General features: G+C 34.4%; 2 protein-coding genes and 1 long non-coding RNA gene across 3 annotated transcripts; 1 reads left to right on the plus strand and 2 right to left on the minus strand.

The window, feature by feature from the left end:
• Nucleotides 1-6,240: 6,240 nt before the first annotated feature.
• Nucleotides 6,241-6,984, minus strand: LOC125859579 (auxin-responsive protein SAUR50-like). The gene has a single exon (XM_049539350.1). The coding sequence runs from the start codon at nt 6,904-6,906 to the stop codon at nt 6,604-6,606; it is 303 nt and encodes a 100-aa protein (XP_049395307.1). The 5' UTR covers nt 6,907-6,984; the 3' UTR covers nt 6,241-6,603.
• A 39,749-nt stretch (nt 6,985-46,733) lies between these two features.
• Nucleotides 46,734-56,896, minus strand: LOC125858302 (uncharacterized). The gene is made up of 3 exons (XM_049538050.1): nt 56,758-56,896; nt 52,270-53,132; nt 46,734-47,065 (listed from the first exon to the last, which is right to left on the minus strand). The coding sequence occupies exons 2-3, from the start codon at nt 53,127-53,129 to the stop codon at nt 46,891-46,893; spliced, it is 1,035 nt and encodes a 344-aa protein (XP_049394007.1). The 5' UTR covers nt 53,130-53,132; nt 56,758-56,896; the 3' UTR covers nt 46,734-46,890.
• On the plus strand, nt 47,479-51,019 carry LOC125858303 (uncharacterized). The gene is made up of 3 exons (XR_007445729.1): nt 47,479-48,706; nt 48,993-49,096; nt 49,636-51,019. It is a non-coding gene; the product is annotated as an uncharacterized LOC125858303 (long non-coding RNA).
• Nucleotides 56,897-62,217: the final 5,321 nt, after the last annotated feature.

Raw genomic sequence — 62,217 nt, forward strand, 5'->3', positions numbered from 1 at the left:
GGACTTTTCAAGTTTACTTGTACACATTATAAGTTGGAGGATATAAATGTCAGCTAATTAAGCTTAAGTTAAAAGGCATGTTTATGTATTATCAATAACATGATTGATGCATTTTTTCTCATAATCAATCAACATGCAGAAGGAAGATCATATTTAGCTTTTCTATTATTTTTTTTTTAAGAGAAGTATTGAAAACATTCCTAAATTCGGTGTGAATTATTAGTTTCATCTCTAAATAATTGACAGCCTCAAAAAGACCCATTTACTTGACTAACTAAACTTAAATACACTCTCGAATTCTCGTCAAGTTTAGGGGTGCTTTTAACACTTTTCTCATTTTTGTTATTAAGAGTTTCATGCTTGTACGAGAGTTTGAGACCACTTGCTATGACATGTGTCTGACAGACAGAGGTATGAGGAGTGTATTTAAGGTTGTCAATAATTCGGAGATAACAGTAATAATTTGTGCCAAATTAAGAGTGTTTCAAATATTTCTCTTTTTTAAAAAAAAATTATTTTTGGTATCATTACTCTGGAGAATTATTTTTTAAGAGCTAACAATAAAGTTTAGCTTGCAGACAAAAATGACAAATAGTAAAAGATAAAAATAAATAAGTTGTGTATAATTCAATGGTAGACACAATATTAATAATTGAACTTCCCCCATGTTTGAATAATATACTTTTCTCCCCTATCATATGCAATATTTATTTGATTTAATCGATGTCAAATATACATCACTTAGTTAAATCAATGTTTCGAACCAAATCATACAATTTAATTGAGGTCAAACATTTCTAGTAAACTAGTTTGAGGACTCGAAGTACAATAAAATAATAACTTACTACCTCTGTTCACTTTTAATTGTCATAGTTTCTCTTTTTAGAGTAAAATTATAAAAAATCTTGACTAATATTTTACGATGTATTTTTCATAATATTGATATGTCAAAAATTGTAATTTACAGTACTTTTCGTATAGTTTTTGAATATCTAAATTCTTTGTTTAAAATATCGAATTAATGTAATCTAATTTAACTTTGAAAATTAGTCAAATTAACTTTCGAAAAATGTAATATGACAAATAAAAATGATGGGGAAGCAATTAATTATAAAAAGAAATTCGAAATTTGAGAACCTCGAGAGTTCAAAGTTTTGAAGTTAGAAATCCCATTTATTATATGTATATATAATGTATTCCTCAACTTTTGATTATAATTTAAAATTAATTGAAGCTCCATCTGGTTATAAAAACGTGTTCGGTACGGAGGAAAATATGTTTTATGAAAAAATAAGTGAGTCTTACTTATTTTTGTGTTTCATACGTAAGTAAATCTTTTTATATATAAGGTGTGTTTAGTATGGAAAGAAACATTTTCTATTCCAATTCTCATGTTTATTTGGTCAAAAATTTGGAAAACAATTTATTTTAAAAAACAAGCTCTTTAAAAATGAGGAAAATGTCTTCCTTAATATAAGTAGGGGAACGAGTTCCACAAGTGACATTTCACATTGATTGTGTCCTTGTCACCCTCCAACACACTTCATCTTCACCCCAACCATCAAATCCCCTATCCCCATCACTCCTAACTCCTACTATCACCTCTCACAGTATTTGACTAGATTATATACAATATGTTTAGAATAATACTTTATACCAAACACAAGAAAATAAGCAAGAAACACACTTAATTTTCTTTGAGAACATTTTCAAGAAAACAATTTCTATGGAAAAACATTTCCCTCACACCATACACATTATATATTGTAGGAGGTGGGGACGGAGTAGGGGTGTGCATTCGGTTTTTCGGTTTGGATTTTTTGGTTTTGTAAATGTGTAACCCAATTCGATCCAAAATAAATTTGGTTTGGTTTGATTTTTCTCTATTCGGTTAGGCTTTTTTCGGTTTTCAGTTATGTCAATAATTAATAACATAACCAAAGTAATAGTATTGAGTCTCTTAAATATACTTTCTAATATAAATCATAAGTAAAACTTAAAACACAATACTTATAAGTATACCTATTATAGATGTTCAAACATAAAATATAAACGTGATCATCATGAAAGACAAGGCCAAACCAAAAAACCAAACAAAGTACTAATTTATTAATTCAAAACCAAAAAATCAGTCCAAATAAAAAATCAATTTGATTTGGTTTGGTTATTCGGTTTAATCCGAATAGTGCACACCCCTAGGACGGAGGCTACGACAGTGAGAGTACAAATGAGGCGTGTACTAGGATGATGAGGATAATATCAATTTGGAACGTCACTTATGAAATTTGTTTTTCTTACTTTTACTGAGAAAGTCATTTTCCTTATTCTTAAAGGAGTTATCTTCCTTTTAGAAAAAATACTTTCCAATTATTTTTTTTTTGACTAATCAAAAATTGAAAAACATTCATAAAAAAATAAATTTACTCAAATTTATGATGGTACATACATGGCCAAATTTGACTCTTTTCCCTCATTAAATTTGGCGAGTTGGATATATTGTGTGGTAGGAAAACTAGAGGGGACAAATATTGAGGCTACCAATGAGGTACACAAAAAGAAATATAGATGCATTAGACAACAAGACAAGGGCTTAAAACTAGTGATTATAATCCTCATTTTGTCTTTTCTCTAATCCTAAATCAACTTAACATTAAACCTAAATGAAAAAGACTAATAACAATTTTGAACAGTTTCATCCATACATAATTGTGTGGACCAGTTCCTTTTGTCCAATAATTAATTAATTTTCACATATGTTTTTGAAGTATGTTGTTTCTCTCCATCTTAAATCTTGAAAAAGAAGGGTCACCGATGAGGGTTTTGATAGAGCGGTAAATACTCATTTATTTTTTATCAAAAATTTTGAGTTCGAACCCTACTGAATACGAAATCGCTTTTGTTAGAGAGTAGTATATTTTGAGTTCAAAATGAATCAGGGCGTCATGTAAAAACTTACCATTGCAAATCAAGACGGTGATAAATCAGATAACAAATAAAAACATATTATTAATAGGATTTGTTCAAGCAATCTACATATTGAAAACTAATATAAAAAAACATAAACTTTATTGGGAGAATAATCTTTCCATAAACTAAACTCTTAAATGTCATTGTGGATACTATTGTATTGTGGTATAAGAAGAAGAGTCTTCAGTTTATACAGTTCCAAACCTTTTTCCGACAAAGCAATAACCCAAATATAGAAAAAAATTATACTTTTCTTTCGGCAAAAGTTAAAACATTTATGGAAATATTTTAACTTTCCTTCCAAAAAAAGAATAAAAATCAGAACAAAACCCTAAGAATTTACTCCCTAACGTGTGACTTCCTAGCATGAATCTAAATTTAGTGAAACATATCGAATACCGAGCATCGAACAAGAGCCAAAGAAAATAATCTTTAAAAGGGTCCATTATTGTCTTTAAAAATCTAAAATATATGAGGTTGCTAGTGCATGCTAGTGATACTCAATGGTTGGTAAATGCAACATTGTTGTCTTGTCCCCATTACTACTATTTATTGTACGTTAGTACTGAATCTTGTCCCATGTTATATTCATATGTTTACAATATCTTCCTAATTTTACATAAAAATGATGAAATATAATAATTTTAAAATTATTTAATATTTATTTATCGCATTTTATTTCGAGATTGATATCCTAATCCTACCAATCAAACAATAACATATCTGAAGGTTTCAAATTGATTGCCTTAAAGCTTGTTATTCGTCTTCTACATAAAGTTGTTTGAATTAATGTTTGGGGTTCAAGGCTGACTTGTAGGTCTTCGGTTAGTCGTCTGAATTGGTTCGATCATTGAGAACAATATTTTTATCAATCTCATTCTACTACTCTCTTAGTACGAATTTTTGTTAGTCTATTTCTTGATTTCGATCTAAGAGTACAAATTGATACCACTATAGTGATTTTCTTCGAATTATCTATTGCACAAATAGTACATAATAAAATTCTCTACATTGGTAACGGTTATAGATCTGATTGATAGGTAATTAGGTATCAATTTAATCCTTGAAAAGTAACGAAAAAAAATGAAATTTAATACTTGAAAAAAAAAGGCAAATTATTCACTATGTTATAATGAAATATGTTGATTGAGCTTGTGAACAAAATATACAAATTTATATTCAAATACTAACTATTTACATATACAAAGGATAAATAATTAAGAATTGTTTTAGATCATAAATTTTTAACTTTTTTTAAAAAATATTGTGTCAAATCAAACAACGAGAGAATAGAAAATGTCAATGTTTAACTATTTTGTTTCAAAATCTATATCATTGAATAAGAATTGATTAGGAGGTAATTAAGGCTATGGTCATAAGGGTCCTACTAGCATGTGCTCAAAATAATGTGTGTATAACATATGGTCAAATTATCAGTTAATCCAATCAAAACAATTAGTACTTGATTATATCATTGACACTATTATTACTTGATTAATCAATTAATAATAATAATAATAATAATAATAATAATAATAATAATAATAATTCCTCCGTTTGTTTCATTTTGTTTGTACTATTTTTCTTTTTTTGTCCTTTTGAAAAATAATATCTCTTTTCTTTTTTGGCAATTCTTTTAATCATTACTTTTTATATGACAAGTTTAAAATTACAAGATTAAAAGACATTTTGATTCAGTCTACATGTCTTTAATTTAAGATGACAAGGGTCAAAAAAAAAAAAACGTTCCTAAACTACGCGCCAAGTGAAAACAAGACAATCAAATTAAAATAACAAGAGTAATTTTTTCAGCACATCTCCGCTCTTTTTCTCTTTCAAACGGGTGAATTGACATTTGATCGAGATGTGATTTTATCTCTTTCTTAGTTGTTCAAATAATTCGGGCTTGAAAATATTATAGATTTAATAACCGATTTGACAAATTTTCTAAAAAGTAAAAAATATTTTTTTTCTTTTAAGTGTTTATTTAGAGAACTAGAGTGTTTGCTAAAGCTTTTTTTTTTTTTAAAAAAAAAGTGATTTTGAGCCTAGTAAAAGTTTAAAAAAATACTAACATTTTTCTAAAGAATGTTTGGAATTTTGGTCAAAACACATATTTCTATTCTACTATTGACAAAAATATTTTTCAAAATAATTAGTTAAATACAAATAACTACTCTTGAAAAATACTTTTTCAAAAAGCACTTCCGATAAAAAAAAACATTTTTCAAAATAAGTTGTTTGCCCGTCAATTAAGCAAAGGGCTAAGCTTGGCAGTGGGTGCAAGGCAATAAGGGCGTATTTGTAACCAAAATTTAAGGAAAAACTCTCCACATTCAATGGCATTAACTTGTCAATCAAAGCTAAGATATAAACAATACATTTTTTTTTCACTCGGTGTCAGAAGTTTGCATCTGCATTAAAGTTTCAATTAAATTTGTATCGCGCATTATAGGACACATTCGGAGATGTTACTCCTAAACTATTTCACAATTGATGCTTATGCAAAATTTTTATTATTATTTTTTCATTTCTCCCTTTTAAAAATAATTAGATGATTTTATTTCCAACAATAGGAAATTAATTTTATAAATAAGTAATTATATTACGTGTTTGATAAAAATATCAAAACTAATAATAAGAACCTTAAGTATTTGGTAAAAAAAAAGATAAGTTGTTCTTTTGATAAATGACTAAATGCCCTAATATTTCATATATAAAGATTTGTTTTAAAAAAAAAAGAGACAGGACAATGAATATGAATGGAGTGGAAATTAGAGATTTTGTATTGGAATATATATATATATATATGAAAGAATAAAATAGTAAAAAAAAACTATCAAACTAAAAGTGTTTATGACTATTTACTTGACCTATAATTAAACACCTTGAGTGCTCACCAAGATACTTAAATAGTTAGTATCTACCTTTGATAAATAAAAGTAGTTGATATCAAAGACAATTTTAGAATTTAAGTTTGTTAAATTCAATCTTCAATGTTATTGCTATTTAATATATTGTACTCTTAAATTTATCGACTCAAAATTTGATTTGCTGAAATTTGAGTACCTTTTTCTTAAAAAAGTCATGCATATGTATCTTTTTCATATTGAAAATATTAAATTCAAGTGAAGTCATTAAGTATACGTCTACATTGAAATTTATGTCTTCAACTCAATTTAAAGTTTCACACTATTTTTACGTCGCTAGCATTTTGATAGTGGAAAAATTATTTATATTGACGATCCATATTAATTTTACTTCAACTCAATTATATTAATTTGAAAAATGTTGTGGATATTCTCTTTTTTTTCTCATGAATAGTAACATCAAGATTTAAAAATGGGTGCAAATATAACACCACTTGTCAAAATATTTAGTAACACATGAGATTGTACAAATTAAATACAATCCCACAAAAGTTAATTAGCAGGGATTTCTTTATGATAAGCTAATAAAAAATAAATTCAACTATATTCACTTAATGGCCTAATCTAGCTGCTCCATAGTAATCTCCAATAGTATCTCGCTGATTCAAAGGGCAGTCTGATGCAGGAAGCTCTAGTAGTGCGTAAGATTATTCCAAAGAATGGGTCGAACCACATTTAGATCTTTTGTACGCAGTTTTACCTCTTATTAGAACATTGACATTAGAGAACAAAAATCTTCTTCATCACAAGGGATAGTAAGTCCCATATCATGGTTGAATCCAAATTCTTCTTCAGCCCTTTGAAGCAAACTTTGAAATTCAGGATGTGTCAACCAAGAAATTGGAATTATGTGTCTACTTCTATTTTCACCAACATATACTACAAAGTGGCCTTTTGGTACATCATGAGGAAGTCCATTCTCATTTTTTCCAAAACTTGAACACCTTTTCAAGATTTGTTTGAGGGCTACACTTTGAGTTATGTGTTTGCTTGATTTCTTTAGGGCCATTTTTTTTTTGGTTTTTTGATATGAGGAGATTTGGGGATTTTAGAAAGGATGGTCACTTGAGGTGTGGTTTGAATATTTGAATTTTTTGAGTTGTGTGGAATTGGAATTAGGGAAAGGAAAGTATTTATGGGGAGAGTGGAAAAAACAATAGCACATGGTGTGTTGTGAGAAGGGAAGAAATAAATACGTATTGAATGTTGATTTTTGGGATTAGTCTTGTATGCAAGGGCTTGAGTCTCTTTTGTTCTTTCATCCATTGGTAATATGCCCTACTTATGTCATCCCACCTAAAAACACTAGACTTGGACCACACTCACCTCCTTAGCTAGCAACCAAATATGTTGCCATGATTTTTTCTCACTTTTGTTTTTTGTTTACCCCTATTTGAGCTTCCATCTTTTTACTCTCTTGGTTACTCGAACTCCTGACTAATGATTGGAGGTGGATGATGCTTACCACATGAGAAACCCCTTCTTATCTTATTTGATTTCATATATGGTGTTTGAAATCCGCATTGAGGCAATAGATTAAATTTGCTTTCACTTTTTCTTTACCCCTCCCAACTTTTTTCTCCCTTGGTTACTCGAATTGATAACATTATGATTAGAGGTGGAGGGTGCTTTTATACCATCCAAGCAATCTCTCGATCATATCTTCTTTTGGTTTCACATCTTCTTTTGGTTTCACATCTTGTGTTCAGTATTAAATGTGGATTTGCCTCAAAAGGTTCAGGTTTGGGGTAAAAACGCTTTTTAACAAAGACAATTGTATACCCAACAGGGTTGAACTTAAGTCCTCTGATTAAGGATAACTGAAGACTTACTACTCCACCCAAAACCTTTGTTGGTTTTTTTTATCTTTAATAAAGACAATTCAATGTACATAAGCTCCTTTGCTATGTGTGAGGTCCAGAAAAAGAACGAAACACATTAAGTTTACTGTACATAATTTTACATAACATTTTTAGGATTGTTATTTCCACGATGTAATAAATTCACGACCTTAACAAGATTGCAAACTTTATCGTTGCGTCAAAGACTTTATTTGGTAAAATAATTCATAACATAGATAGCAATGGGGATATGAAGAAAGTAAAACACCAGTCAAGCACCTAGCTAACACCCAAAATGCAGCCCTGGTGTTTCTTTTATCTTTAGCAAAAAGACAACTCGGTGTACTTTAGCTCTCGTGCCTCTCTTGTTATGCGTGAGGTACATAAGAGGGGCCAATTACAATAAATCTATTATAGACATTTCTTTACTTAGCATTTTAAAAAAAGTTATTTTCGCAATTTAAACCACTAAATCTTACTATGATAACTTTAAATGTTACGCCAAAACTTTTTTTTAATAATTTTTTAAAATATAGATAGGAATGTAGGTATGGAGAAGCATTTTACAGGCAACTAGGCAAATATATATGGGACAAGACAGTCCATCTCTGACCTGCATAAATAATTATTTCTTCTCTATCAATTTATTTGACAATTTTAAAAATGATATTTTTCATATTTAGTAATAGTTTAATTTTAAAACTTTTATTTAGGTTTTAATGAAATGGTTTATAATCACAAAATTTTAGGGAAAAAATATTTGTACCCCAAAAAGGATAATTATTTACAAGTGGTTACCCCCTTACTTTTATTATCCCATGTTTTTAACTACTAATGCACATTTACTGCTTAATACCATCAAAGTATATATATATATATTCTAATGGTATTAAAGAGGAAGAAGTAGTGCTTCAGTGAAAATACTACTCAGTTACACTTCCATACCATTAGAGTATATATATACTCTGATGGCATCAAGGAGGAACATACAATGTTTCAGTGAAAATACTGATCAATTACTGTTTGATACCATCATAGTATATATATTTGAATAGAACAAGGGGGCAGTCGGGTAAATAGTTTGGGTTGTGAGTCCAATCAAGATAAATATATGGGGAAATTACGCGGATAAGCAAGTATATACTAGTAAATTAACTAACATAATTATAGTTTGAATTAATTATCACTCGCAACTTAAATTTAGCTATAATTACGTGCGCCTCTGTCCTCTGTTCCTCTCTCCACGCTTATACATATACAAATATAAATCATACACATACATATACAATTATATGACGGATATACAAATACAATTCACCTCTTTCCACTCTCTTCCCTCTCTCCCCCTTCTCCCAATCTCGCTCGCCTCTCTCATCCCTCTAACATGTAGCTATAAATCGTAATTAGCAAACTCTAGCTATTGAACGTAATTAAAATTATTTTAGTGGCTATTTGCAAAAGTTATCCAATTTGGATAAATAATTTACCTGTGGATCTAATTTATGTAATTTTCTCAAAATTTTATATGTCTTATCTTTTTAGACCACAAATTTCAACAATCTTCTTATTTCTCTTAATAAATTTTATGCTCAATCAAATACATTCTCATAAATTATGATAGATGGAGTATATTTAAGTTAAAAGAGAAAATGTAAAATGATGAACAAAAAAAATCTAACCAAAATATTTGAAAAAAATATAACAGAAAAAGTATTTTTTAAATGGCCACATTGAGACAATTTTCTTTTGAAAAGAAACATGGTGTGGGTCCAGTAATATGAAGAACAGAACCACTAAAAAAGTATCACTTTTGGTGATTTAAGTTTGTCAGATTTCATGATGTTGAATTGTTGATTATCTTTTGAGATGGAACCTTCTAAGTTTACTAAATTCCAAGTTTTGTTTTTTATCATACCGCCAAGTACCTCCTGGTAGTCTATCAGGATCGTAATGAAGTTATAAACTTTTTTTTTTTATGATTAAAAATATTGGATTTAATCTTTTTTGGATATAAAATCGCTTATGTTAGGAATCACATTATCCTTATTATGAAACTCTTCGGAATAAATTCAAATTTAATTAAATATCAATATAAATATTATCACGGAGTAAAACATAAAAAAGTAAAAAATGTCTACTACCCTAGTAGAAAATAATTAACCTAAAAAATCATCCAATCAATCGCTTAAACTGAGAATAATCAATAGATATATAATATATATTTTTGTTTCAATTTTTTGTTTTTTTACTGTCATGATCCAGATCGTTGTGATTGACACCCACACTAATTATCCGGTGGGAGAACCACTACTACAACCAAACCCAAGCAACTAAACCAAAACTAAGGCATTTGAGTTACGAAAACAAGTTAAATACTAATGAAATAAATAGGGAGTTCCCATAAGCACCAACAAAAGTCTAACAAGAACTAAACAATGCAGAAGAAATAACCTAGGACCTGAAAGTCAATGTACTAAAACATCTAACAATGAACCAAGTCTAAACAAGAAGGGATGCAACCCCCAACTAATGAACTAATCAACTAACTAGAACATAGTCTAAGTTCGGAAATGGTGGACATAGACGAAAGAGAACCCATGGCAGCCTGGAAGAATTGGCTCACCCTTGAATTCGAACGATCACTGATCTCCTAAGCGAGGTCTGTCAGTAGCCGCTTGAAGATGCTCTGTACTCAACAAAAATAAGAGAAAGTGCAGTATCAGTACACAACCACAACGTACTGGTAGGATCATTCGGCTATCTCACTAAGTGCAACATAAACAAGTCAAGACAACATTATAATCACATGCATATATATCAGCATATACAATTTTATCAACATTTACGAACAACTTCACATTTTATATCAAATCATTGGTCCTCTCATGGAACCCAAACCCAAACAGTTAGCATACCGAAACGTGGTATCCGATCCCATAATTATGCCGGAACGTGGCAACCGATCCCATAGTTATGTCGGAACGTGGCAACCGATCCAAGTTAGTTATGCCGAAACGTGGCAACCGATCCATTCAACACACCACAATCACAATCACAACTATATCATCAAGATCATACATTTAAGTCATGATTTCATGGCAATCATCATTCATCTATCTCATTTACAACAAGTGTGATCAACATTACAACATTCATACATATACAAGTATCATAATGAAGCAACAACAAACATACATCACACAATCATAGAATCACAACCATCACCTACCTAAGAAACTTGATCCTTCCCTTTCCGGATTCGTTCCGCTTGTTCTTGATTTACAAACAATCAATATAATACGGAAATCAATAAATAATCACTAATTACCCGAATTACTAACAATTCTATGAACCCTAGATCAAACCCATGATCCAAATTACCCAAATTAGGGTTGTTCTCACCATAGAATCTATAACAAAATCCTCCCCATCAATATTCACCCATTCTATTACGTTCTACGAATCGAAAAACGGATTTGGGGAGTGAAAACTTTACCTTTAGCCTCAAGAATAGTGAAAAATGAGTAGGAGTCGCCTGGGGTTCGTTCCTTAGCTCTAAAAATCAAAAAATGCCAAATAAGGTCATTTAGAAGTTTATTTACAACTTTAAGCTGCGTTTGGCCCGCCACAACGGTTACCACCCCGTTACAATGACATAATTCAGCGCCAAAGTGACTGGAACGAAACAGAGAGCTATTTTGAGAATTCCAAAATCCCCATTTCACAACACACCTTTAACCAACGAAGCTCAAAAAATACCCTTTACGCTAAAATCAATTTCGGAAGTTCTACTCACTCGAATTCAATTCCGTAAAGTTGTACAGATTCCTTAATGAGTTATCTAACCACTCATGTAATCAAAATCATAAATGATTCACCCAATTGGTACCAGAATTCCTACACCTCGATGACTCTGATTTCGTCCAAATCTGGACAAGGTTGGGAAAATCCAAATACTACGAAAAAGTTTTCCGTCCCCAAATTTTCCCCCATTGGCATTTCTATAACGACGGGAATATGTCGTTACAATAGATAAAAATTTACCCATCACTCGTCCTCGAGTGACAAAACTTAGAAAAATAGGCTAAGGAAGGAATGAAGTAGTACCTGAATCGACGAACAATTGGGGATACTTGTTTCGCATGTTCCTCTCGGTTTCCCAAATAGCTTCCTCAACTGGACGATACTTCCATTGAACTTTCACAGACTTAATCTCCTTGGTCCTCAACTTACGCACATCACGATCAAGAATTGCAATCGGTTCCTCCTCATATTAGAGGTCTTTGTCTAACCCAATTGAGTCCCACTTTATGATATAATCCCTGTCACCATGATATCTCTTCAACATGGACACATGAAATACCGAATGAACTCTCGATAAATTAGGAGGTAAAGCCAATCTATACGCTACCGATCCCACACATTTAAGAATCTCAAATGGACCAATGTATCGCGGACTTAGCTTTTATTTCTTACCAAATCTCATCACCCCTTTCATGGGTGATACCTTAAGGAGAACATTTTCACCGGTTTGAAACGCCATGTCTCTTACCTTATGATCCGCATACTTCTTCTGTCTACTCTGGGCTGCTAAAAGCTTAGCTTGAATACTCTTCACCTTATCTTGAGCATCCTTCAGTACTAAATCTACCCCCAAAGATTTCACATCTCCAGCCTCAAACCATCCTATGGGTGATCTACATCCCCTCCCGTAGAGTGCCTCAAATGGTACCATATCAATGCTGGAGTGATAACTATTATTATAGGAGAGCTCACACAAATGTATGAATTTATTACAATGCCCTCCAAAATCAAGCACCCATGCCCTCAACATGTCTTCTAACACTTGAATAGTCCTCTCTGACTGTCTGTCTATCTGTGGATGGAAGGGTGTACTAAAAGTGAGTCGTGTGCCCAATTCATCATGCAATTGCCTCCAAAACTTGGATTTGAATTGGGTACCACAGTTTGAGATGATAGAGAGGGGCACCCCATGCAACCTCACTATCTCTTTCACATAAACTTTAGCCAATTGTTCAACATTATAATCTATTATTACCAGATAAAATGGGCTGACTTGGTCAATCTATCAATCACTACCCAAATAGAATCAAACTTTCCCAAAGTCTTGGGAAGACCAACCACAAAATCCATTGCTATTCTTTCCCACTTCCATTCCGAAATTGACATTCTTTGTAGCAACATGCAGACCTTTGATGTTCGTACTTCACTTGTTGACAATTTTGACACTTCGCTACAAACTCCGCTATGTTTTTCTTCATGCTCGGCCACCAATAAATTCGTTTCAAATCTCGATACATCTTGGTCACACCCGGATGAATAGAATATCGCGAACCATGAGACACTGCCAATAATTTCTCAATCAAGTCATCTACTCTAAGAACACAAATTCTTCTATTAAAATTGAGCACACCATCCGAATCAAGAGTGGCCTCTTGTGCCTTATTATTCACAGTCTTCTTTCTAAGATCCTCCAAATTCTCATCCTCAAATTATTTGTCCTTGATCTCCTCAATGAATGTGGCCCTCACTTCAATGCTAGCTAACACCCCACCTCTTTCTAAGATGCCCAACTGCATGAACTTAGACTCTAAGGTCTGAATTTCTTTAGCCAAAGGTCGCTTGGATACATTCAAGCAAGCTAAACTACCCATACTCACCGCTTTTTGACTCAAAGCGTCTGCCACCACATTAGCCTTGCCCGGATGGTATTGAATGGTCACATTATAATCCTTAAGTAACTCCATCCACCTTCGCTGTCTCAAATTCAGATCATTTTGAGTGAACACATGCTGGAAACTACGATGATCAATAAACACTTCACACTTAACACCATAGAGGTAATTCCACCATTTCTTAAGAGCAAACACTACCGTTGCCAACTCTAAATCATGTGTTGAATAATTCCTCTCATGCACCTTCAATTGACGCGAGGCATAAGTTATAACATTTTTATCCTGCATCAACACAACACTTAAACCAGAATGTGAAGCATCACAATAAACAATAAAGTCTTCACTTTCAACCGATATTGCTAGAATAGGTGCGATGGTCAAAAGAGTTGCGTTTTTGAAAACTCTCCTCACATGTTTCAGTCCATTCAAATGGTATCTCCTTTTTTGTCAAATTAGTCAAGTGTGTGGCAGTAGAAACAAAGTTCTTCACAAATCGACGATAATAGCTAGCGAGCCCAACAAAACTCCTAACTTCCGTCATAGAGCTAGGCCTAACCCAATTCTTAACCATCTCAATCTTTTGGGGAACTACCATTACCCCTTCTTTTGAAATTACATGCCTAAAAAATGTAACCGATTTCAACCAAAATTCACACTTAGAAAATTTAGCATATAGCTTTTGCTTCCCAAGAACACCCAAAACACTACGAAGATGGTTGTCATGCTCTTCCTCACTTTTCGAATAGACTAAAATATCATCAATAAAGACTATGATGAAAGAATCAAGAAATGGCTTGAACACCCCATTCATTAAACTCATAAAAGTTGCAAGCGCATTGGTCAAACCAAAGGACAACCAAAAACTCATAGTGTTCATAGTGAGTTCTAAACGCCGTTTGGGCACTCCTCTGGCCTAATTTTCAATTGATGGTAACCGGATCTTAGATCAATCTCAGAGGAAACTGATGCATCTTGCAATTGGTCAAAAAGATCATCTATTTGGGGCAAGGGATACTTATTTTGAATAGTGACCGTATTCAATTACCGATAATCTATACACCTTCTCATACTACCATCCTTTTTCTTAACAAACAAAACTGGAGCACCCTATGGGGAAACACTAGGACGAATAAATCCCTTATCAAGAAGCTCTTGGATTTGAGCCTTAAGCTTTCTTAATTTTACTGGAGCCATGCGATATGGATGGATAGAAATGGGATGCATACCAGGCTCTAAATTAAAACAAAAATCTATAGCTCTATCAGGAGGCATACCAGACAAATCATTAGGAAACACTTCTATAAATTCTGACACCATAGTAATAGACCCAACAGATGGAGCCTCAATCTCAACATCCCTAATATGAGCCAAATAAGCCAAAAAACCCTGACCTATCAATTTCTTAGCCCGAATGGAGGATATGATCTTAGTTCGGTTAGGCTTGTACCCTTTCCACTCTAATTTTTCCCTTACCAGAATTTCTAGAGTTACGAACTTAGTGTTACAATTAAGCACAACATAATAGGGGGACAACCAAGTCATGCCTAAGATTATGTCAAAGTTAGTCATATCCAAAATCACCAAATCAGCCCAAGTCTGAAAACCCATAAACAAAATAGGACAAACACGATAGACATGGGTAACTATGACTGACTCTCCAACTGGGGTAGAAACATGGATAGGGGCACAAGTATATCACAAATCATATCAAACTCTGAGGCAAATCACACAGATACATAAAAATAAGTAGAACCTGGATCAAATAACACATTAGTCATCTGGTCACAGACAAGAATAATACTTGTGATCATCGCGTCAGACGCCTTTGCCTCATTCTTGCCCGAAAAGGCATAACACTGAGCCTTATCATCTTAAAGAACCAGTTCCCTGCCTGATTGCACATTACTCCTATCATCTTGACGAACCACTTCCCTGCATGATTGCACATTACCCTTGTCTGTATTACCATTTCCTCTACCTCCACGACCTCGCTGATTACCTCCTCACCCACCTTGTGGATGTCCTCTACCATTATTACCATTCCTTGCGGGTACCACTGCTCTAGACTGCTGCTGCACAGAATCTAACACACATGAGTGGGGACAATCTCTCCTCATATGCCTAGGTTCTCCACAGTTGTAACAAGTACGATCAAAAGATGGTCTACTGTTCGTCGAATACGCGACTCTATGGCTATCCTGCAAATTATGAGATGGAGTTTCCGAGTAACTGCCTGCAGAGGCGGGCATATCGGACTGAATTGGCTTGGCTGCAAGCATTGGCCTTCTGGACCCTTGGAATAAGAACCTTGAAAGTTGCCCGAGTTTTTGGCCCTTTTCGCCTATGCCTTAGCTTGGCCATCTCGCCTCACCCCTTTCACTTTTTTAACATAGTCTGTTATCTCATTAAAGCTCCTCCCTGCAGAAGTTATATGAACATATAACACTTGCAACTTAGAATTTAATCCCCTAATAAATAACCAAATTCTTTCTTCCTCAGTAGTCATTAATTGAGTAGCATATCTAGACAAAACATGTAACTTGGCCTTATAAGCAGCCACAATCATGCCACTCTGCTCCAAAGCCATGCACTCATCCTTCTTGCGATCCCTCAAACTCCTAGGCACATACTTTTCTAGAAACAGAGTATGGAATTGGGTCCAAGTAAGTAGAGGTAAAGTAGAAGATCTATATTCCATTTAAGCTCTCCACCACTGCTTAGCCTCACCTTGAAGTTGGAAAGACACAAACTCAACCCCATGTTGATGAACAATACCAAGTTTATGAAGCCTCTCATAGCAATCCAGAATGAACTCATAAGCATCCTCATTCTCAGAACCAAGAAGCACATGAGGCTTTAACTTCAGAAACTTAGTCAACATTTCATGCTCATTACCAGTCATAACATAGCCCAACAAAGGACGGAAGAAAGCATCATTACCTCTAGTCCCACCCACCTTAGGCGTAGTGCTAACAACAAAAGGATTAGTAGAAGCTTGAGTTGCTTGATCAGAAGAAAGCACTCCAAGACCAACCAATCCCTTTAAGAACGACATGATCGGTTGAGCTAACACTGGATCCAAATGAAGAACGCATGTAGTCCCAACCTGCACCTCTTCCTCTTGCCCCATATCCTCAATATCTTCAACATCAACATTTTTCTCTTCAATCTCTTCATGATGCATATGGGGGTTCTCATTCATAATAACATTCTCAATAGGAGCTCTATTTCCAGCTCTTTATCTACCCCTGCCTTGACTGCGACCTCTCACTGCAGATTCCTCAACCAGAGCATTGATATGAGCTACAGGCTTGACGTCGTTGAGTCTAATATTAACCATTTGCGAATAGAAAAGTGAAGGAGGTTAGATACCAATTTGAATTGCCAGATACCAATTAGAATCAAGTCATAGCACGAAATGAGACAAGAGAAAACAGAGAGATTTCCTAAAGTCCTATAGCCTCTCGAAGAAAAGTAAAGGCGTCCCCGTACCGTTCCGCAAGACTCTACTAGACTTGTTTTGGTACATCGAGATCAACGAACCTAGGTGATCTAAGTCATATTTATAGGCCTAAGTTGTCAATATTTGCCCATGAATTGATTAGATTGAAGAATGATATTTAGTAATTAGCTTGATTTTTGGAGTAACTTGTGATGATTGTGCACTCACACACATGATTAGTTGTTTCAGGAACTCTCGAAGGAATTGGAGTTGGAACGAAGAAAAAAGGAGCAAAAACACGCAAGAAAGGGACTAAGGCAAAAATGCACAGTGGTTGGCGCACTGTTAGGCTATTTATCCCCGCTCAATGATGTAGTTAGATAGCTAACTGGAGTAGGCGACGAGAGGTGTATAACCCAACTCATATAATTATCCCTATAAATCTGTAACTTGACAACTAAAATTAGTTCTAAGTCAATAATATGATACACGAGATTCAATATATGCTGTAGCCCTAGAATTGTCTTTTACTTGCTGGAAACATCATCTTAAAGTCATTCAATCTTGGTTACTGTTATTTAGTGCATATTTAGTAGTAGTTAACAATCATCACAATCTCTTAAACTGTTACTTTTACTTTTATTTGTAGAATTAAGTATTAGATATAAATTGATCATAAGTCCCTTGGGAACAATAACTCATTTCTTTAAGAATCTATATTACTTGCGCGACCACGTATACTTGCATGTATATTGGGGAGCAACAAGTTTGTGACGCCGCTGCCGGGGACTTAGAAATTGATTTATATTCGATCTTCTTAAGTCTACAATTAGAATATTCAGGTATTAATTACTTGATCTTAGCTTGTTTATTGCAGACACTTGATTTTTAGGTCTGGCTCAGAAGGGAGAACTTATTGAACCTTACAACGAACCTGAAAGAGTTTTACTCCAGCGTAGAAAAATGAATCAAGGACGTCCTATAGAATTAGGATTTGGTTGGGTAAACAATGATGATAATAACCAAGACAACGTGAATAACCCAGAGAATGTGAACAACCAAGGAAATTTGAATAACCAAGAAGTACCCCCTGTCGTACCTGCAAGACCAGTCCGTGATATGGCAGTCCCACTCACAGTCAATATGGTGTCTAGTATTAGGAAACCTCCACCGGGGGTAGATTTGAAATAAACAGGGCATGGTACAACTTTTCCATTCTAATGGGCGATTCACTGGTCTCTCCCATGAGAATCCCCAAATCCATCTTAGGAACTTTATAGAGATTACTGATACATAAATCCCAGCTGGAGTCTCATCAGACTATGTGAGGCTGACGTTGTTTCCATACTCATTGTTAGGAGTTGCAAAGCATTAGTTAGATACTGAGCCACTAAACTACATCACTACTTGGGATTATATAGCAAGGAAGTTGTTGAGTCGATTCCTTCCATCCAAGAAAATCGCACGGTTGAGGAGTGAGATATTATGCTTTAGGCAAAATCAAGTGGAGGACATGTACCAAGCATGGGCTCGTTTCAAACAAATGTTAAATGCTTTCCCGCACCACGTGCAAACTAATGAGGTACTTGCTCATATTTTCTTTGAGGATTTATATTATAATGCTCGTGTGCATAATAGTGCAGCAGGTGGACAGGCCCTAGCTAAAACATGTGAAGAGTTGTTCGACTTACTCGATAGACTCTCCGAAGGGAACCCAGGATATGAGGGGGATATGCCTAGAAACATAACCCAAAAGGCCACAGGGATATTAGATGCAGATCAAGCTACTGCTATAAATGCCAAATTAGATGCAATGAAACATAACATGGCCTTGCATTTTAAACAGATGGCTCTAAATCATGCACCGGTAAACATTGTACAACAAGCATCTAATTGGTGTAAGGTATGTGTTCGTGGAGCTCATGAAACCGAGCAATGTGAGGCAAACCCAGATTCTGTAAACTATGTGGGTAATGCGCAAAGGGGTGGAGTTCAGCAAAATTATGGTAACACTTATAACCCTAGTTGGAGGAACCATCCTAACTTCTCATGGGGTGGGAATCAAAACCAAAATCAGGTGCAAGGGGGTAACCAATACCGTTCTCAAGGGGTTGGGCAACAATACCAAAATCCTAACCAAGGCGCAAATCCAAGTGCATCAAAAGGGGGATGACCAATGAAGAGCTATTCCAAAAGCTCATGACTGAAATAGGGACCAAAATAAATGGTAGAATAGTTAAGCAGGATGAGAACATTAGAAACATCCAAACGTCCCAAATGAGTTTAGAGAAACAAATTGCGCAAGTAGCCAATTCTCTGAACTTCGTTTCCAAGGTGGGCTTCCCGATGATACTGAACCCAACCCTAAGCAATTGCATGCGATAAGTACTAAAAGTGGGTTACAATTAGAGGAACTAGCTCCAAAGAAGAGAGACACTGAAACAGGTACCACATAAAAGAAAGTGGAAGAGGTAGTAAGAAACTCCAATGTTTAGGTACCCGTTCCTCAAAAGAAATTACCACCTCCATTTCAATAAAGGCTCAAAAATCAGAATGAGGATGAATGCTTCGGTAAGTTTCTCTCTTTCCTTAAACAGGTTCACATTAATCTACCTTTGGTTGACATTTTGCAGGGTATCCTGAAGTATGCTAAATACATGAAAGATATTGTGGCTAGCAAGATGAGGCTCACGGAGTATGAAACTGTAGCACTTATTGAGGAGTGTAGCTCTAGAATCCAAAATAGACTACCCAAAAAGTTAAAAGATCTGGGTAGTTTTATTGTGCAGATTACAATTGGGTAAAATGTTCATGCCCGGGGTTGTGCGATTTGGGGGCAAGTATAAATCTGATGCCCTTGTCATTGTATCAAAAGCTTGGGTTGGGTAGTCCAAAACGAACCATTGTTATTCTCCAACTTGCTGATAGATCCATTGCTAGGCCAGAGCGGGAGGTAGAAGATGTGTTAGTTCAAGTAGGTTCATTAGTTTTTCTTGTGGATTCTGTGGGCTTAGATTTTGAACTCGATTCTAAAGTCCCATTCATTTTGGGACGTCCGTTCTTGGCCACGGGTAGGGCATTGATTGATGTAGCAGCTGGTCAATTAACTATGAGGGCACATGATAAGGTTGAGGTATTCAATGTTTACCGCACTTTGAAATTACCTTCTCTCTGTGAAGAGTTGTCTGCTATTACTATGGTTGATCACATAGTAGAATCACAAATAGTTGTGTCCGAAGATCCCTTAGAGAGAGTATTAGTGGGTCATGAGGTGGAAGGAGATATTGAGGCTCAAAAGATAGAAACATGTTTGAATCTAGCACTAGTTGACACTCGTAAGCTTCGAGCGGAGTCATTAGATCGTGAGTTAGGGACCCCCCACCAAAGCCATCAATAGAAGCAGCTCCCAAGCTAGAACTAAAAGCTAGGCCGGCTCACCTAAGGTATGCTTATTTGCGTGCTAATGAAACTTTTCTTGTTATAATTTCTGCAGAGTTGTCTGAATTACAGGTTGATGCGACATTGAGGATCTTAAAGTGGAAGAAGAAAGCGATTGGATGGAAGATTGCTAATATTCATGGGATTAGTCTGGCGTTATGTATACACTGAATCTACATGGAAGAGGATAACAAACCAAGTGCACAACATCAACATCGACTAAATCCTTTGATGAAAGAAGTGGTAAGAAAGGAAGTAATAAAGTGGCTAGATGCTAGAATTGTGTACCCGATTTTTGATAGTAAGTAGGTAAGTCCGGTGCAATGTGTCGCTAAGAAGGGAGGTATGACAGTGGTAAGGAACAAAAATAATGAGTTAATTCCTACTAGAACAGTGACCGGTTGGAGAATTTGTATGGATTACTAGAAACTTAATGATGCTACCCGGAAAGATCACTACCTCGTTCCCTTCATTGATCAAATGCTTGACCGACTAGCAGGGTAGGAGTACTATTGTTTCTTAGATGGGTATTATGGTTACAACCAGATCTTGATTGCACCCGAGGATCAGGAAAAGACCACGTTCACTTGTCCTTATGGTACCTATGCTTTCAAACGCATGCCATTTGGACTTTGCAATGCACTGGCGAATTTTCAAAGGTGTATGATGGCCATTTTTCATGATATGGTGGAAGACTTTGTAGAGGTGTTCATGGATGATTTTTCTGTCTTTGGAAAGTCTTTTGAGGTACGTCTCCGGAATCTTGATAAAGTACTTGCTATATGTGAAGACACTAACTTAGTGCTAAATTAGGAAAAGTGTCATTTTTTGGTTGGAGAGGGGATATTGTTGGTACACAAGGTGTCTAAGTCAGGTTTAGAGGTTGATAAGGCCAAGGTAGAAGTTATTGAAAAATTGCCCCCTCTCATTTATATAAAAGGGGTGCGCAGTTTTCTTGGTTATGCAGGTTTCTACTAGCGATTCATCAACGATTTTTCCAATATTGCAAGACCTATGTGTCGTTTGTTGGAGAAGGAGGTGAAGTTTGACTTTGATGAGATGTTCTTGAAAGCTTTTGAGATGTTGAAGAGGAACTTAATTGAGGCTCCCATCTTAATTGCTCCTAAATTGGGGACTACCATTTGAACTCATGTGTAATGCAAGTGACGTAGCAATGGGTGTAGTGTTGGAACAAAGAAAGAATAAAGTGTTCCACTCGATCTATTATGCAAGCAAGACCTTTGACTCCACACAAGCTAATTACACAGTGACTGAGAAGGAGATACTAGCTCTAGTGTTCGCCTTCGACAAGTTCAGATTGTATTTGGTTGGTACTAAAGTGATTGTTTTTACTGACCATGTAGCTATTAGGTACCTATTCAATAAAAAGGATGCTAAACCAAGGTTGATTCAATGGATATTGCTTCTCCAAGAATTTGACCTTGAGATCAAAGATAGGAAAGGTACTGAAAATCAAATAGCTGATCACTTGTCTAGGTTGGAGGATTTTTCCCATGTGAATGAAGGTGAGCAAATCCGAGAAGAGTTTCTGGATGAACACAATTGATGGCATTAGATATCTCTCAAGTGCCATGGTATGCAGACATTATGAATTTGATAGTAAGCGGAGATTATCCTTCGGGTGCAACCACCCAACAAAAGAAAAAGCTCAATCATGATGCTAAGTTCTATATCTGGGATGAACCGTTCTTGTTCAAGCAAGGTGTGGATCGGGTAGTGAGAAGGTGCATTCCATAGTATGAGGTGCACAAAGTGCTCGAAAGTTGTCATGCTAGCCCATATGGAGGTCACCACGGAGGAGAGCGCACAATGCATAAGGTACTTCAATCTGGTTTCTTTTGGCCCTCATTATTTAAAGATTCTATTGCTTTTGTGAAGGGTTGTGATAAATGCCAAAGATTGGGTACTATTTCAAAAAGACATGAGATGCCGCTAAGTAACATTTTGGAGGTGAAAATATTTGATGTGTGGGGTATTAACTTCATGGGTCCCTTCCCACCATCTAGTGGAAACCAATACATTCTTGTGGCTGTGGATTATGTGAGTAAATGGGTTGAGGTTGTAGCTCTTCCTTCGAATGATTCAAATGTGGTGATCAAGTTTATCAAGAAGCACATTTTCACTCACTTTGGCACTCCAAGAGCAATCATAAGTGATGGAGGTAAGCATTTTATTAACTATATAGTTAAAAACCTTCTTGGTAAGTATGGTATTCGTCATAAGATTTCTACAGCTTACCATCCTCAAACGAGTGGCCAAGTGGAGGTTTCGAATAGAGAGGTGAAGCAAATTTTACAGAAAATGGTGAATGCGCAGAGGAAAGATTGGTCTGAGAAGTTAGATGATGCGTTGTGGGCATATAGGACTGCATACAAGACACCCATAAGGACTTCTCCCTATCACATAGTATTTGGGAAGGCATGTCATCTTTCAGCAGAATTAGAACACCAAGCCTATTGGGTAATTAAGAAGTTGAACTTGGACCCCGAGCTGGCTGGTAAAATGAGAGTGAATCAATTGCATGAACTTGAAGAGTTTAAGCTCCACGCGTATGAGAATACCAAGCTTTACAAAGAAAAAACGAAGAGGTGGCATGACAAACACATAGTTACTCATACTTTCACTCCGGGGAAAAAGGTACTACTCTTTAACTCTAGATTGAGGTTATTCCCCGAAAAACTAAGGTCTAAATGGATTGGTCCTTTCGAAGTGGTAAGAATGACACAATATGGGGCTGTTGAACTTAAAGGTAAGACTGGCCTTACGTTTTTGGTAAATGGGCAAAGGGTGAAACACTACTTTGGTGAGGATTCGGATCGTGATCGAGAGGCTTTGGAGCTAAATGATGAATGATCCAAGTTGCGTCATGCCGCGACGTTAAATCAAGAGCTACACGGGAGGCAACCCGTGAACAATATGTAATAAATAGGTAGTTCATTTTTGAATTTTGATTTTTTTGTTTTAGCGTAGTTTCAATTCTTAGACTATAGGAAGCATGTTTATTTATTAGTTGTAGCTAATAAGATTTTTTTAATTTGTAACTTAGTTTGTAATAGTGAAAAATGAAAAAAAATAAAAAATCTGGAGCCAGACACACTAGTTGGCGCACCGCGCCTGAAATCGAACGTCAGAGAAGACTTTCAGGCGTACTGCGAGGCGTGCCGCGCCAGGCCTCGCACTTCAGAGCGCCATCTCAGGCGTGCTGAGAGGGGCATCGCCTCTCATATCGCCCTACTGTCCAGCTCTTTTAAAAACCGGGTTCAACCCGGTTTACCCGACCCAACCCCTACATAAAATCCCTAACACTAAAATTCATCCCCAATTCAGTCGAAAACCACCGCCCCAACCCCTTAACTCCTCTAACCACTCTTCTTCTTCTTCTTCTTCATCTCTTCCTCTCCAAATTCCACCATTAACACCCATTAAAAACCTTTCACTGTCTCCAAGCCGGCTCTTTTTCTCCCCCGTTAACTCACTAGTTAATCTCCCTTCTCCCACCTCTCTTCTCATAATCACTTCAAATTTTTCTTCTCCCTCTCCCTCCACTGTTTAACTCGACTCCCCCCCNCCCCCCCCCCCAATTTTTCTAATTTTTCCTTTTCTCCATTTTCCTCTTCTTAACAGGTTGTGATGGCTCCTAAGGCTAAGAATGTGACGGGTTCTAAGCGGAGTTGGAATGACAAAACTTTTGGGTCATCTAGTGGCTGGGAACCTGTGCAAAAATTTAGAAAAAAAGCGATGCAAAGATACGGCTGGGCATGGTTCGAATGTCAAAGGGAAGCTAAGTATATGGACAATGAATATGTGAATGAGGTAAGATTGCAGTCACAATTTCTTGTTATTTATCAGACTGTGATGGAGTTGGGGCTGAAGTTTATCTTTGAAAATTTGGGTGATTGCAATTTGACGTTGGTTAGGGAGTTTTATGCTAACTGAAACAAAATATAAAATTGTTAGGGGGGAGAATGTGAAATTTTCTGCTCGAATTCTGAATGAGTTTTTAGGAACCCCGAATTGTGATGCTGAAGAGTTTAATAGCTTGAAGGATAAACCTCCTTATAGGGATATTCGACATACGTTGTGTGGGGTTGAGTCGACTGCTAGGTGGGAGCGAAGTAAGGATACTGGAGGCATAATACCCTCCACTTTGCTAACTTTAATCAGGTTGCCTGAGTGTGGTTAAAATTAGTGTGTAGTGTGTTGTTTCCTGCCAAACAATTGACTAAGGTGACAAGGGATACGGTGGTTCTGGTCTATATGCTGATGAAGGGAATACCCATTAATGTTGGGGCAATTCTGAGGCAAAATATGATGAAGTTCAGAAATATTTGAGGTGGCAGTTTTGTTACGGGGGGTTGATAACCCGTTTTCTGAGGGCTGAGGGCTGAGGGTATTGAAGAAGAAGCAGTGGACATGACTATTGCTTACCACCCTGATTTGACGGGAAATATAGTTGATGTCACTAGGACGAAGCCATTGGACACCTCATGGACCTGTCTTGTCAGCCCAAGAGAGGCAAGCCTGCGATGATAGTGTTATGGCCAGGATTTTCGACATGGCAGAATTGCAATTGCGGATAGGATGACGTCCGGTCACTGATGAGGAGCTGGAGCTATTCGTTGATCGAGAGTGCAGCCTTTCTGTGCATTTCTGGTCCCACCTTCCTGGAGCCTTTAGATGATGATGAGGCCACGGTGGATGAGGCAATGGATGAAGAGGATGATGTTGATGCCATCAATGATGAGGCAACTGCATTAATGGTTTTTGATAGAGGTGACGACAAGGCCTAGAGTCCTGAGGGAGTATTCCTATCTCTATACTTTGCTTTAATTGTGCACTGAGGACAATGCTTATTTTTAAGTGTGGGGTGGGTAATATGTCTATTGTATATAATTGTTTACTGCTTTATCGAGTCTAATGTTAGTTTTAAGTTAGTTTAGTTAATTTTTTTAATTTTTATTTTATTTTGGGTTCCTCAGTGTTCGTTTTCCTCCGCGTTAGTTTTTGGTACTTTTACTGAGGAGAGTCCCTTTGAACCGACTAGGACTAGTTTTACTGCTTTATTGAGTCTTAGAGTCATCATGGGAGTAACAGTTCCCAATGATGGATGGATGACGACTGTCTTAAGGGAAAATTAGTCACGTAGAGGAGTAGGATTAAGAAACCAACCTTGGTCTTTTGAAACTATGTCCGAAAAAGTCTGCCAAACGTTATAGGTAGTCATAATTGGAAAAGTGCACTAGAATGCTAATCTTGTAACAAGCATGTGTTCTTAGTTTTGACTAAAAAAAAAAAAATAAAAAATATGGGCTTAATTGTGTAGTGATACCATAATGCAAGTTGTATGAGCATGTAAGTTGATATATCCTTATATGTGTCATGATGCCATGTGTGGTAAGAGTTGATTGGTTCTTGCTTAACTTGATATCTAGATTTTGCCTTGTGTGTGTTGAATTAGTAGCTTGTATGACTTAGGGAATATGATTGAGGCGTTTCTTTTGAAATAGCCAATTCTTGACTCTACTTGTATGCCTACCATTGAAATTATCCCTAGTGATGCCCCATTGAGCCTTTAGCTTTGTTTGTTGATAAGCCACATGATAAGCCGAAACGTGTTTGTTTGATACCAAGTTCTTTTGATCCTAATAAAATACTTAAAGCACTATGTTAAGAAGAAGGGTTGAAAATTGTCGGTTGATATACTTAAGGGTGAAATGCTACATTGTGTGGAAAAGAAAAGGATAAATAAAAACTATGTTTTGGCCCTGGTCCTTAGTGACAATGTGCACCTCAACTCAATTGCGGGTGGCTCTTTCAGAAATATGTTCTAAACATTGGCCCTGGTCCTATCAAGGATAACGTGTACCTTACTTGGACTTTAAAATCTAGAGTGAGGGTGGCTAGTGCAAAAGCAATAAAAAAATAAAAAATAAAGGGCAAAGATGGAGCAACAAAAAGGGGTAAATATTCATTAAGTGTGTACTAGGATGAAAGAGAAACTATGAAGGATATTATTGGCAAAATAATGACATGTGCATTAGGGAGGTGTAGTCAATAAAATGATTCCTAAATATCCCCTCCCTTACCTTAATCTGACATTACAACCAAATGAAAGTCCTTTAGATTCCTTGAGAAATATAATGTGAAAGTAAGAATACACGATGGGCAAGCTTATGGTATGTTAAGAAAAGTAAGAACTTCTTTTGTGAGAGTGAGTTGATTGTTTGAAAAATAGGCCATTTTGATATTGTGATGGCTTGAGTGAATGGCTTTACTAAACAAGAATAAGTGAGGGCATTCATGACATGTGTAAGATTGTCAAATTGATGTGTTTGTACGAGTGTGCATTAGTCCGAAAAAATAATAAAAGAGTCATTCTTTGAGCATGTGTTGTAACTTGGTGTAAATGTTGTGAACTGTGAACTGTGAACTACAAGATCATGATTAAAAATGTTTGGTTGATTTTAAGGTGGGTTGATAAGTCCAAGGGTTGTGAAAAAGAGTTGATAGTCTAGAGATTGTTTGAGGACAAACAAAAGTCTAAGTGTGGGGTGGTGATCTTAGGCATATTTATATGCTTAAGTTGTCAATATTTGCCCATGAATTGATTAGATTGAAGAATGATCTTATTAGCTTGATTTTTGGTGTAACTTGTGATGATTGTGCACTCACACACATGATTAGTTGTTTCAGGAACTCTCGAAGGAATTGGAGTTGGAACAAAGAAAGAAGGAGAAAAAACACGTAAAAAAAGGATCAAGGCAAAAATGCACAGTGGTTGGCGCACTGTTAGGCGCGCCGCGCCAAGGCCTGAAGTTCAGAGGTGATTCTGTAGGGTACTGCTAGGCGCGACGAGCCAAGGACCAAAGTTCAGAGGTGATTCTGTGGCGTACTGCTAGGCGCGACGAGCCAAGGACCAAAGTTTAGAGCCCTTTTTCAGGCGCCCTATTAGGCGCGCCGCGCCTAGAGGGAAGGTTCTGAGGCCAAGTCTAGGAGCGATGGGAGGTGCGACACGCCATTAAAGTCTCAACCTTTTCAAGTAAAAAAGCTTAAAATAGGATTCCTAATTGTAGTAGGTTTTGACTCCAACTTTTCTAACTCTTATAAATAGACCCTTAGGGCTCCATTGTTAGGGTTTGACTTTTATTGGGTGTGCAAGAGCAAGTATCAACGTTTGTAATAGGTTTTGATCTTCTAACTCTTCTATTTTCTAGAAATCACATGAACAATTGTATTTTGTGGTTTTCTAATAGCATGAGTGGCTAAACGCTTTAGTTCTGGGGTTGTAGCTACAAATGGATTGTTGATTATTAAAGGTTGAATTAATTATTGGTTGTCATTATAAGTTGTTTCTATATTCTTGTTTTAGTATTTTATGCTTGATCACTATAAGATAAATATATTGTCTAATCTTAAAATCGGGAGAGAAGAGGTTAGATAGACCAGAGAATATAAAGAGCTCGATCGACCCATTTGATTGAGGTGATTACTGCTCAGGGGTGACGCCCGGATGAACACCTTGCTTGGTTACGAAATAGGAGGAAATATAAATGCTCGCTAGTTAGTCTATTTATCCCCGCTCAATGATGTAGTTAAATAGCTAATTGGAGTAGGTGACGAGAGGTGTATAGCTCGACTCATATAATTAACCCTATAAACCAGTTGTTTGACAACTGAAATTAGTTCTAAGTCGATAATATGATACATGAGATTCAGTATATGCTGCAGCCCTGGAATTGTCTTTTACTTGCTTGAAACATCACCTTTGAGTCGTTCAATCTTGGTTACTGTTATTTAGTGCATAATTAGTAGTAGTTAACAATTATCACAATCTCTTAAACTGTTACTTTTACTTTTATTTGTAGAACTAAGTGTTAGATATAAATTGATCATAAGTAACTTGGGAACGATAACTCGTTTCTTTACGAATCTATATTATTTGCGCAACCACGTACATTTGTGTGTATATTGGGGAGCAACACTAGGCTCTGATACCAACTTTTTCACGACTCAGACCATCGTGATTGACACTCACACTAACTCTCTGGTGGGAGAACCACTACTACAACCAAACTCAAGCAACTAAACCAAAACTAAGGCATTTAAGTTACGGAAGCAAGTTAAATACTAAGGAAATAAATAGGGAGTTCTCATAAACTCCAACAAAAGTCTAACAAGAACTAAACAATGCGGAAGAAATAACCTAGAACCTGAAAGTCAATGTACCAAAACATCTAACAATGAACCAAGTCTAAACAAGAAGGGATGCAACCCCCAACTAATGAACTAATCAACTAACTAGAACATAGTCTAAGTCCGAAAATGGTGGACATAGACGAAAGAGAACCCATGGCATCCCGGAAGAATTGGATCACCCTTGAATTCGAACGATCATTGATCTCCTAAGCGAGGTCTGTCAGTAGCTGCTTGAAGATGTCCTGTACTCAACAAAAATAAGAGCAAGTGTAGTATCAGTACACAACCACAGTGTACTAATAGGATCACACATCTATCCCACTAAGTGCAACATAAGCAAGTCAAGACAACATTATAATCACATACATATATATCAACTTATACACTATTATCAACATTTACGAATAACGAACAACTTCACATTTTATATCAAATCATTGGTCCTCTCATGAAATCCAAACCCAAACAGTTAGCATACCGAAACGTGTTATCCGATCCCATAATTATGTCAAAACGTGGCAACCGATCCCATAGTTATGCCAGAGCGTGGCAATCGATCCCATAGTTATGCTGGAACGTGGCAACCGATCCAAGTTAGTTATGCCGGAACGTGACAACCGATCCATTCAACACACCACAATCACAATCACAATCACAACTATATCATCAAGATCATACATTTAAGTCATGATTTCATGGCAATCATCATTCATTTATCTCATTTACAATAAGTGTGATCAATATTGCAACATTCATACATATATAAGTATCATAATGAAGCAAGAACAAACATACATCACACAATCATAGAATCACAACCATCACCTACCTTGAAACAAGCTTGAAATCCTAAGAAACTTGATCATTCCCTTTCCGGATTCGCTCCGCTTGTTCTTAGTCTACAAACAATCAATATAATACGGGAATCAAATAAACAATCACTAATTACCCGAATTACTAACAATTCTATGAACCCTAGAATTAGGGTTGTTCTCATCATATAATCTATAGTAAACCCCCCCTCCCCCAATTAATATTCACCCAGTCTATTACGTTCTACGGATAAAAAAATGGATTCTTATGAGTGAAAAGCTTGCCTTTAGCCTCAAGAATGGTGAAAAATGAGTAGGAGTCGCCTGGGGTTCATTCCTTAGTTCTAAAAATCGAAAAGTGCCAAATAAGGTCGTTTAGGGGTTTATTTACGACTTTAAGTCGCGTCTAGCCCGCCACAATGGTCACCAACCCGCTACAGCGTCCCCGCCAGAGAGGCATAATCCAGTGCCAAAGCGGCTAGAACGAAATAGAGAGCTATTTTGAGAATTCCAAAATCTCCATTTCACAACTGTAACACCCCGTATCCGAAACAGACAAAAAAAATGCAGATTTTGAGAAGTTGCAGGTGCAACCCACGGTTGCCATCCACGGACCGTAGGTCAGACCACGGTCCGTGCTGGTGGTCCGTGGTTCGCCACTGCAACCCCTCCCCAACCAGCTCAGAAATTTGGCTAAATGTTGACCCACGGCCGGACTTACGGTCCGTAGGTCAGGTCACGGACCGTAGTTCGTGTCCGTGGGTCGATGCCCTAAAAGCCCAGCTTCAGTCCCGAACTACGGCTGACCAGCTCGGACCGTCATTCGATCCACGGTCCGTAGGTCTGACCGTAGATCGAAGGTTAGCAGCCAGTTAGCTGAAAATTTTGATGGGTCAACTTCAGATGGTCATAACTTTTAGCACAAAATGAATTATGTGTCCCATGACCTATGGTTAGATAGATAATGAATTATCTTTCCAACGCCACCGAGTTTACTAAATTCCAACCTCCGAGTAAAAAGTTATGCTCGTTTTAGTGAAGGCCTGTCGAACAGGCTTGACTTACGGACGCAATCTACGGACCGTAGATTGACCTATGGCCCGTAGGTCCAATCCGTAGGTCACTCCGACAGCAGTTAATTCAGGGGTCTTTTGGTCTTTTCCTATTTTGTTTAACCCCTAAGATACGTCGTTTAGACCCTAAATCATGAGGTTTTAATTAGTTTAAGCCTAGAAACATAACTAGAACTTACCTAAGTCAAATCATTAATCAAACTTAGAAGAATTAGAAGCCAGAGAGGAGAAAAAGGTCAAGAACCCAAGTTCAAGAACGCAACGAGGTTTCTTCAGTTCCAGCCCCGAAATCGAAAGATTTCTCCATGGAATTCGTCACCAGGTATGTGGGATTTCACTAGTGGGTTCCTTTCGCCCATTAGGTCCCTAGAATTCAGTCAGATTCTTGATTCCATGATTATGAACAGACCTAGGGTTTCTAGAATCTCAACAGATCATCATGAATTAGTTATTTAACTGTTCCAAATCAGATTATCATATTATTGCTCAGTTTCTTTCATAAATTTCAGAACCCTAGCTATGTATTTCATTAGTTCTTGAATTACACATGCTAGGTCAGATATTTCAGTTATTCAGATATACAAGCTCCAGTTTTATGCCACATTATCAGTATATTTCAGCATAAACCCTATTTTGAGTTATAAATCATGAGAAGCTTTCCTTTAAGACAACACTTGAGTTTTAAACTGAGTTTTTGAGAAAGTTAAGATGAGTTTGAGAAAGAGCTTCTAAAACATGATTAGTATGACAATTGAGTAGGTCATCAATGTATGAATAGTATGGTATCTAGATATACCATCAATGTTTATGCAGTATGACTTCCCAAGTCATCAATGATCAGAGTATTGTTTTCTAAAAAGGAGTTTTCAAGTATGAGTATCTACATGTCAGTATTTTAAGCTATTCAGTATTTCAGTCATAATATATTCAGTTATACATGCCTCAGTTTATGAATGCATCATTATCAGATTAATTGTTGCATTCTCAGTTTGCATGTTCAGTTTCGAGCTATCCAGTATTTACAGAAATTCAGTCATAACCAGTTAATCACTAATTCATTGGGAGTAGCATAATACCGAGTTGGACTAGGGTTTCAGCGTACCCATATAGTCCCAGAACTACGAGCCACGTAGGTGTAAGTCCCCTCTGTGGGCAACATCAGTTTAGTGATCACGCCAGCATGCCTCTATACCTCTGGCAGGGTATATTGGGTCCTCTCGATGGGGCGTATACATCGGACTCCACATTTAGCTCATGTGGTTTTATGTCGGTTATTAGTAGCTCCCACAGTTCAGTCAGACTCTATTGCATTGACCATATTTCAGTACAGTCAGTATTCAGTCTCAGCATGTTATAAATTTGGTCATTGCATCAGTTAGCTCAGTATTCAGTATTTTCAGTATCTATATCATGTTCAGATTATTTCATTGCTTTATTGCTTTGTTCAGTTATATGTTATTTCAGCTTTACTCTATCCTGCATGCTCAGTACCTTTCAAGTACTGACGCATACGTGCGCTACATCTTCTCGTGATGTAGGTTCAGGTTCTCAGTATCCAGATCACGCTTAGATCGGTTCCCGATCTCCAGTTCAGCAGCATCAGTGGTGAGTCCTCATTCTTCGAGGACAATAGTCATGAGTTTCTTTTCAGTATTTTTAGTCTTTAGTTTCAGTTTTGCTAGATCTAGTTGGGGCATGTCCCAACATTTCTAGTCAGTTTAGAGGCTTATTTCAGACATAGTTAGATTCAGCTTAGTATTTTGAGTTTGATATTTCTTTTGTATTAAACTCTCAGATTTGATATATTCAGTTATAGTATATGGGTATTCCCCATCTTTTCAGATTTATTTATGAATTAGCTTCCGCATCAGTTTATTATCTTTAGTATGCTCATGATCATGCCAGCAGGGTTAGCTTGGGATCACTTGTGGTCCTAGGTCCCGTGTCCGCGTCTCGGGGATAGCTCGGGGCGTGACAACAACACACCTCTAACCAATGACGCTTAGAAAATACCCTTTACGCTAAGATCGATTTTTGAAGTTCTACTCACCCGAATTCAATTCTGTAAAGTCGTACAGATTTCTTAACGAGTTATTTAATCACTCATGTAATCAAAATCATAAATGATTCACCCGATTGTTCCCAGATTTTCCTACACCTCGATGACTCTGATCGTCCAAATTTGGACAAGGTTGGGAAAATCCAAATACTACGAAAAAGCTTTCCGTCCCCAAATTTTCCCCCGTTGGCATTTCTATAACAACGGGAACATGTCGTTACATTTACCCATTTTAGGAGGTCTCACTTTTTTGCTTTTTCGGAAGTGACAATTGTTTACTAATATTTGAGTTTTTTTTGTGCTACTTTTCCATTTAGTCGGTTTTAAAAATTGTCTCTTTCAAGTTTTGATAATTTTTTAGTTTTAATTTTCCACATAATATGTTTAAGAATACAAACTTGAAAGTATTTAGGTATATTCCATATATTTTAAGTTTAAGGCTACAAGATTTAAGTCTTTTTAGTTACTTAAATTTTATGTCGTTAAAATAATAAAATCTGACAACAAATTAAAATGGAGAAAGTATACAAGTCATGCACGATCAAACTTCGTTATAAGAATATTTCACTATAATGTCCGGGTTTTCTTTGGAATCTATGTGTCATTATTATATTTTATTTCTCTCTAACATCATTCTACTTGTAACATATAGCAGTGATATTCATTATATAAAATTATCCTTCTATGCTAGCTAGTTATATTCAAATATTATTTATGAAATATATTATGTATAAAACTAAAAGATTTAAGATATTGGTACACGTCATTTATATCATGCACATACAATAATTCAAATATGAATATCTAAAAGAAAAAAAATATGCATTTAAATGGTACCAATATGTTATGGTCATAATTGCACAAGAAAAAACTATTGGTGTTTGTCATTTTTACGGTTATACTCTTTCTATTTATTTTTCCTTAGTTATAAATACATTCATTTTTCTTGAAATATAAAATCATTAAACTACTTTTTTACCTAAAATCTGAACGTTAAACATCAATATACATATATAATAGCACTTATTATAACAATTATAAAATTTTGATACAATAATATTATTATAACAAGATTTAATTACATAACAATTATATAATCAATATAAAATTTATTTAAATCGACTTAAAAAAATAAACCGTGAATCTTTTCGGCAATTTACACAAAGAGGCTACTAGAATGCAATTATGATAAAAATTATGAATTAGCTTTATCAATTTAGTTTTTGTGGCTATGAATATTTTAAGAAATTGTAAATAGTTATGAATTCAATTTTTTGTGGCTATAATTAGGTATTAGCCAATATATATATGACTCGATTCATATCACTAAGTTATAAAAATACTCCATTCATCTTAATATATTTGTCATATTTTATTTTATTACAGTTAAATTATTTGAGTTTCAATCAAAATTTTAAGATATTTTTTTTACAATATTGATATAAGAAAAATTGTAAATCATAATATTCTTTTGTAGTTTTTAAATTTTGAAATATTTAATTAACCAAATAATATAATTTTAAAAATTAAAATATGACAATTATTTTTTCTTTCTTCTTAAATTTGGTATACATCACATCAAATGTGAGATGTGTAATTGATTATCAAATGAAATTGCAACAATTGTTGATGGGAAGACCATATAACACATATTTGCTTGACTTTTTTTTTAAAACTTTGTGTTCAATATTCACATCAGAACTCTGATCAGATCTAGATTCACGCCAAGAAATAAAACGCTTATTAATAGAAGCGACTCCATACTCAAGGAGACTCAAACTCAAAACCTCTAATTAAAGATGAAAAAATACTTACTACTCTATTATATTTGTTTGACTTGGAAATATGTTGAGTCCTAGTTAATTAATATTCTCCCTCATTCATTTTTTGTCGCATATTTTCTTTATAATCAGTTTTTGAATAAATAGTATATTAGTATTTTAAAGAATTTTTAATTTTAAAATTCTTATTTCTTTTAAAGTCTTAATGAACTAATATGTTTTAGAAAGAATATTTCTTCTTTAATTTGATAACTGTTTAATTTTAATATCTCACATAGTACGTTTAAGATATAAAAAAAGTTAAAATATATTTTAATACATTATACTCCCTCTATTCCATATTAATTGAATTCATAAGACTTCTTACATTGTTCAAAATAATTGAATTGTTCAAAGTTCAAGATATATGTTTGAATTTTTTTTCATATTTACCCTTTCAGTTATTGAAGTTTTAAATTTTCTAGAAGATAAATTACACTACTTATAAAGTTATATTTATGATTTCACAAAAGATATTATTGAAAATTATAGTTTAAATTATGTTCTTAAATATTTTTTTTAATATATGTGCATTAGCTCACAAATTCAATCAATACGAAATAGAGGTAGTATATACCTTCAACTTTTAAACTACAAAATTCAAACATCTTTTTTAAATTATGTACCGAATTAAAAAAAAAAAAAAAATCTTCCACAGAGTTTGCAAACTTTATGATTTTTTTTAATTGTTATCTCATCCATGTGACAATTCTAACCCTCGTATACTATTTGTCCACGTGGCTTCTAGTGTCTTGGAGTGGATAACATGACAAGTATTTATATAACCATTATTAAAAGCGACACAAAAAAGATAGAAAGTAATAATTTTTAAAGTGAAATTGAATTAGATTAACAAAAAAAATTGAATTTAAATATTTAAAATTATACAAAAGTACTATAATTGTTAATTTTTCTTATTTCAATATGATTAAAAAAAATTGTATCTCTTAAATTATTGATAAAAAGTTTGTAATTTAATTCTCAAGAAACACATTTTACAAGTATATTAAAATAGTTAAAATATCACGCGGGATGATTTTGATGTCGTATTTATTGTAGTTAATCAAAAAATTAGCAATAAGTGACAATAACCTATCAGCATGTCTTCTCATTTCATGAAGATTCCTTAGTGAACAAAAACATTCATTTAGAAAACTATATATTATATATATGTTGTTATGTTTCTTTTTGCAATATTTTTTGTAATAATGTGAAAATTGAAATGTCTCAACATGGAAAACCTTGCATGTGACTTATTATGAATTGTCAAAAAACATAAGCACACAAAAGCTGACAAAATACATTTTTCTTAATTAGTCTTTAAAAAAAATGTTGAAAGACAAACAGCCAAAAAAAAAAAACATAAAAAAAACATATGAAAATAAAATCAATTTTGAACCACAAGAATTGATCAGTCTTGTGCTTTAATGGCATGTTATGAGAACTTTTTTTGATTTCCCATGTTCAATGGCCAATAAAGCTTCCTTCTTGTATTCAATTGCTCTATTATTTATATACCAAATAAATAAATCATCCAATAGCTTTTTTGTCATGACAAATATAGATATAAAAACAACAAGCCAGACTTGAGTTGGCATATGCTAGCTATAATACCTAAAGGATTTAAGCAATAGACTTGACTTCAAATATTCTTGTGTATGTTACATTCTATCAATAAATTATATCATGTGATAGCAACTAGTAGCGGCATCAGAATTTTTGTTAAGAAAAATCAAAATATATACGAGAAAGTCAAAGGAATTCAAAATGTTATATATGTAAAAGATGGTCTGGCACACTAAACATTCACATTTATGTAAGGTCTAGAAAAAGATTATATATATATATATATACCAATCTACGATGTGTAACTTGGGATTTTTCCCCACTATCCACTATAAAAAAATATTTTCACTATATCTCAGGAGTAGTAAAAAGAAGTATGACAGAAAATTTTCAGTAAAAGGGTGTCCCCTTGAGTAAGAGTGACTCCATCACTCATAGCATGTTGTTTCATATTGCCATTTAACGTTTATTAAGAAATTAATCTGTAATTATTATCTAATAAGTAATCTGGTTATCTAAATATTTTTACACTATCAACACTTCAGACTTAACTCATCCAAAAACATACTTAGCTCTCGTTTGACCATAGCTTTTGAAGTTGAAACTTGAAAGATTAAGTTGTAAAATTGTGATTTTTGAAACTTAGAGTTGTGTTTGGATATACATAATTATTAATTGGAAAAAAAAATATTAATTGCATAAAATCTCATAGTGTTAAGAGTTAATTAAACTATTTCTCTACTCTTTTGCAAATTACAAAAGTCCCTCAAAATTTAAGGATTTCGGATACATCACTGAACTTCCAGATGCATCACTGGACTTCCAAATACAACAATAGACATCCGGATACATAGGCGAGGATGTATCAAAGAGGGGAGGGATGTATTAGAGAAAGGATAGGACATCCAAATACATAGGAGAGGATGTATCCGAGATGGGAGGAATGTATCAGAGAGGGGATAGGATCCGGATACATAGGGGAGGGTCATCGGGATGTATCAACGATAGAGAAGTGATCTACCCAAGAGGGTATTTTTGAAAAAATAAAAATAAATGATAAGAAATTTTAGAAATTATGATAAAATCATATGTGAATTTGAGTAATTTTTCCAAAATTTTACCAATTCTTGAAATTCAACCATATTTTAAAGATAATCAAAATTTATAATTAAAAGCTAACTTAGATACTCATGATTGATCAATATTATCCTTCACCACATAACAAAAAGAACATAAATAACCCTCTAAAAGTGTAAAGGTCAATAAAAATGATTAATGGAGTGGGGTGCACCCTCCCATGTTCTATGAATGAGAATGGATCACACTAGGACCCAAGGACTTGTAACATTACTATGGAACACACAAATGGCATTTTCTTTGAGTAGATTTTTTTTTTCTTTTATAATAAGCACGTGAACATACAAATTAGTTATTGATGAATTCAAAATTTATAATTAGGTCAAGGGATGCTGCTATACCATTACACTCATTATTGTTTGGTGACAATGTAGATGCAAATTTAATATAAATATATATTATTCTTTTCGTTCTAATTTAACGTGACATTGTTAATATAATAACATATCCTAAAATCCAACACATTTTGACAATAAAGATTTGGTCATGCATATATATTTTTCTAGAATTCAAAAAATTCTATATATAAAGATTTTTTTTACGAGTTTAGTTTTTTTAATTGTCATGTATATCCATTAGCTAAACAGACAAGGTTACCTTTTACCATGAGCACTAATTGTTAAATCCTTTGATGTTTTACACATAGATCTGTGGGATTCATATAAAGTTTGTACTTATTATAGATATATAGATATTTCCTTATTCTTATTGATGATTATTCAATAAAAAATTATTTGAATTTTTCTTTTGAGATTGAAAAGTGATGACTTTGTTGTGTTGCATGATTTCTGTGAACTTGTTGTACTCAATTTTCTGCTTTTATTAAAATTTTCATAGTTAATATTCCCTCTGTCTCAACTTATATGACTTAACTTTCGCAAATAGCCATTATAATAAATTTAATTATGTTCCATAGCTATATTTTGCATATTTATGAGCTGTAGCTACAATTTAAGAAATCTTGTTTGTATAATTCGCGAATTTGTATAAATTCGCAGGTTTGTATGATTCTTGGGTACATTTGTATAATTTGTTATTTTTGTATAAACTCGAAATAACGAATTTGTACAATTACAAATATCAGAAGTGTAAACAATTATACAAATTACGAATTATACAAAAGTTATACAAATTATATTATACAAATTCCAAATTATACAAACGTGCGAATTATACAAAACTAAAAAATTGAGTTGCGTAATTATAGCTAAAAGTAGGCCGCAAATTGTAATTAAGGTAAACTATAGCTATGTTAAGTAATTAACTATAATATGTTTGCTTATACGTGCAATTTTCCCTATTTTTTTTTTTGGTCAATATCAGAAAAATGACATATTTCTATATGAAGTAACAATTTAACTTTAAAATGTTCATTTTACCCTTAATGAAATTATTTATAGTCACACAATTTTTATCATTTATTTTAGACCACAAATTTTAAAAGTCTTTCCTTCTTTCTTAAACTTCGTGTCAAGTCAAACTACCTCACGTAAAATGGGACAGAAGGAGTAATAGATTTGAATTTTTTTGATTGCCTTTGTCTTGCTCTCTTTGAATCCAAGGACATCGGTCATCAAAATTTTCATATAAGAGTATGGCACAAACTGAACTAGTATAGTTGACTGGGTTATTGAAAGAGCATCTAAAGTTTCTTATTGATATGTACTATGACAATAAGGAAGAACTCCAAATTGCATCTAATCCCATGTAATTCCATCTTAGAATCATGTAGACCGCTTCTTGATATTCTTCCTTTGGAGTGTTCGTAAATTGACTCACTAAAATTATCGCAAAAGCTATATCAAATCGAATGTGTGACAAGTAGATCAACTTCTCCACTATAGTTTCTGATATTGACTTTGGTCAACTGTATTCTCTTCTTTATTTTTGATAAATTTTATATTTGAATCAATAGGTGTTTCAGTTGGACAACTATCGCTTATCCCTGTGTTTTTTAGTAGATCTAGTATGTACTTCCTTTGTTACACCATAATGTCTTCTTTTGATCTTGCTACTTTTTATGCCAAGAAAATATTTCATTTGGCTCAAATCTTTGATCTCAAACTCTGAGGCCAACTGTTTTTTTTAATTCTTCCAAGTCATCTCCTGTAAATATGATATTATCGACATACACTATCAGGATAGTTGTCTTACCTTCGTGAGAGTGTCGAATGAACATGGTACGATATGCTTGCCCTTGAGTGTACCCTTATTTTTTTTATTAACTGAGTAAGCCTCCTAAACCAAGCTCTTGGAGATTGTTTGATCCCGTAAAGAGGTTTCTTTAACTTGCACACTCTAGTTCTATACCTTTCTTCAAAAACCGTAGGAGCATTCATGTAGACTTCTTCTTCAAGTTTTTCATTCAAGAATGCATTCTTCACGTCTAGTTGTGTTAGGGGCCAATCAAGATTGGCAGCAATGATCAGAAGAATCCTGATTGAATTCAACTTGGCAATAAGAACGAATGTCTAAAGATAGTGTATCACATAGGTCTGAATGATCTCTCTCTTTCTACCAAATGTGCCTTATACCTCTCCAAGGACCCATCTGATTTAAATTTGATGGTGAACACCCATTCGCAGCCCATTATTGTCTTTCCATGTGGCAGTTCCATTTTTCCTAGGTTTCATTTCTCTCAATAGCATGTATCTCCTCTAGAATTGCATTTTTCCACTTGGAAACATTCAAAGCATCCTGCACATTTTTCGGTATCTCCATTCAAGATAATTGAGAAAGAAAAGTTATTTAGGAAGGGGACAAGTTTATATATGAAAAAAAAATTGGCATGGCATGGTTTGTGACTTTTCGTACCCATTTATGTTTGGCAACTGAAAGATCAAGGTCTGAAGTAACAAGGGGAAAATTAAAATTAGATTATGGAGAATTACTTTGTATATCAATAAGAACTTGCAGGGTGGACATTGGTTCTGATGAGAGTCCTTAGTTTCTTTTTCTTGATTCTAATTTCTTATGTAAACATGTAATTCGTTTAATTGTTACATGTCCTTGTCATTAATTGTATTATGAAAAAGCTAAGCTATCTCAGTATTCTTATTTTCATTATTTAAGTTGGGATCCCTATACCCTTATCAAGTTTGTTATTACCAAAAGTACAATTTTCCGTATCATAAAACCTAAATCACTTTGTTTCTCATAGGTAAAGTCGAGAGAATCCTACTATCTATTGAATCTTCACTATGTTTCTTTCATTGAAGATTAGTTCCAAAAAATAATTGAGATTCAAAAAAGGTGACATCCATTATGACAATAATCTTTCTAGTATTGGGGTCATAATATTTGTATCCCTTTTGACTAGGGGCATAGCAAAAAAAACATATTTTTAGCACATGAATCAAGTTTACTCCCATTATGAACATGAACAAGTACGCTACACCCACACACTCTCAAAGATAGATCAGTGGTCAATCTAGAAGTAGGGAAATATGTCTTGAACATACTCAAATGGATTTTAAAGACTAAAATACGGGAAGACATCCTATTAATAAAATAGGTCGATGTCAAGAGCTTCTCCCAAAAGAAATTTAGGAACTCCACTTATGGATATTAAGGCTCTAGTTACCTTCATAAGATACCTATTTTTTCTCTCACCTACTCCATTTTGTTGGGGTGTATCAGGACATGAACTTTGGTGCACTATTCCCTTGGAAATGAAAAAATTATCTAGATGGTCATTAAAATACTCTTTCCCATTATCACATTGAAATATTTTAATTTTCTCATGAAAATGTGTCTCGACCATCACATAAAAAGCCTCAAACACATGTTTTACTTCACTTTTATCTTTTAATATGTACACTCAAGTTAGTCGAGTGTGAGCATTTATAAAACTCACAAACCACATTTTTTTCATTTACAGATGCTATCTTTGAAGGTTCCCAAACATCACTATGGATTAACTTAAAAGGTTTCATGGCATGATATTTTTATGAAGAAAAAGAGGAACGTCTATGTTTAGCCATTTCAGAAAATTCACACTTAAAGAGTATTTACTTTTATTCATAAACAATTGAGATAACAAGAGTTTCAAATAATGAAAACTAGGATGATCAAGTCTATAGTGTCATAACATGACTTTATTATCAATTTGATTAGAGATCAAACAAGATGAACTAAAATTTACTTAAATATCCTCATTTTCCAGAAAATAGAGACCTTCAGACTCTCTAACATTGACAATCATCCTCTCCGAGACTTTATCCTGAAATACACATAAAATAGAGTCAAAGATAGCACGACGACAATTTAAATTTTGAGTCAATGTGTTGATGGACAAGAGTATGAGACAATTTTGAAACATGAAGGACATAAAAAAAAAGTCAAAAGAAGGGTTAATTTGACTCTCCCTTTTCCAATAATTGGTAAGAAGGAATCATCAACAACTCTAACTTTTTATTTCCTGCTGAATAAGTGTAAGTTGAGGAAAAAATGAGAATTTCATGTCATGTGATCACTAGCCCTGAATCTATGATCCAAGGACTTATACCGATTGAATTTGTACTCACAAAAACGGATGGTACATTACCTGTTGGGAAAAACAACAAGTGGGAGTACAAGGATCAAATTTACTGATTTTGGAGTTAAGGTTGGAGAACTTGGAGGAATTTTTGTAGTAATTCTATTTGTTCCTTAGTGAATGGTGACATTTCTAGAGAAGATCGCCGCCCTGATTCTTCCCTGGTACAATTAAAGGCTTGACGAGTGTTCCATCTTGGCGGTTTTCCACGGATACTACAACAAGTCTTACGAGTGTCCCTGTATTTTCTTGTAGAATTCACACCATGACTTCATTGTTGTCTTTGTCAAAACTTTTTTAATAGAACTCTCGGCTTCTATTGATATCGTTGAATGATGTAGCCCAATCAATGGTGTTGTAGTTACAAGAATAAGCTTGATCTGACCATGTTGAACTGTGACTATCTTATCTAAAAACCTAAGTAGTTAGAGAGAACACATTTTTATTATTTAATTATATTCTCAACATGTCCCCTCACGTACAGACCTGATTCTTTTTCAAGGGACCATGCACGTGAAATTTGTTTTTGATTTGGGTGGCGGTGAGATTCGATCTCAAGACCTTTACATGCTCTGATACCACGTAAGTTTTGGTACCAAAATTGTACACTCTTATTAATCCATAGAGATACTTATATTACATAAAAATAAACTAACTGCCAATAAGATCCCTTGATTCTAGGAAAATTGAGAATCAAGGAATGATTTTATTTGATCTAATATCCTACACTATTTAACAACATATCAGATTTGATTATTCCACATCAATTTAAATCCTACAAAATCAAATCTTATGTCACTTAGATATTTACAGATCAACAAATAAGTTCTTCGGCAAAAGTTGGATTAAAAGTACGGAATGTATTTGCATCATCACCATCTTCAACTAAAGTATTTTTACAGTAGCATCATGTGGCGCATAGCAAAGCAACACCCAATACACTGACAATTCCCGTCATATGAAAGGAGTCCAAAATCCAATTACGAAACCCTTTAAAAAAGGATGAATCAAAATATAACTGCTACACCAAAACTAGATACAAAGAACCAAGCAGTCTCATGTTACATTCTCAATAATTCACACATCATGAACCCTAAATTCCTCCAAGATTGCAGGCACTTTTAGACAAAGGACATGAAACAACTAAACCACAGCTAATGAGACGAAATTTTTGAACACACCAAATTAATAAGAAATGAGAAAGATGGCCCATTACTTTAATTTGTTTCCAAAACAATAATGTGACCTAAATGAATAAGTCACAAACTGAGACGTGGGCATAAATTTCAGGAGTACAACAATGTAGCAAATGGAAATTCAAGTCATGTGCATGTGAATTCAATAGTTTAGTTCGAACTCTATTTGTATGTTAAGAACAATCACGAAATAAGTACATATAATTGAATTTAAACAAATTAAATCATATAAATAATGGTAAAATCCTGAACTAGAATTTATAGTCAAATAAGTTATTCATGTATTAATTTTCGTACAATTTATACGACATTTGATAGGTAGATAGGAAATAAGTTATTCATATATATAATTAATACAATGTTTAATTAATAATTTAGAAAATCGTATAGCTAATAATGCATGTATTGGGACATAACAATTTAGAAACACGTATAACAAAATAAAAATTGAAGATATCAAATATCGATCCCGTCTTATCTCAGAATTGGGACGTGACAATTTAGCTAAGTATGTTACCCACTCTAGATCCTAAGGATTTGGCTAAGCATGAAGTTATATGCATGTAGGTTCAAAGCTAAACTAACTACTCTAAGAGCACTCATCTATTATTTGGTTACTGGTATAAATTACATAGCGAAATATAACCAACGTTTATTGAAAAAGTAACTTCAAAGATTTGAGACCAAAATTAGTTAGTGATGATCATAGAATAAGTTCTTTCGGCTTAAGTTGGGTTAAAAGGACGGAATGTATTTGCTCTAGCACCATCTTCTAATATAGTATTTTCTTTGATAGCACCATAGCAAAGCAACGCTCAGTACGTACACCGGTAACCCCCGACAAGGGGTTTAAAGTTCAATTATGAAACCCTTGAAAAAAAAATCTATAAAAAAAAATTAAAATATAATTACGACCTCAAAACTAGATGCAAAGAACCAAGCAGACTCATGTTACAATTTCAATAATATTTCACATATTAGGAACCCTAAATTCCTCCTAAATTGCAGGCAATTTTAGACAATGGACATGAAACAACTAGACCACAGCTAATGTGAACACACCAAATTAATTAGAAGTGAGAAAGATGGACCATTACGTGCTTTGTTTCCAAAACAATAATGTCAGGAGTACAACAATGTAACCAATGGAAATTCAAAGTCACATGCATAGGAATTCGGTAATTTTAGCTCGAACTCTATTTCAGATCGTTTGATAGATTGTATAAAAATGATATTAAATAGAGTATACTAGTACTGATTGCATTAGTTATGTTTGCATTAATTATACATATAATTTCTTATGCATTGTTAGTTTGGTGTATTAAAAATAACATGTATTACATAGAAATATTTATTTACAAAAATACTCTTCATAATTACGGTGGAAACGATGTAAAAAAATTGAGGGGCAATGGGGTCTTTAACCATGCTAATGCGTACGTTAAAGTTAAAACTCTTTGCATTACTAATACCTAAAAATTCATGGTATTAGTAATACACACCCTAACACAATAGATTGAATAACTAATGCAAGCATTGGTTATATATAATAAGAACAAGTGTACCAAACAAGGTATTACTAATACACAAAGTTAATATATGTATTATTTTTGCTAATACACTCTACCAAACGACACTTCATGTGTTAAGAACAGTCACGAAATAAGTACATATAATTGAATTTAAACAAAGTAAATCAAATAAATTATGTAGAATCCTGAACTAGAACCCATAGTTGGATAAGGAACAAGTTATTTATATATTAATTTTTGTATAACTTATATGGCGTTTGGTAGGTAGACTGAAAATAAGTTGTTCATGTATAAAGTCAATACAATGTTTGATTCACTATTTAGAAATTCCGCATTTGCATAACTAATATATGTATAAGTTATGAAAAAATCTATGTATTCTTTTGTGGAGGATATATAGCAGGTGAAATAACTAATCTTTGCGCATAACTAATATTTGCATTAAATAATACATAGATTCACTCATTACTAATCTCTACATTACTAATACATGCATGCATAACTCTAATCAGTGACCAAACAACTCCTAATATCCAAATTTTGAATCTATCTCAATTTGATTTTGTCTAGCAAAAAACATGTTTACATTATCCACAACATAGGGGGATCAAAGTGATGAAAAGGACTATAGTGTTATGCAGGTCATGGGAGATTAATTTTGACAGTGATTTAGTGATAAAAAAGGAGATGAATGTACTTATTTTTCCTTTTCTAAGTTGAGTTTGTTCATGTACAAGAAAACATCACATGTTCTTTTAATTTATTTGATAACATTATATTATTTATCATGTATTTATGTACTCTAATTAACCCTCCATGTTTACATCCATCATGATCAACAACCTCCTCAACTTAGCTATATTGAGCTTTTTGTACCTATTAAAAAAAGCATTCCAACATTACAACATGCAACTAATGCTACAATCCTAAAAGAGTTATAGTAGCACGGTGCATGAAGCATCTCGTATCCCAGGATGTATAATGTAGGCCAGACGCAGAACTAGTGTATAGCTTACAGTTTGACCGATCGAGCTCAGTAACTTTGATTTAAATCTTATATTTGTCTTAAGAAATTTGAACATATAGAAAATGCTAATTTAAAATACATTAACTTAAAAAGGAATAAAATTTCGCACCCATAAGATTCAAATTTAGGCTTCACTTTTAATATAGGCAATACGTCCTCATGCAAGTATCAATGATTGATCCACAACTCAAATTTTTACCACTTAAGTCGCACAAAGACTAATTTACTATTGCTCGAAGACTCGATTAACTAATGTTACAAGCCTACAAGGGTGAAAATTGAATAGCAAAAGCTTAAAGAGGTTTGGCTGACACGAAAACCAAACAAAAGAAAGATAAAAGAGGCAATCACGTTATGATATGAAAATATAAACTTATGTCTTGCTAAAAAAAAAAAATTATTGCCCGTAAGGAAAAAAAATTAAGGACAAACACAAAATAGGGACAGAAGTGCAAATGACCTCGTTAAGAAGGCAGTCATTGCTAGCCAGCCTAAAGTGGGACCAGCTTGCGTGTTATTCAATTATTTCACCAGGTATTATTTTATATATATAAAAGTTAGAAGCCGATCTAGGATTTAAAAATGACGAGTTTAACATTAAGGTCTTTAGCATTGAACACATTTTACTTTAGGAATAATGGATTCAAATTTAATAAATGTTGTGATTTAATTTTTTATATATACATCCTAAAAAACAGGTCTTTAGCATTGAACACATTTTACTTTAGGAATAATGAATTCAAATTTAATATTTGTCAAAAATGTTGTGATTTAGTTTTTTATATATACATCCTAAAATGCACACACAAAAAACATTTTTAAAAAATAGGCATAAATAAAATAAACATATAATTATTTCAATTTCTGTATATCATCTATATTCAAAGCACTTAGCAAACTCGTATCCATATAATAAGACCACACTCACTCTGAACTCACACTCTAGATCCTATATTTTGCCTCTATCGAGAACTAATTACTCGACAGATATTTTCTTCAACAAGAACAAACCCTTGTTGCAAGCACTACAGCAAAAACAACTTTTAGCAGCAATAAATATACACATTAACAAAAAGTGTCAAAGTTTTTACCAGCATTAATTAAGTATCATTAGATCCAATGTCCCTATAGGCTTTAGAAATATTTACAAAGAGTGTTAATTGTCGCTAAAAATACATATTTAGCAGCAATTAAGCTATTGCCGGTAAGATCATGTTTGGTGTAGTGAAGTGATCCCGCATGATATTCACTAATCGGACGTGTAAAAATATAGCTGGCCATGGTCCTTACTCCTTAGGTAGGAGCAGAACATTACGAACTAAAAGCACATGTCTATAAAACGCAGAGAGATAAAAGAAGAAATGAGGATTCATAGAGCCGAACCCAACTTGTTTAGGAGTGAGGTATAGTTGTCGTTGCACAGAGACAGAAGGCAATGCACGAAAAACGGTGCAGCACAATTTACCATTAAATTTAAGAACAAAGTTCATCTGGATAGTTGAATTACTTCACTCCACCTAATGAGCAAATACAACAATACAACTATAGGTGCATATTCCTCTCAAAAGATGCATTCATTGAATAGAAAATCTCAGAGAATTTAAATATTAGAAGCACTAAGTGCCATAACCTTGCATTGTTCATTCATGGCTAAGAGTTGTGCTTCTTTCTTGTCAAGAAGAGTTGTCAACTTCACATTCTCTTCCATAAGCTTTTGGACTTGAACCTCTTTCTGCATTTTCTCGCTCTCCAATTGAGTCGTCTTTGCAGCTAACCTGGTTCACATAAAACAAACTGAGTACAAAAAAAATCGCAGATATGGGACTTTACCATCTGTTATAATTACTATAATACACTCTTTCATGTAAACAACGACATATAAGACGAACTTTTACAATTGTAGTTCTTGCAAGAACCACAACTCCATCTGTATAAAGAATATTTTCCAAAGGGTTGCTTGGTTACCGGGATTACTATACTAATCCCGGTACTAAATATGGGATTGCATTTATCCACCGTTTGGTTATTGGTATTAGCTAACACTTGTATAAATCTTATACAAGAATCTTGGTGTTATCTATCTCATAACGGAGGTGGGATCATAATCATGGGATAACCTTGTTCTGAACCAAACGAGCCCTCGGACTGATCAGCTTGCTGCAACAAAGCAAGGGGAATGGGAGTAAGAAATCATAGATACCAGAATAGGGGCTTACTCTTCAAGTGGTTATGGAGATTCAATCAAAATGAAGGAGCGTTATGGAAAGTGGTGGTTACCAAAATGTACGGAAGTGAGCACAACTGGAGTACCAAAATTACTAACTCAGCACATGGAGTGGTCAGTGTTTGGAAACATATAAGAAGTTTTTGGGATGACCTTGGTAGAAACACGGATTTTGGTAGGTAATGGTGGCAACACTCTTTTTTGGCATGATGCATAACACTCCCCTCTGAAGGAATTATTTCCAGATCTTTATAATTAAGTGAGGCATACCCATCATACTACCGCACAATGTAGATCTAGTACTGGTGGGAGTTGAGTTTCAGGAGAAATTCCAATGACTTGGGAAGTGGATAGGCTCTCTTCTTCTTCTTCTTCTTCTTTTTTGGTGAAGTGGATTGGAAGTATGTTGAATTAGAGGCGAAGTTAGCAGTTACGGCGCCTTTTGAACGCCTGTATGTTGAATTGGCGGGGATAAGAAATTCTACGGGCTAGTCTCAAGGCAAGAGAAAGGAGGACCCGTGACCTAGACCAAGTGAAGTGCATCAAGGACGAGAGGGCAAAATACTGGTGGAGCAGGCACTCTCATTAGCCAGAGATGACAGTCATACTTTCATGAACTCTTGGACGAAAAGGGGAACAGAGACATTGTGCTGGGGAATTTAGAACACTCTGAGAGGCGTCACGATTTTGGGTATTGTAGGTGTATAAAGGTTGAGGAAGATAAGGGTGTCATTCGTAGTTGTGTAGGGGAAGAGCAACTGGGCTATGTGAGACCCTGTTGGAATTTTGGAAAAGCGGCAGGTAGGGTAGGTGCAGGGTGGTTAGTTGAGTTGTTTATTGTCGCTTTGAAGACGGCAAAAATGTCCGAAGAATGGAGGTGGAGTACAATGATCCCATTGAACAAGGACAAGGATGACACTTAAAATTGCAACAACTATAGGGGTATCAAGCTCCTAAGCCACACTATGAAAGTAGCGCGGTGGAGATAAGGGTGAGAAGGGGTGTAGCTATTATCGTGAACCAGTTCAGATTCATGTCGGAGCGCTTAACTACAGCAGGCATTCATCTTGCAAGGAGATTAGTGGAGCAATATAGGAAGAGGAAGGACTTACACATGGTAATCGTCGACCTAGAAAAGGCTTACGACAAAGTCCCAAGGGAGGTTCTATGGAGATGCTTGGAGGCTAAAGGGGTACCTGTGGAAAGAAATGCTAGATGTTTTGAGAGCAAGAGCTGTGACCTTCAAAAGATCAAACTAAATTGTATCAGGCTTTTTTGCTTCTTGCTTCTGGTGCAAGCAGATGTATTTAGAGGACACTGAATCCATTATAGATATCCTAGGTTCCTGTTAGGATTCGGATTCAGATTCAGATTCAGTTTTCTTACTTTTTGACAAGCTGTAAATATGGTTTTTATTGCAACCCATGCACTGGTTCAATGAATATACACAAATGTTACCTTCTCAAAAAAAAAAAAAGGTAGCTGCGGCATACACTAGGGCGATCAAGAATATGCATGATGGATCCAAGACTCGGGTAAGGACAGCGAGAGGAGACTCAAAGTACTTCTTAGTTGTGATGGGGTTGCACTAGGGGTGTGCAAAAACCGATTTAACCAATAAACCGAACCCAAAAAAACACTATTGGTTTATTGATATTGGGTTATTGGGCTAACGGTTTTTAAACGATTTTGCAAAATTTTTTATTGGGTTAATGGTTCGGTTTCCGGTTTTATAATTTTTGCAATAAGACTATACTAAATTTACTAGTCTTATTGTTAATGGTTAACCGATTGTTACTTTCACACTTTTGTTAATGGTTAAACGATTGTTACTTTCACACTTTTTCCTTTGAATGTGTCTAGTGTCTAAACTTGCAAGAAAAATGATTGTTACTTTTATGATTATTACTTTCATGCCAAATGTTGGAAAAATCATATGGTATTTTCTTATTGGTTAAACCGAAAACCGAACCGTTAAGTACCACAAACCGATTAACCAAAAACCGATAAGAAATATGTTATTGGTTTGGTTATCGGTTTGAAGTATTTACAAATCGAAAACCGATAAACCGAACCAATAACACCTAAAACCGAACCGAACCGACCGATGCGCACCCCTAGGTTGCACCACAGATCAGCTCTTAGCCCGATTTTGTTTGCCTTGGTGATGGATGAATTGATGCGACATATCCAAGGAGAGGTGCCACAATGTATGTTATTTGCGGGTGGCATAGTTTTAATTGACAAGACTAAAGATTTGGAGACAAACCTTGGAGTCTAAAGGTTCTGGTTGAGCAGAACCAAAACAGGATATATAAGAGTGCAAGTTCTGTAATATGACACATGAGGCTAGCGTGGAGCAAGGCTTGATACACAAGAAATCAAAAAGAGATGAGGTTTCAGGATCTTGGATCTATTTTCCAAGGAAATGGAGAGATTGAATGATGTTACACATCATGTTGGTGCAGGGTGGATTAAATAGAGGCTCCCACCTGGAGTCTTGCGTGATAAGAAGGTACCACCAAAAATTAAAGGCATGCTCTATAGGGTGGTAGTTAGACCAACTATGTTATATGGGGCGGAGTGTTGGCCAGTTCAAAACTCTCACGCTCAGAAGATGAAAGTTGTGAAAATGAGAATGTTGTGATAGATGTGTGAGCATACTAGGAGGATAGGATTAGAAATGAATATATCTGAGGCAAGGTAAGGAGTGGCTTCAGTGGAGGACAAGATGTAGAAAGCGAGGCTAAGATGGTTTGGGCATGTGAAGAGGTCATGCATGGATGGCAGAGGTGTGAGAGGTTGTCTATGGATGGTTCCAAGGGCGGTAGAGGTAGCCCAAAGAAATATTGGCACTATTGGGGAGAGGTGATTAGACGGGACATCACGCGATTTTAGCTTACAAAGGACAGGATTGTAGATAGAAGGTTGTGGAGGACACGAATTAGGATAGAAGGTTAATAGGTAGTAGAGCATTTTCCTTCCATAATAGTAGTCGTAGTATTACTCTTGTAGTTTCTTGTCCCTCAATTTCTATTACTACTTGTTGTTTCTTGCATTTTGCTTGTTGTATTATTTTGTTTTAATTACTGTTCAAAATGATTTGTCACATGATTTCTATAGTATTTTGCCATAGCTTGTTCACTTCCATTATTTCTTTTGTCCTACTGTTTCGGATTGTTTTTCATTGAGCTGAGGGTCTACCGAAAACAACCTCTACCACTAAAGTAGGGGTAAGGTCTGCATACACTCTATCCTTCCCCGACCCACTTTGTGGAATTACACCAAGTATGTTGTTGTTGTTTAAGTGGATAGGAAGTCGATAGGTTCTCACAACTCATCAAAATATCGGAAAGCTTCAAATTCCAGGAAATGGTAGTTGACTGGCTAGTATGGGTTCCACAAAGTAAAGGTACCTTCTCGGTCAGCAGCTGCTACAAATTCCTATTGACCTCCAATACATTGGATCAGAATTACAGCTTCTGGCCTTGCAGGCAGATATGGAAATCCAGGGCACCATACAAGGTGACATGTTTTTGTTAGACTCTCACATATGAAGCACTTCACAACAGCCTTATAGGGAAACAACAGCCTTATAGGGAAAGGGCATAGCTATTTATAGTAGATGTATACCGTGTGAAAAAGAATAACGATGCTAATCATGTATTTCTGCTTTGTAGCATCACAACTCAAATGTGGAATCTGTTTTTTAACATTTTTCAAGTTAAGCTAGGTGATGCCTAGAACTATCAAACAAATGCTGCATTGTTGGGCTGGTAAGGGTATTGGGAAGGAGAAAAGAAAAATCTAGGAGACCATTCTTTCATGCATATGGTGGGTGATTTGGAAAGAAAGGAATCAACGATGTTTTGAAAGCAACTATGAAAATATATGTAAATTGAAATATAAATGTGTATCTTTTTTGGATTTAGGTGTAGACTAGAAGATCAGCAGTCAGCACACAGCAGATAAAATGTTAAGACTTTCTCAACTTCCTAGAGTGATGTAAAGGAACTGATTCCGCACAAACTTTGTGTTTCACTGCTTCTGTTTATAAAATCCTACCAACAACAACGTACCCAATGTATTCCCACAAGTAGGGCTTATAAAATATTACCATTCTAAAAAAAATTGTAAAAGATGATTTATCACTACTTTCATAGTTTCGTTAGTTCTGTGCTTTTACAAATGGATCAAAGAAGAGATTTTACAAACCTGCACTCAGCCCTTCTTGTTCCAAGTTTAGTACCCTAGGAAATGTCATAACGCTAGTCTATATTCAACCTTAAAACCTTTGCACTAAAAAAAGGATGATTCCTCATTCTTAATCCAAGTGATCCATTTCATTTTATATCGTTTTTGTACATAAAGACATTGCAAATTAATTATAACCCGCTACACCAGATAACATTCTGGTGTCGTGGAGAATATGGCTGGAAAAAATGGTTAGACATAAATTCAAAGTCTCAAATGAATTGATAACTTGATCAGAAAACATGTGTATAATGTTGGGTGCATACTTAGATTCTAACCCTATTGATTCAGAAAGGTGTGCTATAAGATATTGAAAGGCATATACTCTTGGTAAACTGCATTGCAAGTATTAAGACATATCATCAACAACATATTACGCAGTAGTCTCTTCTGACATCACAGGCACACTGACCATTATTACTCAGAGAACATAAATAAACAGCTATATCATCATTATATGAAAACAGAAATTCTGTTCACCAGCGAAAGGGATACACTGACCGTTCAAAAAGCCTTTCAATTGTCTGGAATTGTTTTTCTGATGACAGAAGAGTTTCTCTGACACTAATGAGACTACTGACATAGGATTTCAGAGATTCGAAGTCTCTCTTAACACAACAAAGCTCCTGCTCATTTTCGGCAGCTCGCTGCCTCTGTCTAGAAGTTTCTTCGACCAAATCCTCAACTCTCTGGCGCATCTCATTCAAGATACAATTTGTACCAAAAGCAAACCTTTCCATCTCTTCTAACTTAGTAGACATGTTTTCAATCTGAAGTGCCCTTCTTTGAATCTCTTCCTGACCTACTGTTACCTTCTCCTTCTCTAAAGCAGTTTCAGATTCAGCCATTATAACCCTCTTGACAAGATTTTCCATAACATATGTAACCAATTGTACACTTCTGAGTAATTCGCTCCTATAAGATCCATCTTGTTCATCAAAAGAATCTTGTGTACTTGTAAGTCTAATCAAGGCTGCATCATCAGCATCATCAAAAGACGAGAGATCTATGTCCCTTGACCAACTGGACAACGGTACACCATTTTTATCTATAAGCCCTACTCCATATAGTTCTTTTATACCGCATGACGTAGAGGCCAAATCAGGAACAGCTATGACTCTGGCTTTAGTTTTCAAATACATCATTAATGTTGCAGCAGTTCTGACTCTGCTCCAAAGAACATTTAACTCTTTCTTTGTATCTTCTTCTGACCCCTGAATACAAGTTTTTACATCTAATAGTTTTGCTTGCAAGGCATCAACTTGGGACTGGCTTTCCTCCATCTCTTGCTTCCAACTAACATGTGTTTGGCTCAGTTGGTACTTCAAATCTGAAAGATCAATATCTTCCTCAACTGCCATTACCTGTGTTGTAAATTCAAATTAGGAACTTAGGTCATTAATAAAGATCTAACAATACTAGTTAGTATCAACAAGTACAAAACAGTTGGACGAAAGAATCTCACTAAGACCATATTAGAAGACTAAGGTGTTGATTAAAAGCAAATACCGAATAAGACAGTAATTTTGACTGAAAATGTACTATCCTTGTCACCCGCTACATTCCTTCCTTTCCATTTCCTTCTAATCAATCAACTCGTAACTTCAATCACCACAACACAGTTCTTGATATTCAAATAATGCATCATAAATGCATGAACAAGTTCATTGCAGCGCAATGCACTTCCAACTTAAGTCATCAAAATACAAAACAATCTATAACAGACATACAATGCATAAATTTTGCTGTAAGATGAGAAGAAAAATATTACATATTCTCCCTAGAGAAAACAGAAAATTTGCACATAGGAACTAGGTAAGAAAAAAAAAGGAAACTACACTAACAAGATAGTGCCTCTTATACGCAACTTCTATCAGTGTTTCTTTGACATCAAATTTCAGATATTAATACTGTGAATCAACAGCAGCAACATACCCGGTGTAATTCACAAGTGGGTCTGAGGAGAGTAGGATGCATGCAGACCTTAACCCTGCCTTTGAATCTATAAGATATATATTTATACTACAGTTCCAGATAAACTCTTAGCAAAAGACACTATGAGAGCACATAAATTCATTGCCAAATCAACCAGGTGCATAACCAAGCGAAGAAACTAAAAATATCTTCCTTTCTTTTAGATAAATCAAAAGAATTCATATACACGACACCAAGAATGGTCAGATGTTCAAGAAGTAAAAAAGGTTTCTATTTGCAGTGAGTTCAGACAATACTAAAGACAGCACTTTGAGCCCACCCCAACTTCCAATTTGGCTTCTTTAACGAATCCAATAGAACTCCGAGACAGAATCTTCATAGTTTACAAAATGTTTCATTTAGCAGTGAGTTCAGATAATACTAAATACACCACTTTGAGCCCACCACAACTTTCAATTTGGCTTCTTTAACAAATCCAATAGAACTCCAAGACAGAAATTTAATAGTTTACGAAATGTTTCATTTGGCAGTGAGTTCAGACAATATTAAAGACACCATTCCTAGTCCACCCAAACTTTCAATTTGGCTTCTTTAACAAATCCTGTAGAACTCCAAGAAAGAAACTTTATAGTTTACGAAATGTTTCATTTAGCAGTGAGTTCAGACAATACTAAAGACATCATTTTTAGTCCACCCCAACTTCAATTTGGCTTCTTTAATGAATCCAATAGAACTCCAAGACAGAAACTTTATAGTTTACGAAATGTTTCATTTAGTAATGAATTCAGACAGTTCTAAAGACACCAATTCTAGTCCGCCCAAACTTTACCATTTCTCTTCTTTAACTAATCCAATAGAACTCCAAGACAGAAACTTTATAGTTTACGAAATGTTTCATTTAGCGGTGAGTTCAGACAATACTAAAGACACCATTTTTAGTCCACCCCAACTTCAATTTGGCTTCTTTAATGAATCCAATAGAACTCCAAGACAGAAACTTTATAGTTCACGAAATGTTTCATTTAGCAATGAATTCATACAATACTAAAGACACCAATTCTAGTCCTCCCAAACTTTCAATTTCTCTTCTTTAACTAATCCAATAGAACTCCAAGACAGAAACTTTATAGTTGACTAAATTTTCATTTAGCAGTGATTTCAGAGAATACTAAAGACACCATTTTTAGTCCACCCCAACTTCAATTTGGCTTCTTTAATGAATCCAGTAGAACTCCACGACATGAACTTTATAGTTTACGAAATGTTTCATTTAGCAATGAATTCATACAATACTAAAGACACCAATTCTAGTCCGCCCAAACTTTCAATTTCTCTTCTTTAACTAATCCAATAGAACTCCAAGCAGAAACTTCATAGTTTATGTTAGAATAGTAATACGTATATACAATCCTACTTAGAATAGGAATATGAATAGTAATAGTAATAAGAATAGTATATAGTATCCTACTTAAAAAAGTATTGTATTGTAGTGTCCTATTTGGAAAAGGAGTCTATTGTAGAGTCTATGAATAGGCCCTCTCTCTAATAATATAGAGACGACAATTCAATAATATTCATTTACTATATTTCTTTAGAAAAGGATTGTATTGTAGTGTCCTATTTGGAAAAGGAGTTTATTGTAGAGTCTATGAATAGGGTCTCTCTCTAATAATATAGAGACAACAATTCAATAATATTCTTTTTCTATAATTCTCATAGTTTACAAAATGTTTCATTTGGGTTCAGACAATACTAAATACACCACTTTGAGCCCACCACAACTTTCACTTTGGCTTCCTTAACAAATCCAATAGAACTCCAAGATAGAAACTTTATAGTTTACGAAATGTTTCATTTGGCAGTGAGGTCAGACAATACTAAAGACACCATTTCTAGTCCACCCAAACTTTCAATTTGTCTTCTTTAACAAATCCTATAGAACTCCAAGAAAGAAACTTAAAAGTTTACGAAATGTTTCATTTAGCAGTGAGTTCAGACAATACTAAAGACACAATTTTTAGTCCACCCCAACTTCAATTTGGCTTCTTTGATGAATCCAATAGAACTCCAAGACAGAAACTTTATATTTTACGAAATGTTTCATTTAGCAATGAATTCAGACAATACTATAGATACTAATTCTAGTCTGCCCAAACTTTCAATTTCTCTTCTTTAACTAATCCAATAGAACTCCAAGACAGAAACTTTATAGTTTACGAAATGTTTCATTTAGCAATGAATTCAGACAATACTAAAGACATCAATTCTAGTCCGCCCAAACTATCAATTTCTCTTCTTTAACTAATCCAATAGAACTCCAAGACAGAAACTTTATAGTTTACGAAATGTTTCATTTAGCAGTGAGTTCAGACAATACTAAAGACACCATTTCTACTCCACCCAAACTTTCAATTTGGCTTCTTTAGCAAAAAAATCCAATAGAACTCCAAGACAGAAACTTTATAGTTTACGAAATGTTTCATTTAGCAATGAATTCAGACAATACTAAAGACACCCATTTCTAGTTCACCCAAACTTTCAACTTGGCTTCATTAACTAATCCAATAGAACCCCAAGATAGAATCTTTATAGTTTATCCCTCCCTCAAATATCTAAACCACCAAGCAAAAAGAAAAAAACCCAACTTTTCCCAAGAGAGCAAACATAATTTTATCATAAACATCGTATCAAGATCATGAACAAAGAACAAAATTGATATTAAACCCTACCTACTGTCACCCAGCAAACTCCCAACAGCAGTAGTACCATAACAAACAAAAAAAATCCCACAAAAATTGGATTCAGCTACATAAATCTTCTAATTCTTTCCCCCATTTCATTCTCTAATACTCAATAATTTTTGGGGGTTTTCCTTTTTTGGAGAAAGATTATCATTCCCAAATACCCATTTCATTTTTTCACCTCTAATACTCAATAATTAAGAAAAATTGAACCAAATAGACAGGAGATCAAGAAAAAAATAGCAGATAAATTAAAGAATAAGTACATATATTTTATAAGAAAAAATTCCAAAAAGCATAGAAAAAGAGTCACCTTGTAAAGTTTAATGAAAAAATTGAAAATTGGGAGCTTCAGATGGGGTATGGATGAAGAAGAGAAATTCGGACAGATGAAAAATAATATGATGACACTGCTTTCCAACACGCGTTGTCTGAAGGATGGCTACCAAATGAATTTGCTGTTTCTTTTTTTTATAATTGTAAATACGAAAGGTGATTAGGAGAGTAATTTTCCGTCCGCAAGGTGAAAGTTTACGTAGTTAATTGAGTTATTAACATTTTGTTGGGTTAGTTGTTACTTATTATATAGTATTGTATCGTTAAATTCATGTTAGATAACATAAATAATCTCATTTTATGTAATGAGTGGTTTTGTGTAATTGCAGAGTTATTTAAATATTTTATTTTTATTTATTATTTTATTTTATCTTTTTATAATAGCTCTATTGTATACCTAATTTTTCTTCTAGATTTATCTTTTAAATTATCGATGTGTGGCATTATGTTACAATGGAAAATGGTACAATTTATCCAAATATTGTATTTATTTAAAGAAAACAGTATGATGGAATATGATACAATATAATAATATACAATATGATACATTATGAAATAATACGTAATAATTAATGGACGATTCATAATTTTCATTAAGGGGTTCGGGAAAAAAATAGTGTTTTGAGATTTGAACTTATTAGCAGAAAGTGAATTTTGAACCCCTAAACCAATAATCTAACATTTGCTTTTGTATTTAGGCAATTCAAAACCTATGTATTTACATTTTTATAAAAAGTTACTTATAGAATGTAATATTTTGTCAAGAGGGTTAGGATGAACACTTTCAGTTTCCTCTAAATCCGTCCCTAATAACAATCATACAAACAAAGTGTAAGATTTCTCTTTACAAAATAAATTTGATAAAACGCTTTAAAGTTAATTTTATCATAAAGTTTTAATATAAGGTATTAGCTAGAAAAATTAGGAGGACGAGTAGAAAAAAACTATTGGCATATTTCTAGATTGGCAAGTATCTAAAGAAAAACACAAATTTCATATCAAAATGGAAACCAAAGAATATTATAAAATAAAGCATAATTTTATACGAAAGGCGTGTTTGATGACAACACCGCTCGAGAGAAAAAATTGTGAGGCCTATTGGACTTAATCATATGAGATTTATTTGTTTGTTTTGTTAAATTGTTATTGTAGGACTAGAAGTATCATCTCGAAGAGTCTTGCTAGTAACTGTCTTTTTTTTTAGCATTTAATTCATATTTCATAGAAACTTAAATTACAATTTCGCATTATACAAAACGTCGAAAGCTAAAGTAAGTTTTTTTCCTTATTAATAACTTTTTACTTTTGTGTTTCATTATTATTTTAAGAAAATGATACCATAGATAGAGGTAACCTTGACCGATCGGTCATATGATTGATAAAGGGCTCTTTTCTCCCTGTAAGAAAAAAATAAATGGAAGAAACTTTAGAAATCTACTCATTTTCAACATAGCCTATTTCTTTTAATTCCTCTTCTGTAAACTAGTAAACATATTCAAGTGATGTCACGCCTCGAGCCTATACCTTGGACGGGACCGGCACTCAAGAACCATTGATGGCCCCAAGCAAATCCTTGGTCTGGCTTACTTACTCACTGGAAGATTTTTCTCAAGATAAATATTGTTAAACAAGTAAACGGAACTGCTCAAAATATAACTTAGAATGTATTATAATAACATTCACTATCAAAGTGAACACTCAAGTCTCAACTTAACTGAAAAGGAAAAGTAAAGATTCATGAACTAACATCACTAACTCTGTCTATGAAGCCTCTAAACAACTGAGATGGACTTCGGGACAAGACCCACGACATCGTAATGAACTAAAATACTGAAAGCAATAAAAGGATCCTCCGGAAAGCTAGGAAGCTCACCAACTGACTCTGAGTGCTCAACTGGATCAACGAGACGCTGGATGTTAATCCTGATTACCTGCGTCTGCATCATAATAAGATGCAGGCCAACTGACATTAGTACATTGAATGTACGAGTATGTGAGTTGGAATGCTAAACATAACTTAAGCTTGAAAAGAATCTGAAAGAAACACTTATCTTGGCTTCACTCAACTCCTGAATAACTTAACTCAATATAAAGCAATAAAACGCATGCAATATATAGAAAGCCTTTAAAACAGTAGAAAACAACTTAGTTCGTTAAAGAAAATGCAATAACAAACTCAACTTTACTCATATAATAAAGTAATATAGTTTATGTGGGAGTTTCTCTAACCGACAACCACCACTATGAGCATAAGTGGTGATACACATCTTTCCCACACTGCCAAAATTGTCTTATACTTTGTTGTCATATAGAATGCTTAGCTTAGTGGATTCACTAGTCTATGCTAAAAGCATCTTCAGGAGTCATCTAAAAAGTATGATCTTTTACTACCCATGATGACTACATGGTTTATGGAGACGTGAGTTATCTGAACTCAAACTCGTCCCATATCGGTGCTCAATACTACTCCCAAATTATACTTTAGCTCATATGTTTCTAAAAACAAAACTCTTTCTTTGGTTTGAGATAATTACTCAAAAACTTAGCTTAAAAGCTCTCTTGGAAATATCAGTTTCTTTTCTTGTTCAAATGTGAAAACATTTTAACTCTTGGGAATACTTAGTTCCCGAATAATCTTTGAAGAATGAACTTTACTCTTACTTTTTACTGAAAACTAGCTCAAATGCTCTTTTGGAAATCTCAGTTTCCTTTTTTGTTTAAATGTGAAAACATTTACTCTTTGGGAATACATAGTCCCGATATACTCTTTTGAAGAAATGAACTTCAAACTTCACTCTTTACTCAACTCAAAACTCAAGTCTTAAAACAAAGTTAAAACATTTGTAAAAGACTTTTAGAAACCTTTATGAACTTCTCTTAACTTGACTATTGACTTCTCTTGACTTGACTCTTAACTTTCTTTGAATTAAAATATGGATTCAAGGATTATGATTTGTGATAGGAAAGATCTCATGATGTTTAGGAATGATTTTAGATAGCTAAACATGAGAAAAAATTTTAAAAAATACTATCTGAGGGTGGGTCTGCGACGCGGAGAAGTATTTAAATTTTGATCGCAAAAATACTTTTTGAGGAAGAACGGTCCATGACCGCTTTGCGATGCAAAATGACTTTTCCCAAATTTGGAGAGCAGGTCCGCGACGCGGAGCTAGTGCCCAGATTTGCTCGACTAATTTTCTTCTTCGTTTTCTAGCCCCAATTCGCCCAAACTCGGTTCTTTGTCTCAAATTCCCTTTAGATTCAGATACCCAGTGTGTATACACAAGAATCTAAATCAAACAACTCAAGGAAACAACATTTTAACCTCAAGGAACTCCTCAATCTAAACCTAACTCAAGAACGAAGGCCAATTTAAAGAACACCATTCAAGTTTCATTAACTTTCAACTTTCTAGAACAAACTTCGCTGAAATAAACATGATTGGCGCGTGGGTGAACGAACCCAATGCTATGAAAGACTCACACACCTCGTAAGGATCATCCCTTGACGAAATCCACAAGCTAAACCTTCAAGAATGACGAACTTTGCTCTTTCTCCTCTTTTCTCCTCTTGCGTTCTTTCTCCAAAAACCCTAACGTAAATTTCCAATTGTCTAAATTGAACCAATTCAGTTTAGACCCCAATTTAATTGCTAAAAACGAATTAACTTAATTGGGTGGTGAAAAGACCATAATGCCCTTCTAAAATCCGGATTGAACTTTCCTTATTTGAACAACCCAACTTCCAATGGGCATAACTCGCTCATACAAACTCGAAATCGCGCAAACTCGGCAGCGTTGGAAAGATTATTCCAAGATCTTTCCTACGATATCTGGAAATACACCTAAATCATCTTGATCTAGGAGTTATGGTCATTTGAAGTTGACCAAAAACTCAAACTTAACTTAACTTAAACAATTTTTCCAGATTTTTTATTATTTCCAAAAATCACTCTTTCTAATTCTAGCTCTTTCAAGTTCTTTCAATTTGCGAGATGTTACAAGTGAGCACTTTTTTATTGGGTAAATCGGAAATTGAACCGTTAGGGCCAAAAATCAATAAAAAGTAATCTTGTTGGTTTAGCATATTTAAAAATAGAAATTCGATAAATCGAACTGACCAATTCACACCCCTAATTATAGGGACACATTTTAAAGTCATGAGGACATCGGTCCAAAACGGGCAATATTACTCGTGTGTTGAGGTGTTACATATGGTATCATAATCACCCCCAACCAAACCTCAGGGAGGATGTTGAGTCAGTAGGGGTATATGTGACGCTTGGATGAATCTCACATCAACAAAATACGTGTGGGGAGATCGTACTAAGTATATAAAAAAGCAAGCTTTATATATACCTCACTTTACCTGCTTATCATTTGAATTTGAGAAACGTTTTAAAGTGAGTAAATATCTCAAAAATCAGTTAATTATGAAAAATTATGTACAATAATCATTAAACTTTGTTTTGTATCAATAAAATCATCAACTTAAGGTTTATATCTTGTAAAATCACTCAACCAAATTATTTATAATAAAATCACAATTTACCTTCTTAGCATTTGAGTTTGAGAAACAATGCCCTTCATATTTGAATTTCATTAACAACGCAAACAAAGAAGTCCAACTTATTGCGAATTCGTTCGGTCATTAATATCACTTTTTCATAATTCTATTTCAACAAGTTGGTTTTGTATACATGACATTAGCACTTCTAAGAAAACAATATCTCATTTAGATTAAAATAATACATTGATTGATACACGTATATTTTGTTAGCCTTGAGCTTACAACAACATATTTAGTGAAATTTCATTAAATGAAGTCTGGGAAGGATAAAGTGTAAGCTAACCTTATTGCTACCTTGTAAAGGTGGAGAGGTTGTTTTCAAGCCCTTAGCCTTGAGATTAGAAAATAATATTGATTCACTTCTCACACTATTATTTAACTTGAGGATCATTTTTTACAATTAAAAATATATGAAATAAATTAAATTCATTTTTAGTCATCGATTTAAAATAGAGAGGATGTATTGTCTCATTCAAAATGTGAAGGGGTATTGATTTTTAAAGGGAAAAGGTAGAAGTACCTCCCTAGACTATGACCCAAATTGCAGAGACACATCTTAACTAAACTAAGGACCTATTACCCCCCTGAACTCTTTTTCTTTTTTGTAATTTTGTACACCTTTTAGGCTTACGTGGCATCCAAATATCTCCCACGCACATCAACTGTGTGGAGCCACGGAGCGTGCCACATAAGCCAAAAGGTGTACAATATTATATATATAAAATGAGTTCAGGGGGTAATAGGACCTTAGTTTAGTTAAAGTGTGTCTCTGGAATTTCGGTCATAGTCTAGGGGGTACTTGTGTCTTCTCCCATTTTTAAATGCAAAATGTTAACAAATTTAGTTGAGTGATTTTATAAGAAAAAAA

This window comes from Solanum stenotomum, chromosome 3, assembly GCF_019186545.1.
Source record: "Solanum stenotomum isolate F172 chromosome 3, ASM1918654v1, whole genome shotgun sequence".
Lineage (NCBI taxonomy): Eukaryota > Viridiplantae > Streptophyta > Magnoliopsida > Solanales > Solanaceae > Solanum > Solanum stenotomum.

What these genes read in the sequence shown, in the direction of transcription:
- LOC125859579 (XM_049539350.1), bottom strand. Translation starts at nt 6,906, where the DNA reads ATGGCCCTAAAGAAATCAAGCAAACACATAACTCAAAGTGTAGCCCTC.
- LOC125858302 (XM_049538050.1), bottom strand. Translation starts at nt 53,129, where the DNA reads ATGGCAGTTGAGGAAGATATTGATCTTTCAGATTTGAAGTACCAACTG. An exon ending in ATTGAAAGGCTTTTTGAACG is followed by an intron (nt 47,066 to 52,269) that starts GTCAGTGTATCC and finishes TATGTGAACCAG; the next exon opens with GTTAGCTGCAAAGACGACTC.